The sequence below is a fragment of the Onychomys torridus genome, chromosome 8 (assembly GCF_903995425.1).
Source record: "Onychomys torridus chromosome 8, mOncTor1.1, whole genome shotgun sequence".
In the NCBI taxonomy this organism is placed as follows: domain Eukaryota; kingdom Metazoa; phylum Chordata; class Mammalia; order Rodentia; family Cricetidae; genus Onychomys; species Onychomys torridus.
The window spans coordinates 61,621,439-61,691,966 of record NC_050450.1 but is presented as its reverse complement, the minus strand read 5'-3'; the positions used below and the strand labels follow the sequence as shown (position 1 = coordinate 61,691,966).

Here is a 70,528-nt window from a genome sequence, read left to right as displayed (position 1 = left end):
TTTTGTTTGTTTGTTTTTGTTTTTGTTTTTTGAGATAGTGTTTCTCTCTTTAGCTTTGGAGCCCTTCCTGGACTAGCTCTGTAGACCAGGCTGGCCTCAAACTCACAGAGATCCTCCTGCCTCTGCCTCTCAAGTGCTGGGATTACAGGCGTGTACCACCACCACCCAGTGAGATGCTACCTTTTAAAACAAAATCTGACGCTGGAGAGTTGGCTTAGTGGTTAAGAGCAGCTGATGCTCTTGCAGAGAATCCCTTTTTCATTCCAGGCACCCATGGTGACTCATAACCATCTGTAACTACAGTCCCAGCTCTGACCTCCTCAAGGACAAAGACCAGACACACATATAGTGCACAGACATACATGCAGGCAAAACATTCACATACATAAAAATAATAAAAGTGGTACCTCTAAAAAAGAAAGAAATTGCCAGGTGTGTGGTGGCACACACCTTGAATCCCAGCACTTAGGAGGCAGAGGCAGGTGAATCTCTGTGAGTTCAAGGCCAGCCTGGTCTACAAAGCGAGTTCCAGGACAGCCTCCAAAGCTACAGAGAAACCCTGTCTTGAAAAACCAAAATATTAATTAATTAATTAAAACAAATAAAAAATAAACAGTGAGCCAGGTGGTGGTGGTGCACCCCTTGAATCCCAGCACTTGGGAAGCAGAGGCATGGGGATCTCAGTGAGTTTGAGGCCAGCCTAGACTACAAAGTGAGTTCCAGGATGGCCAGGACTGTTGCACAGAGAAACTCTTTCTCAAAAAAATAAATAAATAATAAATACATAAATAAATAATAAATAAATAAATAAATAAAATAAAAAAGTAAATAAATGAAATTTCATATTTTTGTATACTAAAAACATAAGCAAGCCAGCAAGATGGACCAGGAGATAAAGGCACTTGCCTCTGAGGTTGATGTTCTGAGTTTGATCCCACACACATGGTAGAAGGAGAGAACAGACTCCCACATGTGTGCCATGCCACAAGCTTGCCCACACACATACACAATAAATAAAGTAATAAAAATATTAAAAGGCTGAAGAGATTACCCAGTGGTTAAGAGTACTTACTGCTCTTGCAAAAGACCTGAGTTCCATTCCCAGCACCCACATCAGGTTATTCATAACCCCTGTAACTAAATCAAGACCCAGGGGATCTGACACCCTCTGACCTCCATGGGCACCTGCACATGCATGCACACAAATAAAATTAATGTAAAAAAAAAAAAATGAACCAGCAAAACCAAACCAATGCAAAAAGACGTTTGGTCTCCTGAAATTAAAAATGTTTGCATATCAAAGGACACTATCATGAAAGTGTAGCTCAGGCTGGCCTCAGCTCACAGCAATCCTCCAACCTCAGACCCTCAAGGGTTAAAATTATAGGTGTATGCTCATCACATCTTTCAAAAAGGTAAATATGCTTAAATTGAATGCATGTGCTTGTGTGTGCTCATGAGTTCCGGTACCCTTGGAAGCCAGAAGAGGGAGTCAGTTCCTCTGGAGCCGGAGTTACAGGGATTGTAAGCCAATCAGCCAGCAACTGAACTCCTAAAAGAACAGCAAACACTCTTAACCACCTAGACATTGCTCTGGCCCCTAAGAAGATACACTTTTTAACTGAGATGGCCCTTGTCAAACGCTAAGCACAGTGAGCCTGACACGGAGCAAAAGCTCCACGCACAGAATTCACCAGTTTATTGTTGTAGTTAGATATCCAGCTAAATCCATCTTGGTGAGGCTAGAGAAATCAGTCAAAAGAGGAAGAAGCCAGCTTAGGGTTAGGGTTGCAGGTTAGTCATGCAGTGAGTGGCATGGTAGGCTGGCTCTCTCCAGGGAGCCAGGGAGGTGCAAACCAACATGTGTCCACTTCCTCATTTCTGGGGCAGAGGTAGGGAAGCCTCAACCCTAAGCTATCATGTTTTCAAGGAGCTCTGAGAAAGTAGTGATTCTTGAGCAAGCCTTCCATTTTAGCAGAGAAATGCCAGGCCTGGTCCAATCCAAAACAGTAAGCAAATATTCAGCATTTGTTTATTCATTTCGCACCTATTCCCAAATGAGGTGACACCAGTCCCTCCCATCATGGCATCCCCAAGACTGCAAGGAGATAGAAATAGACACTGAGCAAATGGCTGTTCCAACTGGCTGTAGGAATGCCAGGGAGGGACAGAGAGGGAGTCAGCGGAGTACTCAAGCCTGGACAAAGAGTGGTGCCACCGAATAGGGAAGGAAAGACCGTGGTGGCTGAGGAAAGGCAGTACAAAGACCCTGAGGTAGGACACTGCCAAGTGCCTTGGTGCTAAAATCCAGGAAACGCTAAGAATGCAGCTATTATCCACGCCTTTAATCCCAGCACTCCGGAGGAAGAGGCAGGCAGATTTCTGAGTTTGAAGCTAGCCTACTCTACAGAGCAGTCCCAGGACAGCCAGGGCTACACAGAGAAACCCTGTCTCGAAAAACCAAAAACCAAAAAGAAGAAAAGGGGGGCGGGGAGATGCAGCCATTAGAAGGCAGCAAGGCTAGGTCAGGACTGCCCTCCCAGGAGCAATAATTGCCCACCATTTAATGGAAAACAGTGAATAGCCGCTGTTCCCAGGGGCTGCCGCTCTCCACCTGGGTCCTCTCTTCCTAGGAGCAAGAGAGGACTCTGACGGAGGTCTAGCTGTTAAACCTCCAACAAGCTGCCCCTGGCCTGGCGGGCCCACATCCTGCTAGGTGAGGAGATAGTAACAGGGGGACAGTGGAGCAACTGGACCCTGGAGAGGCCGCCCGCGTTTCTCGTGAGCTAACCCTGAGTTCCAGAACATGCCAATCTGATGAGTTGGCCCGACCAAGAGTAAGCCAGTGATGCTCCGTGCTTATAAATAACCTGCTGGGTGCCCGGGCCAGCTGTCAGGCCAGCGCCCAGGGGGGCCTCTGGAGGGCAGCTGAGCCCAAAGTCCTGGCATCCCTGCCTCCTGGCTATGACTGTAACACTGGGCGCTCCAGTCCTGGGAGAAGGGGCTCCCTACAAATAGCTTCAAACCAAGGTACCCAGTCACCTCTCCCACGTTTCTCAAGACATAGTGTTCACGTTTCACCTTCCCAACCTTACAGCCAAGGGCCCACGAGGGCCGACTCCCTAAGGCCCCTGTCTCTACACCTTCTCCTCTGCATCCCCCGGCTTCCAAAAAGTGCCCCAAGACTCACATGAGCAAGTACAACAGGATGGTGAGCTGCAGCACCCGGTAGAGCAGCCCCACCTTCTTGCTCTTGGCGACCACGAACTTGGCGGTTTTATAGTCGAACAGCGACAGGGCGAACCCCTTCCAGGCGGCCTGGCCCATGCCTCCGGCTCACTCGGGGCCGCCGCCGCCTCCTGCCGCCGGGCGGCCAGCCGAGCACTCTGCGTGCGCTGCCGCAGTCCCGGACGCGCGGCTCCAAAGGGCGTGAGCCGGAGGGCGGGCGCGCAGACCCGGGCGCGAGCACCGGACGGCCGGGAGGACCCCGCCACCGCCGCCGCCGCGGGGAGCCGGACTGCGGCGAGCGCCCAGCCTGGGATGCGGCCACCTCCACTGACACGGTGACACCACCGAGCTGTGCCGCCGGCCACTGGCCTGCAAGGACGCGCGCACCGAGTGAGGAGGCGAGGAAGTGCTTTCCAAGGCGTCTCTCCCGCCCCTACCTCCTCCCATGGGACTCAGTCAAGGGGAACCGGCTGGGGAAACCGAGGCAGGATCCCGGAGGGACCCAGAGCGCAGGAAGTGTAGGGAGACGGGTAGTGACAGCCACTAGTAATGACTGGTTTGCCCGATTGCCCTGGCCTCGCTTACTCACGCAGTCAGCAGGTCCCTGGCTGCCTGTGTCTGCGGCTATCAAGGGGGTGGTTTCCAGACTGCCGGTTTAAATCCAACGTGTTACTGGTGTCAGGGACCAGCGATCCCAGTCGGGTACGGTGGGGTAGGGAGAGCCAGGGCACTAAGGCTTTGGGGCCCTAAAACATGCCTAGAGACAGGATAGTTACCCCAGCCCACCCCCCCCCCCCCAAAAAAACCTGGGCTCAATGCCATCTTCTGAGGCTGAACCAAACAGGGAGGGAGAAGAGGTCCCTTGGAAGTGAGCTTTGGAACTGGTGTGGACTGGGTGAGCTGTAGTGAAGGGCTGTATGAGGAGAGGTTTCCTGTAGTGTGAGTCTATATGCAGTGAGGGGCTGTGTGGTGAGAAATTACTGGGCTGTGTGTGTACTGTAGGGCTGTGTGTGTACTGTGGGGCTGTGTGTGTACTGTGGGGCTGTGTGTGTACTGTGGGGCTGTGTGTGTACTGTGGGGCTGTGTGTGTACTGTGGGGCTGTGTGTGGTGAGAGGCTGTGGGTGTACTGTGGGGCTGTGTGTGTGTACTGTGGAGCTGTGTGGTGATGGGCTGTGTGTGTGTACTGTGGGGCTGTGTAGGGTAAAGGGGCCAGCCAAAGAAACCCACCCTGTCCCTGAAACCAGAGCCAGTGAAAGAAACACTTTGGCCCTGAAACCAGAGCCAAATCTGTCCCTGACCAACTGAGCACAAAACCAGCCAATCCCTGAGCATAAAATCTACCCAATCTGAGTTTGTACAAACTCAGGGATTGAAATCCAACCAATTCTCACCCTGAAAATCTTCTCCCTGGAAAACCCCACCCCTAAAAAGCCCTGTGTAAGCCCTGTACCTGTTCAGTTTGCTGCTCCCCTTTTCTACCCTGGCAGAGGCAGCCACCCTCCTGGATCCTTCCCTCCGGATAAATCTCTTGAATGAAGTTTGGGTAACGACCTTCTTTTGCCTTTGTGGGAGCAGAGATGGAACCTGGGCGGAGCAGAGCAGAGCAAGGCCGAAAACACTTTCGCTGGTGAAATCTTCCCTTAGCAGAGCAGAGTTGTTACACTCTGGGAACCTGAACAGAACTGTAACAACTTTGCTGGGGAAACCCTCCCCTGCCCAGCAGAGCTGTTACATTGGGGAACCCTTTCCCTGGAGCAGGGCTGTAAACCGCTACACTTACAGTGACTTGTGGTATTCCTTGGCTCCCGACTGTCAGCATCCTTTTCCATCCGAGCTGCAGTGCTTACAGGTTGGGTGTGGAGAGGGTCTATGTGCTAGGACTGAGGGGCTGGCTGCCCACACTGTTTTCTGCACCTGGCTGAGCAGCCTCTCCTGGCCCTGGTCCTGGCTCTCCAGCTCAGTGGGAAGCTCACTCTCTGAAACCAGACTCTAGCGGTTGGAAGAGATGCTGAAGCCCACCAGGTGTGATCTCCAAAAACAAAAGTCTCAGGGAAAGCCGCACAGTAGCAGTGCACACATTTAATCCCAGCACTCAGGAGGCAGAGGCAGGCAGAGCTCTGTGAGTTTGAGGCCAGCCTGGTCTACAGAGTGAGTTAGTTCCAGGGCAACCAGGGCTGTTACACAGAGAAACCCTGTCTCCAAAACAAAACTAAATAATAGTCATAATCTCAGGGGAAAGGTTTTGCAGCTGGGAGGAGAGGAAGGAGGGCAAGCTGTGGTTGGAATGTAATATATAAGAGAGTAAATTAAAATTAAAAAGGACATATTCCTGGGCTTTGCCCTTGAATTTCCCATTCATTCTAGGAAAAGGCATAGAGATCTGCATTTTTTCTTTTCTTTCTTTCTTCCTTCCTTTCTTTCTTTTTTTCTTTTTCAAGACAGAGTTTCTCTGTGTAGCCTTGGGCTGTCCTGAAACTCGCTCTGTAGACCAGGCTGGCCTCGAACTCACGGAGATCTGCCTGCCTCTGCCTCCCGAGTGCTGGGATTAAAGGCATATGCCACTATGCCAGGCCACCTGCAGAGCACTTCCAATGCCTGAGATGATCTGATTTGTTTATTGTGCCCCCCCCCCAACACACACACACACACACACAAGACCAGAAGCTCCAAGAGGTTGGGGGTCTTGCTTTGGATAATCCCATGTCCCAGGCCCAGTGACATGCCTGCCATGTGCTAGTTCTGTATATTTTCCAAATGACTGCACAGGCCCGGGCCTGGTTTCTTTTAAACATACTTGGACCCTCCACTCTGTCCCAGTCATGACTTCGAAGCTGAAGGCATCCTATCTTCTGCTGTATCCACTGCAGTCCTCCCCTAGAACCGCTCTCCAGGAGCCGAAGGGGGAGCAGCCACCACAGAGTGATCTCACACCCTTGCAGATGCCCACCACCTGAAATTCTGCTCCAACATAAGATGGTGAAGTGGGAAGGTAGCTGTTCCCAGCTGGACAGCTCGTGGGGATCCTCTGTTAACATCTAACCCTGAGAAATACTCATCTGGCAAGCATCCCGTAGCCCACAGCCCAGCTGCCTGAGACATCAAGACCATGTCATAGAATCACAGGGATGTCACATCTGACAATCTTGCCCTGAATTTATAGGATGAAAGGTTCATCCTGGGCAATGACAGCCGCTCGGAGAGATCACCCTTGGAGAGAATGAATAGGTGCTTCTCCTCCTTTGCTGGGGAGCCAGCAAAGTACACAGTCGTCCCCACCTCAACCTCAGTGTCAAGTGGTGGTCCCTCTGCACCTGCACTCTTGGGTTAAAAAGACTGAAGACCACCAGTTGAGGTGGTGCACACCTGTAATCCCAGCACTCAGGAGGCAGAGGCAGGTGGATCTCCATGAGTTCGAGGCCAGCCTGGTCTACAGAGCATGTTCTCAGACAGCCAGAGCTACACAGAGAAACCCTGTCTCAAGAAACAAACAAACAGACCCTTTCTGAGGAAATTACTTTCCTGCTTCCGGCGTTAGCTAGGACCTTTGGAATAGCATGTGACTTCTCCCTGCAACCCCAGTACAGGGGTGGGCAGAAACGGACAAATCCCGGGGGCTCACTGAGCAGCCCGTCTAGCTGAAACAGCTCAAGGGTCGGTGAGAGGCACCGTCTCAATAGGAGGAGAGCAATAAAAGAGGATGCCTGATGTCCACCTCTGACCTCCACATGCTATGCACACATACACATGAGTGCACCTGCACAGAAGTGTGTGCATCCACAGGCATGCATACAAACACACACACACACACACACACACACACACACACACACACAGAGAGAGAGAGAGAGAGAGAGAGAGAGAGAGAGAGAGAGAGAGAGAGAGAACCAGAGGAAAGTGCCTGTGCTGAGCCTGTGCACTCACTCCCCACTCGGGGTCCCACTACAGCCCATTTATTGAGAGATGCCCTCGTGTGTACTAAAGCCCCAGGACACAGAGCAGAGCCCGTTAGATTAGGTCCAGTGGTAGAAGTAAGTATTTGAGGACTGTGTCTCATTATGCAGTCCAAACCAGCCTCAAACTTGTGATCCTCCTGCCTCAGCATCCTCCGCGCTGGGATGCCAGGCATGCTCCCACACATGCTTCCTTACACTGCTGCTTCCGTTCTTGCTCATTACCTTTACCTAATGTAAATGTCGTGACAGGAAGATATTCTAAAGAGATGCTTGTGCCCTCCCTCAGACGGTCCCAGGGGCCTCACGCTGGGAGAAAGGGAAGGCTGAAGCCTGTGTCTGCTAGAGGCGTCTTCCAGGAGGAGAATTCACACAGTTCTGATAGCTTCTAAGGGCTACCTTGCAGGAGAGAGAGAGCTAAGATCGGTGGAGGGCAGGACCACATCTTGACCCGGATGCTTAGTGACGCACACTCCTGCCTTCTCTAAACCCCTTGTCAACGTCATGGCGGAAGGCTGAGAGCTACTGGATCTCTTTGTTCCTCGTTGAATACGTTGTCCTTTGCTTTTCACTACAACTTGTCTCATAGGCTTCTTGAGGACAGGTGGTCAAGGCCAGCTCCTTAAGGCCACCAGGGCCAAGTCTCTAACCCTGACAACTCCAGCAATCTACTATATGCTGCTGGAGAGGCCAGAATGTCAGGTACCTGCCCCCTGGCCTGTCACAACGGCCACTCTGGCTTTGGAGAGAGAGCCCTGCTCTATCTGCCCTCCTGCACCTGCACTGCACAGCTGAAAGCAGACTGCAACTTCTGGCAGAACTATCCAGAAGCTTGAGAGACCTTGAAGGGAATTTAGAGAGGAGAGGGTGGCCTCCTTCACATACCCATTGGCTGGACATGAGATCAGCTAACTGTTGCTTTAAAAAAGGTGTGGGGGTGGGGGGAGAGCAGGATGGCTCAGTGGGTAAAGATGCCTACTACCGAGTTTGCTGATTTGAGCTCAATTTCTGGGGCCCCACATAGTGGGAGGAGAGAACTGGTCCCAGTCCCTGCTGGTAGTCTTCTGACCTCCATACATGTACCACAGTACAAGTGTGTACCCGCACATACAATCAATCAAACAATAATAAAATTTAATCTAAAAAGAAAGAATAAAATTCCAGGGTATCGCCCAAGCAGTGATGGCACACATCTTTAATCCCAGCACTCTGGAGGCAGAGCAAGGTGGATCTCTGTGCTTTCCAGGCCAGCCTGGTCTATAGAGCTAGTCCAGGACAGGCTTCAAAGCTACAGAGAAACTCTGTCTCGAAAAACCAAAAAGAAAAAAAAAAAAATCCAGGGTGTATTAAAGAAGTCAGGGTAGCTAATGTTTCAAGTGTATGCCTGTATCTGACATTGCAGTGTGGACCATATTTTTTCCTGAGGTTTAGTTAAAATAACATGGGAGGGATAGATATATATGTTGTGCTCTAGAGTGTCTGGACTTCATCTCTACATCCTGAAGCCAACTCACCATGCCCACAAGCTCAGGCTTAGCACCCTATGTGCCCAAAGGGGAGAGGAGTGCTCTAGTCATCACACTGATATTAAAAATCTGTGGATGGGCTGGAGAGATGGCTCAGAGGATTAGGAGCACTGGCTGCTCTTCCAGAGGTCCTGAGTTCAATTCCCACAAGGAGGCTCACAACCATCTGGCATGCGGGTAGACAGAACGTTGTATACATAATAAGTAAATAATTTTTTTTAAGCCTGAGGACGTTTCTGAAATTATTACTTGCTACCCTCTCCTCCTCCTCTTCTTCCTTCTCTTTTTCTCTTTTTTGGTGGCAATTTTGTGTAATGCTGGGGCTCAAACCTGAGGCCTTGCAGATATTAAGCTCAAACTGAAAGCTCCACCCCTAGCTCTTGCCTGCTTTGAGGAACTTTTTTTTTTTTTTTAAACTAGCCCCATGTCCAGCCGGGCGGTGGTGGCGCATGCCTTTAATCCCAGCACTCGGGAGGTGGAGGCAGGTGAATCTCTGTGAGTTCGAGGCCAGCTTGGGCTACCAAGTGAGTTCCAGGAGAGGCACAAAGCTACACAGAGAAACCCTGTCTCGAAAAAAATTAAAAAAAAAAAAGCGTCTTAGAGTCCCACAATTCCCTGGTAAAATAATCCTTGTCACTACCGTCATAATGAGTTCTTCAGGGCATTCAGTACCTGCAGAGCCCTGGTAAACGCCTTCCTTGCCTAGCTGAATCCTCACAACCCCCTCCCCACCAAATGGTTGGAGCCATCACTACTCTGACTTCCTCTCAGAGGTCAGGTGTACCCATGACCATACTGTTGGTGAGCCTCTGTGTCAGAACTAGACCCAGGAGCATCCTCTCCACTGCCCAAGGGCCTGGTAAGCCCACCAGAAAGGCCCTTGCAAAGCCCACTTCACACTTGCTGAAGCAAGATCTGGACCATTCACTGGGGTTCTCTGCTGTGGGAGGTTCTGTATGTCAAATGTGTTGATCTGATTGGTTAAAATAAATAAAACCCTGATTGGCCAGTAGCCAGGCAGGAAGAATAGGGGAGGCAGGACAAGGAAGAGGAGAAGGTGGGAAGTGAAGGCTGGGGCAGAGAGATGCTGCCAGTCGCCGCCATGACAAAAAAGATGTAAGGTGTTGGTAAGCCACGAGCCACGTGGCAACTTATAGATTAATAGAAATGGGTTAATTTAAGATAGAAGAAGTAGATAAACAAAAAGCCTGCCACGGCCATACAGTTTGTAAACAATATAAGTTTCTGGTGTTTACTTGGTTGGGTCTGAGCGTCTATGGGCCTGGCGAGTGAAAGAGATTTGCCCTGACTGTGGGCCAGGCAGGAAAACTCTAACTACAAATGGTGCCCAATGTGTTGGCAAGAGTTTCCACCTGAAACCTGAGATAAAAAAAAAATGTAAAACGGAGCTAAAAACAGCTTCCTAGTTGTCTCTCTCAAGTTATCGACAGCCTGCCGGTTTGAGCTACTATGGCGGGTTCCTGGCTACTATGGCGGGTTCCTTGCGTGTGGCAGGAATGAAGAGTCTACAAGCGGCACTTTACTCTGCTGCGTGGTGGATTTAGCCTTTGTGAGTTAAAAAAAAAAAAAAAAAAGGTTTCTGGGCTATGTGCTGCTTTGATAGAACTGCTTCTGATAGTTGATGGTACACATGGCTCCAGACCCAGAGCTGGCGGTAAACTGTACCACCGCCATGTTGGGAAGCTGAGGTGGGCGGAGCCAGCAGTCACAGCGGCGTTTCAGTCTTACAAAGATGGATATTACCCAGAGAATCTGGTTTGTGTTGTCTTTGGGATTTTTAACTGCAGAAAATGATTTGATCGTAAAAGCTGTTGAGTTAAACAAATATGTAAATTTTAAAGGTACCTTGACTTCAAAATTTGGATATAAGGATAGTTGCTTTGGAAAAGAGTCTCTGCTTTTGTTTCCACAGAAAGTCAGAGGGTATAGATATGTTCCAGATTAAGATACATCAGGTTTGATCAGCCAAGACCACCTGAAAGGTCTCCGATGACACCATGGCCCAGATGATCCAACATTCAGAATGGTTTCAAGGCAACTGGCTCAGAGGTTTACCCTCACGGACTATTCTATAATCCTAAAATTTTCTTTGTGTCCTCATAAGATACAGCGCCCCCCTCCAGCAGGAAGCAGTAAGATAAACTACGCCCACATTCCCAAAATTGTCAAGCTAGCTTTGGAGATGGAATTGGCTCACTCCTTCTCTAAACCCAGACATATTGCTAAAATAAAAGGTTAAAAGATTCTTGTGTCCCAAATCAGAAGAGCCCTCTGGTGTGGGACAGAGAAAAACCAATATTTTTATTTAAATCAGGTTGATTATAAATATGATCTCTTTCTGAAATAAAAAAGGGCATATGATATAGATATAATAGGATGAAAGGGTAGATTAATGAACTTACTTCTAAAGAGCAACAACTTGTTTAAAATGTTTTACATTGGTATAGATTTTAGTCTATTGATACAAACTTAAAGTTAATTTTGTTATACTGTGTGTATATTTCTACTCTTGTTTAAGGTATTATGTTTGCACAGCTCATTTAAAATTGTAATGAATAATTAAAAATAGATTAATAATTAGTCATCTATGATAATCATACTCGTAGCCATGTTAGGTAAGTCTTCTAGATATACACAGAGATATTTCAGATAGATAGGTAATCTTCAAATACTTCAAAGACCTACAGAATATGGCATTTAAAATATTTTTAAAATTTAGACTTTCTGGACAGTGAGACATGTCTGCTCCTGGCAGCACCGATTTACTTCAGAGAGGAGGATGGGAATCGAAAACACTTCATATGGAGTTTATCTTCACCTTGGCAAAAATAGCCATTTGGGCAAGAAACTGTTCTTGCCTGGACTGCTTGATCGACTGGACATGCAGGACCCATAGAAAGGTGACCACTGAACTTTGCTTGACAAAATGGTCCTTCAGGTACCTGCTTCGCAGAGGAAACTGCCAGACATTCTACAGAACACTAAGAAAAGTAACCAAGAGACTCTAGCCCTGTGGGCTGAAAACAGTTGCCCCAACTTTACACAGGAACATTAGGTGACTGTCCAGGCTGCCAGCTGTCTCTGTCTACTCTACAAGACTCCTGAAAAATGCTTACATCCTTCTCCCGGTTCTCAGGTAATATTATATCCTTCTGAGGTCTTTTATGTGGTTGAAGACTAGATAGTTATAATTTCCTCAGTTATGATAATAGATAAGTTAGATATAAAAGCCTTAGACTCACAAATATAGGATAGATAGAATATTTTATTTAATTTTGGCAAAACAAATAGACTAGATATTGTAACTATAATTCTTACTTGATAATTGTTTTGTTATATGTAATTTTACCATGTAAAAGTTAAAACCTTCCTTTAAAAAAAAAAAGAAAAGGGGAAGTGCTGTGGGATGTTCTGTATGTCAGATGTGTTGATCTGATTGGTTAAAATAAATAAAGCCCTGATTGGCCAGTAGCCAGGCAGGAAGAATAGGGGAGGCAGGACAAGGAAGAGGAGAAGGTGGGAAGTGAAGGCTGGGGCAGAGAGATGCTGCCAGCCGCCACCATGACAAGAAAGATGTAAGGTACTGGTAAGCTATGAGCCACGTGGCAACTTATAGATCAATAGAAATGGGTTAATTTAAGATAGAAGAAGTAGATAACAAGAAGCCTGCCACAGCCATACAGTTTGTAAACAATGTAAGTTTCCGTGTGTTTACTTGGTTGGGTCTGAGCGTCTATAGGCCTGGCAGGTGAGAGATTTGTCCTGACTGTGGGCCAGACAGGAAAACTCTAACTACAGTTCTCAGTTCACGTTCTTTTTTTTTTTTTTTTTTTTTTTTAGCTGAGGATCGAACCCTGGGCCTTGTGCTTGCTAGGCGAGCACTCTACCACTGAGCTAAATCCCCAACCCAGTTCACGTTCTTTAGGAGGCTGTTTAATGCACAGCATCCATGTCTGTCTTGTCACTATGGAGGGAGCTCATCGCTGGGGCCAGGGTCCCACAGACACTGTCTTCCTCCCCAGTTGTGTAGAGGTCCTCAGTGAGAAAGGAATCTCCCCAGGCTTTGCAAGGGGAGGTGAATCAAGAGAATAGACACCTTCTGCATCAATTCCCACTGCTCCTAGAAACAGGAAAATGTCACTCCTGGAGTCAGGTCAGAGGTGAGGCTAATCTTCCAAGTTTCCTCCCTGCCCTCTCACCTTTCACCCTCTCCTCCCATAAGTGCCCACCATGCCTCTTTCCAAAGACCGAAGTCTCCAGGAGTCAAGGACCAGCTTAGCAGCCAGAGCAATGTTCTGTTTCACAAGCCTGCATCTGGTTAGATGAGCTCAGACACACACTGTGTGGTGAGGGGAGTTAGAACACAGATTTCCCAGGCCATTTTATGTTTCTATCATCTCCCTTCTCCTAAGACCTGGCACCTTTTAAGTCTATTTTCCCTGTGGTTTGGACCAGCTCCTGGTATCATCTTGCTCAGCTGTGAGTCCTGGGACAGGTAGAAACTATAGTGATGGAACTGGAGAGACAGCTCAGCAGTTAAGAGCACTGGCTGTTCTTCCAAAAGACCCAGGTTCAATTCTCAGCACCCACATGGCAGCTCACAAACCTTCTATAACTCTCATTCCAGGGCATCTGACACCTTCATATAGATATGTATGTGGGTAAAACACCATAAAAATAACAAAATTATTTTTTAAAAAGAAAGAAAAGAAACCAAGGTGACACCATATAGCGCCCTCCCCCACTCCAAGGAAATACACTGGGGACTGGGCACTGATAGCAGCATATTTCCTTTACATTCTCTCTCCCTACTATAAATTCTACTGTCATAGAGGAGAAAGTACTGCCAACCCACCACTTTCCTGGACCGAAGGAAATTTGGAAGATTTGAGCAGGGGAAGCAGGAGGCTCAAGGCATTTGAGCAAACAGGGAACTTCTCATTTTTATTACTGAAGTAAGCAATACCCAAGGTGATGCTTACAGTTAGCTTAAGCAAGTACAATCACTGCTAGGGAGTACACCTGGTGTTATGTCTTATGGATATTATATTTGGTCATGTGAAAGAGCAAAGAACCTCCCAGGCCTTTGCCTTTCCCACAGAGATAATGTGGACATGCCAGGGCATTCCTTTCATACCCTTGCTTTCAAGTATATTCACTTATCACAGTTTATGCAATTCTTTCTAGAAGGCTGCCTTGTGGGAAGAACATTCTTCATTCTGCCCCATTCATACTTCACAGTAAGTTCACAGCTTCTTTAGACAGGATCCCACAGGTATGGTGCCATGAGAGGCAAGAGAATGACCCTTCCATCAGGAAAAGCAGGGGACTGGAGAGGTGACCCGGCAGTTAAGAGTACTTGTTGCTGTTACAGAGTACTCAGGTTTGATTCCCAGCACACCAAATGGTGACTTACATCCATCCATAACATAGCATAACTCCAGTTCCAAAATATCTCATGTTCCTTCTGACTTCTGCAGGCACTAGGCATACACATGGTGCATATACATACATGCAGGCAAAACACTCATACACATGAAACAAATATTTTTAAAAATTGTTTTGTTAGGAAAAGAAGGAAGGAAGGCAGGCTCCCTTTTCTCCAGGGGTCCAGCAGAAGAACACCAGCTGCAGGTGGCTGACTTCAGGGGAATACGCCAGTGACATCACTGCCTCCATCAGTGGCTTGGAAGTATCGCTTGATCACCCCCACAAATTCCAAGACGCATGGTCTCCTCCTACTTCAGCATTAAGGAGAGTGAATTAAAACCTCCCCTGGCCTAAGAGACTCAGTCTCAAAAACCGTTCTTCATAAAATCGAGGGAAACCAGAAACAAAGCATGAACCTCACATGCCATGGATCTTGGAGAGTTCAGGTGCTGTTTCCACATAATGAACTCTAGTTCCCAGTCTCCAAGGAGAAGGGAGGCCAGGAGGCAGGAGATTTGAAGGCAATCTTGGGTAGATGTAACTCTACCCAAGGTGTCCTAGAAGGCCCAGGGCCAAGTGTGAGAAAGGCATGGCATAGAAGGATCACCAAGGGCAATCTGTTCTTTAATTTTCCCTTTGCTCTGAGAGGGCTTGCTATGACCTCACATTTCATCGCAGGTATTTCTGACCCATGGAAGAACTTGTAATTGTTGTGGGGGTGGGGGGTAATTATTTTTTTACATCCTCCCTCTGTGTGTGTGTGAATGTGTGTGTGTGTGTGTGTGTGTGTGTGTGTGTACATGTACCATGGTGCACATGTAGAGGTTAGAAGAATCTGTTTTCTTTTTCTACCGTGTGGGTTCTGGAGATGTCTCAGGTTTTCAAGCTTGGCAGCAAGCACCCTTGTAGAGGGCAAGAGGTCCTTATGCATACAGATAAGCCCTGGAGAAGCCAGGGAAAGTTAAACATGTAGACTTATTTTGTCAAAGGAAGGATGATCTTCAAAGGAAGTTTACCAGTTTCCTACAAATGCTGGGAAAGGCTGTAGTTTACAACCTGGTGTTTTTTTTGTGTTTTGGTTTTTTGTTTTTGTTTTTTGTTTTTTTTGCTATCTATAAAGCCAGAATTTACCCCCTAGAATTTGTTTTGTTTATCCCAGATCCTTTCCCCCCAAATCTTGAGCATTCCTTCTAAATCCATTAAACCTGTCCTTGTGAGAGATGTCACCTGTACTTCACAACAGCCTAAGTGACTTCTATGTTATCTTAGGGTCAGGCCAATCCTGTCTCCCACAGGGACTGTGTTTACCTCAGTCATTCTCCCTAGACCCTAAATCTTGAGCACTATCTCTGAGTCAACAACAGTACCCATCTTTATGAAGGAAGTCAGATGTAATTTGTAAAGAATTTCGGTACAACTACGTGATGACGGCACATGCCTTTAATCCCAGCAGCCAGGAAGCAGAGGCAGGGGGATCTCTGAGTAGAACTCAGGCTAGCCTGGTCTACAGAGTGAGTTCCAGGACAGTCGTGACTATATACAGAGAAACCCTATTTCAGGGGGGAAAAAATCGAATGTAAACATCTCTTCAGCTTTGTCGTACTCACTGGACTGTGTCATCAGAAAAGCATTTTTTCCTAAAAGTGTGCTGTGCTTAAATATGGCTAAAATAAACAACCTGGGGTCAGACTCTAGAAGTTTGGCCCAGCTCCTGCTAAGTCAGACTGACCGGAGTTTCATTCTTACATCACTCAAGTCTTTTCCCTGCTGAGCATAGAGCCTTCAGGGACGCCCACCCCCACCCACCACACACCCTTACCCACTGAGCTGTCTCATCAGGCCCTCATAAATTTGTTGTTAATGTTCCTTAATTGCAGTCAAGAAGCAGAAGGAAGCTCTTTGCTGTGGGAAGCATACTTGTGACCACAAGCCATCTTAATTGACAGGCTGGTATTTATTACTTAGCTCCAGTAGCTGATCTGAGGAGAAACTAAACAAAGGTAAAAAACACTTAAAAACATACATGACCGACCCAGTGTGGGGGTGTATATGCATTTAATCCTGGTACTCAAGAGGATCTTTGGGAGTTCAAGACCAGTCTGCTCTACATAACGAGCTCCAAGACAGCTAGAGCTACAAAGTAAAATCCTGTCTCAAATAAACAAACAAGCCGGGCGGTGGTGGCGCACGCCTTTAATCCCAGCACTCGGGAGGCAGAGCCAGGCAGATCTCTGTGAGTTCGAGGCCAGCCTGGTCTCCAAAGCGAGTTCCAGAAAAGGTGCAAAGCTACACAGAGAAACCCTGTCTCGAAAAACCAAAAAAATAAAAATAAAAAATAAACAAACAAACAAAATATGACTGCCAGTTGAGTACTAAAAAAGACAAAGATCTAAACGTGAGTCAGCCAAAGCCACAAGGCGCTGGTGGCTCTAACAGGGCACTTTCAAAGGGGACCTGGCTTTCTTCTTGCAGTGATTTCCCCGTGTGGAGTTTCTCACATCTATCCCTGCTTCTAGTCCCTGGGTCTAAAATATCAAGGCATCACAAGAAAACACACAGAATCAACTGACCTGCACTCCTGGGACTCGCAGAGCCTGAACTGCCAACCAGAGAGCTTGCATGGGACTGACCTAGGCCCTCTGCACATAGGTGGCAGTTGTGTAGCTTGGTCTTTGTGGGACTCCTAACAGAGGGAGCAGTGGCTGTCTCTGACTCTGTTACCTGCTTTGGAGACCCTTTCCTCCTCCTGGGTTGCCTCCTCCAGCCTGAATAGGAGAGGAGGTGCCCAGTCTCACTGCAACTTGATATGCCATGGCTGGCTGACAGACGTGGGAGGCCTGCTCTTTTCTGGAGAGAATGGAGAAGCAGTGGATGGGGCTGGGGGGCGGGGCCGGGAAGAGAGGAGGGAGCGAGGGGAAACTGTGATCCAGCTGGGAAAAAAATTAACTAACTAACTAATTAATTAATTAATTAAAAAAAGTCGAGGTGTCTGTAGCTCCTCAGACATTTTCACATACAGCTTCATATCCCCCAAGATTCACACACTACAGCCCAGTCAGTTCATGTGTACCTTCTCATGGTCTTCATTTTCCAGATGGATCCCACCTCAGTCCTTCACAGCTTCATGGTACATGCCTTCCTCTCTAAATTCCCTGCCAGGATCTGTGCAATTTAGGGTTCACCAATTTCTTGCTTGCTGTCACTAGTTGGACCCAGATCCTTTGAATAGGGCTATGAGAGCAAAGAAGACTTTACCAGTCCCCCTCCATGAAATAGGTTGTGCTAAGACTCATAAAACTATGTGGGAAGGAAGGGAGGGAGGGAGGGAGGGAGGGAGGGAAGAAGGAAGGAAGGAAGGAAGGAAGGAAGGAAGGGAGGGAGGGAGGAAGGAAGGAAGGAAGGAAGGAAGGACTGAGCTTCCTTTAGCCTATGTACTGAGGTGTCAGCTGTAAAATGACCAGGCTTCATTTCTATGTCCTTTTCATGGAAGATTTCAGCCGAGACTTGGCTAAAGTGCTAGGTTAATCGAGATTGGATGTGCACAGCTCCCCTGACTCCATGCAATGAGATGCACAACTCTGGTCTCAGGACTAGCATCCTCCCAGAATATATCTACACCCTCATCACCTGGAGCGTGTGCCAAAACCACAGATGCCTTAGGCTGCACTATAGCATCTGCCTTCAGGAGTGAAGGCAAAGGACCCAAACAATTGCGCTCTACTTCTGCCCATTCAGGACTGAAAAACGTCACTCCACTCTGGGGCTGCCCAGTCCATAGTGAGGCTTTTATGGAAAAAGAGTTAGACTTTGGATCTAGATACTTTTCATTGCGTTTTGTTTTGAGACAGGGTCTTACCATGTAACTCTGACTGGCTTGGAACTCACCACGTAGAACAGATTGGCCTTGAACTCACAGAGCTCTGCCCAGTAGTGCTGGTATGTACCATCATTCCAGCTCAAATATCTTCTTTAACAATGGCTCTGACATTTACTAGACTTGTGGCCTTGGACGAGATTTCTTCTCCTTAAAACAAAAATAAGACCACATGAGGGACAAACCTCGGGCCTGGTGTGGTACCACAATGCTGTAAACCCAGCACTCAGGAATCTGAGGCGGGATGGTCTCTAAATTCTAATTCAAAACTCAAGACCCTCTTGCCAAACCAGGTTGAGCTACATAGTGCCCATCTCAGGAAATCAAACAGATAAAAGAAGCATGCTTCCTTAAATGGGACTAGAGCATCCAGAGTGGGAGATCAATGAGACTGGATCAATGAGACATCTCTTTCTACTGTGGTCTGACTGAAATTTAACACATCAACCATGGATGTAGGCAGTGGTACCTGTAATCCAGTTACCAACAGAAAGCATGACAACTTTCCTTTCACATTATACCCATTGCAGATATTGTCAGGTTTCAAACCCGGGACAAATGACTGAGGTGCCTATTTAACATATCAAAGCAGACCTGGCTGCCAGGTCTCCCAGCAATCCTCAGTCCCTACCCTACAGGATATAGCTGGCATACCCTGGCCCCTACCCTGAACTCTCCAGCCCAGGAGCTGGGCTGCCTTTCCCCCAGAGGCCCTTCCCAATATAATCCATCCATTTTTAGTTATTTGCCCCTTTATGTACCTTTGGCCTCCTGGCTGCTACACCTGGTTCCCCTCTCTCTCCTCTCCCTTCTGCTCCCCACTGCCCACATGGCTCAGGGTCAAGTTCACTCTGGACTCTCCCAGATGTCTCGCCTCTGGCTCTGCTCTCCCTTTCATCTACAGTAAAGTTCCTTTCCTTTGTATTTCTGTTCTCCATTCAGGAATGTCTTAGTGCATTTGAAGCTCATCACTGTTTTGAAAGTAAGGGAGTCACGAGACTTGCTGTTTCAATGCATTAATAAATCTTTATGCATTCAATTTAAGAAGTATTTTGATTATTATATATTCATATATTTTTCTCTTCACAAGTGTTTGTGTATTTTAAGGACATAAAGAGGACTGGAGAGATGGCTCAGCAGCCAAGAGTCCTAGCTGTTCTTTCAGAGGACCCAGGTTCAATTCCCAGCACCCACACACGAAGGCTCACAACTAGCTGTAACTCCAGTTCTAGGGGATCTTAGGTCCTCTTTTGATCTATGAGGAGACAAGGCATCATGTGGCATAATACATATATACATACATACATACATACATACATACATACATACGTACATACATACATACAAGCAAAAACTTTATACTTAAAATATTTTTTTTTAAATAGAAATATACAAGAAGCACAATCGAGCACAACTGTAGTTCCAGCAGTCAGAAGGCAGAGGCAGGAGTTCAAAGAGTCATCCTTGTTAGGTTTCTGAGGCAACATTAAGAGAAAAGACAGAAATAGACCAGAGTCTGACCTTCATGATGAAACTGTGTTTGTTAGCACACACTGCAAGAAGTCTCTCTCCTGAGTGTAACTAAGGTGTCTTCCGGGGGAAGAACTGGCTGCTAGTCTTTATATGGGGAAGAGGGAAATAGCCACAGTCCACGCGTCTCTCCTGCAGTCTTTCTCCTTCCTGAAATTGTTTGCCCAGGAGAGACAAACATTCTGGAGAGACAGTCTGTCTCTACAGAAGTTCCTTTCTCTGCTGACCCATAAAGCTGCGCAAAGCCATCCGCAGTCTCCTAGGAATCCTGTTTAGCCACTGAGGCACTATCTCAACCCTCAGCCATCTACTGAATTGAGTCCAGCCTAGTTCCTTCATCTAGGAGGCAAACGTCTCCAAGCCCTCCAGTCCCCGATTCTTGTTGGCAGTCAACTGGGAAACAAAAACATGTCAGTAATCTGTCCCACCAAAGCGGGCAGGTGCATTCTCTTCCTGCTGGCACTCTGGCCTTAATCTCAGACTTCACAATGGAAAGACAGGAGAGAGGATCCAAGAGACCAGGATCTGCAGGGCTCTAGACTGGCAAAGCTAGTCCAGCCTCACCCCAGGCCCTGCACAGGGGAGGCATCTAGTGACCACTCTGCCCTCAGCCTGTGTTGGCTACTGGATCCTGGAAACTGAGAAACCAACTGAAAAACCTACCTTAAAATAGTGGATTTCCAAGCCACTGCTTTCTTGCAGTATACTGAATAAACTAATAATAATAATAATGATAATTTAAAGAGTACAGTAAGTTGGACAGCAGAGGTAGGGGAATCTCCGAGTTCAAAACCAATCCACATACACATGCATGTGCACATACATACAGATGCATACACACATATACTTACATAAAAATAAAATAAATCTTTGCTTAAAAGAATATAAAAGAGCTGGGCGGTGGTGGCTCACGCCTTTGATCCCAGCACTTGGGAGGCAGAGCCAGGTGGATCTCTGTGAGTTCAAGGCCAGCCTGGGCTACAGAGTGAGATCCAGGACAGGCACCAAAACTACACAGAGAAACTCTGTCCAGAAAAAAAACAAAAAACAAAAAACAACACCAAAAGAATATAAAAGAGTCATGCTGGGTGTGGTGGCACTCCCCTTTAATCCTAGGACTCAGATGGCAGAGGCAGGTGGATCTCTGTGAGTTCAAAGCCAGCCTGGTCTATGTAGTGAGTTCTTCCAGGACAGTCAGAGCTATGTAGACAGGCCCTGCCTAAAACAAAACAAAACAAAACAACAATATAATTAATATTTTTAATAGGAATAGAAACTTGGTCTATCAGTCATCAAAACACAAGGCCAACTGTGGAAAATATGTACGCACTAGAGGCATTGCTGTAAAAGTAAATTTATTTAAAAGGAAATGTGTCCAAGTCTCTCTTCTGCACAATGCACCAACGGCATGGAGACAATGAGTGGCTGGGACAGCACTACGGTTTGTTCGATGTTCCGAGGTCGTCCTAAGGAGAGCGTGTGGCAGACACCGGGTGTCCAGGCTCCGGGACTGGAGCAGGGCTCTAATCTTCCTCCAGCAGACTGTCCGCCTTCAGCTGGGCCCTCCTTATGCTCTCCAAGTTAAGCTGCTGATACTTTCTCTTGAAAAAGCCACACTGAAACAATGAGGAGGAAGGGAGCCTCGTGAGGACCTGAGGTAGCCACCTGCTTTACAAACAGTCTTTGGACTGCTGTTAAAACAGCTCCAGACCTCTGCCTCTGGCTTCTCTTGCCTCCTCTGCCCTCCTCTGAGCTTTCTTCATCCTCTCGGTCCCTTCTTCAGGGTTGCCATCCTGGTGTTCATCCCCCAACAAGAGCAGGCCTCCCCCAGTCCTCTGAACTGCCAGAGCACTTAAACACCTTCAGCTAACTAGAGTGGAGAAGGCCCAGGACAGCCCGCCATGCTAAAGACCTAGATTGCACACAACCTCCTATAGAAGCTCAGAATCTGGGAAGAGGGGGAAATGACACCGAGGTGTGGTGGCTGCCACCTTTAAGGCTGTCCCGAAGGGAGCTCTCAGGCCTGGCCCGGAAGCCAGCAAGCGCATCCAGGAGCCTGGCTAAGCTTCCTGGGAAGCTGTGTGAAGGGTGAGAGGGTGGGAACTGGCACTCCAACAAGAGCAGTCGTACATGCCCCAACAGAGTTGTGAACCTATTTAGGGAATGAGTCAACTGGTCCGGAGGAAAAAAAAAAAATAAGACTTATGGGGTGGGGGGGGGGGCAGGACGTATGAGGCCTCAAAGAACACTGGGAGCATTTGGACTCTGAGATAGGGCAAGACAAGGACTTTAGAAGGGGTGACAATCAGATCTGTCTTAGGAATAGCTCTCTGTGCTCAAATGCTTCAATTAGGCCCCCATCCCCACCCCAGAGAGAAACTGTCAGGTTTACAGAAAAGAGGCCACAAGGCCAGGGGAGAAGCACTAGGTCTGAAGTTAGCTGTCCTCAAAGGTACTGAAGCCAGTATGAGAGCCCCATGCCGCCGCCTTCTTACGAACCTGACAGAGTAGAACTGACCTTGAACAGAATGGCTATAATCACAACCAAGACCAGGAGGCCTCCAATACTGCTGCCAATGATGAGAGGCAAAGAGTGGGGCTCCTCATCTTTCAGGAAGATGACAGTGATCTGGATAAAGAGATGGTCCAACAAGTCAGTAAACTGCAAGCGAGGAAGAGCACCCATGTTATTTTAAGGAGCAAAAGATAAGGACTTGGGAACAGCCTGCGTATCGATCAATCGATAGAGACTGACGACCAGACTGTAAAAAGCTGACCATTCCCTGACACAGCACTTTCCACCACCTAAAATCATCTTATGGCCACAGTACTTCACAAGAAACTATTCTGGTCTCTGACCTCAATGAGCTAGGTCATCAGGGGGTGTGACCTTGTCCTAAAGTTGGTCTGTCAGTCTGAGGATGACCTCACAGCATCAATTCCACAGCAGCGGTGCCCATCTGTGTCCTTGGTCCCTGTGGCCATTGTCTCCAAAGTGATGATTTGTTTAAAGATCTCCAAGTCCTTTTCAACTCAAGTCTGATGGATGTTTTTAGATCTCGCACAAATGCCTAAAGTCTTTGTCAATACATTTTTCTATGAGAAGTGTCTGGCAGGGGTTGCCCTGCTCTTCACCAGGCTGGGTGCAGCCCTCGGGGATGCTGTAAGGGCAAAAATGGGTCCGCCCACGGCACTGCAGGACTCTTCTGTTAGAAATCATCCCCACACAGGGTGGTAGTGGCGCATGCCTTTAATCCCAGCACTTGGGAGGCAGAGGCAGGCGGATCTCTGTGAGTTCGAGGCCAGCCTGGGCTACAGAGAGAGTTCCAGGAAAGGTGCCAAAGCTACACAGAGAAACCCTGTCTCAAAAAAAACAAAACAAAACAAAAAACAAAAAAAGAAAGAGAGAAATCATTCCCACAAGGTGTTTTTCCCAAGGATCTCAGCAGCTCAGGAGTCTTCTCTCACCCTGACATGCTGAAAAGCTCCATGGATACACTTCCTGACAGGGGCCTGGCCCTCCTGTGCAGTGGCCAGGGCATGCTGCCAGGACACAGTTGGAGCCAGAGGGTCATCATGAGTCCTGTTGCAAGACACTGAGTTCCCCTCAGGCAGTGCTTAGGCACCAAGGTCAGGCATGCTTTGGAGAGATTTCATACAGGGGAGGGAGTTACCCAACTCACCCGAGGCCTCTCCCAGCTAAGTTATAAATGTGACCGGGTCAGGACTGGCCCTTTGGACCACACTTAGCTACAGGTAAACGGAACTTCACAGGAGTAAGTTCTGACCTTGAGAGTGGGAAGGAAAGAAAGCAACAGAGTCGGAGTGGGACAGGAACAGGGCTGTGATCATAAAGCAAGGGGAGGGGACAGGACGCTGGAGCCTGGGCTGAGGAATGAAGGAGACTCCATGCCGGGGAACAATAGGCCAGACTGCAGTAGAAACAGCATCCCTATCTAACGGTCTTCTTCCTTTGCCCCATTTTATTTTATTTTTTTAAAGATTTGTTTATTTATTATGTATACAGAAGAGGGCACCAGATCTCATTACAGATGGTTGTGAGCCACCATGTGGGTGCTGGGAATTGAACTCAGGACCTCTGGAAGAGCAGCCAGTGCTCTTAACCTCTGAGCCATCTCTCCAGCCCCATAAATATGTCTTTAATTTTTTTTTAAAGATTTATTTATTTATTATGTATACAGTGTCCTGCCTGCACGTGTCTCTGCAGGCCAGAAGAGGGCACCAGATCTCATTACAGATGGTTGTGAGCCACCATGTGGGTGCTGGGAGTTGAACTCAGGACCTTTGGAAGAGCAAGCAGTGCTCTTAACCTCTGAGCCATCTCTCCAGCCCCTTTGCCCCATTTTAAATGCACAGGTTCTCCCCAGAGTGAGTCAAAGCTACCCCAGCAGAGGGTAAGGGAGAAGCAGGACATAGGGTGCCCCCCTACTTGTGGGAAACATAGACAGTGGGCAGTCCGGTGGCCATCCTGTCAGCTGCCATTCTGGAGTCACGGCAGTCAAAGCCAGTCAGGACAGATTGCCTCCTTTGCTGGTGACAAAGAAGATTGCACCCGCACTGATGGCCGAAGGAACCACTGTTTTCAGTTGGTACCTTTCTGGTAGGGTTGGAGTTCAATTATATTACTTTATTTATTTAGTTAGTTTTCATTTTTGAGATACAGGGTTTCTCTGTGTAGTCCTGACTTTTCCAGAACTCACTCTGTTGACCAGGTTGGTCTCGAACTCAATCTGCTTGCCTCTGCCTCCCAAGTGCTGGGATTGAAGGTGTACGCTACCACCACCCAGCTTAATGATATTACTTTACAAAAATAAACTTTTTTTTTTTTTTTTTTAGAATCTAGGCAGTGTGTGTAAGAAGTTACTTATGTTTCTTTAATACCATTTTCTGTATAAGCCAGCAAGATGAAGGCTCAGCAGGTGAAGGTGTCTGCCTTCAAGGCTAACAACTCCTGCAAGTGGTCACATGTACACCTTGACATGCATAAGCTCACACACAAAATGAATAAGTGTAATAAGCTGGGTGTGTTGATATCAGGCTGTGTCCTGCTCTGAGTTACTCTATACTGTCTCTATGAAACAGTTTTCCAGGTTGTGCCTTGCCCCAAGAGAAACTCTATTTTATGAGCAGTGTTTGACTCCATTTTGAAGATAGAGACAACTATACAGCTGGGTGGACATGTGAATGGCACTATCCACCTGGCAGTATCCATGAAGTGCAGAATGATAAATGACTTACTTGTTCTTAGAAGTAGAAAGGGTGACATAAATTTATTGGGGTGAATTGAGACTGTAGGGGAACATGGGCATATTAAAATGACATGAGGAAACCAGGTCCAGAAACTTATCAGATACACTAGACCAAGGACAGGGCGTGTGCAGCATCATTTACTTATTCACGTGTGTGAGCATTGTGCCTGCATATACGTCTGTGAACCATGTGGACTCCCGGAGCCTCTGACGTCAGAACAGGAGGGTGGGAGAGGGCATTCGATCCCCGAGAACTAGAATCCTGGATGGATGTGAGCCACCATGCAGGTGCTGGGAACTGAACCGAGGTCTTTAGCAATAGCAGCCTACACTCTTAACCAATGAGCCATCTCCCCAGTTTCCAACACCCACTCTCTCTCCTCTGTGGCATCAGGCACACATGTGGTGAACAGACATACAGGCAGGCAAAACACCCATACATATAAAATTTAAAAAGAGAAAAAAATGAAGATGCAGGGCAACATGCACAAGAGCGTTTAGCTCAGACCCAGACATCAGTTTGGCTTTGGCCACGCTTTTGAAAACTGAACTCCAACACTTGTAGTGCTCAGCCTAACTCCTATATAAGAATTAGGCACTGGGAGCATGCTCCTGCTCAGTGCTGTAACGAACACTTCTGTTGCATACTAGGAAAACATTATAGGTACACAAAAATAACTTCCCATGTAGGAAATGATTTAACTATTTCCTAAACTATTTTCAAAATCAATTGATCTTTAACTAAGTACACACTGTTGCTGATTGTTATTTCACAGGTGAGACACTGAGGCAGAAGCTCAAGGACACCAGGACAGGTGGTCGTGTAGCCAAGGCCAGACACGACAACAGTTTTCCTAGAACACTAATCAGAAAACAGGCAGGAGTTACCTTCGTTCTGTGGTTCTCTGCATTCAGCCCCTCGTAGAGAGATTTGTCGAAAGATATTTCACCAAGGATCTGCAGTTCAGTTACATCTTTCAGTAACTACAAGATGGAGAAAGGTCGGGTATGGAGGAACACAAAACATGTTTTAGACATGAACTCGTTGTTTCTGGGGAGTTTCCACCATCTTTCCCTTCAAATAAAATCCCTTCTCTGGTGTTCCTTTAGCCTCTGTAAATGGTCCCAGCAGCCACACAGCTATCCAAGCAACAAGCCTGTAGTCACTCCCCAACTTCTTTTTGTTTTTGTTGTTGTTGTTGTTGTTGTTGTTTTCAAGACAGGGTTTCCCTGTGTAGCTTTGGAGCCTGTCCTGGAACTCACTCTGTAGCCCAGGCTGACCTCGAACTCACAGAGATCCACCTGGCTCTGCCTCCCGAGTGCTGGGATTAAAGGCGTGCGCCACCACCGCCCGGCATTCTCCACCTTCTTTTCCCTTACGTTTGACATCATGCCACAATCCCACCCGATGTCAGCTCTAGACAGTTCTTCTAGAACACTCTGTCATCCATGTGTCCCTTTTCCTCCATTCCAACCTCCATCCTCCATTGGCTCTCATCTGAATCACTGCCCAATGTTAAACTTGGTCATCTGTTCCCACTTTCCAATAAGGCCTCTCTAGGAAAATAAAATCTGAGCAATGTTGTGCAAATTAACTGCAGGTGCACAGTCCCAGTGGCCACAATATTAGCAAGCTAAAACACAGAAATGACAGACTCTCTGGGTAGAAGGGAGACAGAGGTGAGAAGGGACGGACAGCATTGGGTGAAAAATTAAGTAGAGACCAGATCATGTAATTCTTTGTATGCCATGAAAGCAGTATGGACTTTAACCTAAGTGTATCCAAAAGTCCACCGTTTCTGTTTGTTTGGAGTTTCTGATTTTTGTTTTTAAAGGAAGGTAGCACAGTCTAATGCTAACTGAAGAATTATTTCGTTTTTAAAAATCATGTGCATATATGGGCATATGTGCATGTGAGTGCAGGTGTCCATGGAGATGAGGAGAGGGCATCAGATTGCCCAACAGCTGGAGTTACAAGTTGTTGTAAGCTGCCCAATTTGGGTGCTAGGAACTGAACTACATCTTCTGCAAGAACAGTACACGCTCTGAACTGCTGATCCATCGCTCCAGCTCTTGAAGAATTATTTGTATAGGATGGGGGAAAAGCCAAGACAAAGAGAGTGTGCTGAAGGTTATGCAACAGGCCCAACAGAGAGGGTGACCTGAATTACAACCACATCAGTAGAGGCAGAGAGACATGACTTAAAATATATTCTGAAGGTATGATAGCAGGGTTTGCTGCTAGGACACACATGGGGAGTAGCAAAGAGGAATCACGGGTAATTCCCACATCTTAGTGTGGGACAGGATTAAGATACCTGTCAAGTACTTGCTAAGAGCAGGTTGGGACAGCAAGTCAAGCAAGCGATCTATTCTGAATGGCACATTCCAAATGCTATTATTCTTTCTAGAGGAGAGACCCTAGAATTGGACGACCAAATCTGCAGCATTGCAGTCTCGAGTACCTGCTTGGTGTGGCCCACGGAGATTTCTGCAGCCACAGTTATATTTTCTTTATTAGATGTGATAGTACAGATCACTGAATGCCATTCTTCTACATACTGCAAAAGCAAAAAGTGAGTCTGCTTACTCCCTTCTAGCGCATTTAGGGGGAAATCCAAATATCTAGGATAGAGCATCTAAGGTCCCAGAGCATAAGCCGTGAGCAGTTTGAGCAATCCCCTTTCGCCCAAGCAAAGGGTCAGTCACCATGGCAAACAGGACCAGGTGAAGCTGAGCGTCTCAGAAAGAACTTTGCAGAAGCTGCGACCTGACCTCCACGGTCACCCTGTTAGGGGGCTCTCCACATCCCTTTCTGGAGCTCTCGAGGCCGACCTAATAACTCACCTGAACAGGGTCGCTTCCACAAGCGCGCTCTGGACTCTGCGTGCACTCAGTGTGGGCCTGAAACGAGATCCCTTCCTGAGCCGCCCTGAGCGCTCAAGGTCGCGCTAGGCACCTGCCCCCTGGCGGCTTCTGGGAGGTCCGGCGTGCTGTGCCGCCGAGCGCCGGCGCTAGGACCCAGCGGCCGGCGGGCGCGCTCGCGGAAGTCTCGCGGTGTTTCAGTTTGAACCGACCGGCGGGCACCCGCCATGGCAGCGTCCCACCAGCAGCCCGGGACCCGGCTCTTTCGAACGTACGCGGCGAGGGGCGTCCGGAGGTCGCAGCGGCAGCTTAGCCGGCCGGCCGTGCCATGGTTCCAGCCGCCGGATCCGAAGCGCGCCTTCAGCAGCAGCTTCAGCGGCGATGACCCGTCGCGGTCTGTCTCTTCCGACGACCCGGACGACCCTGATGACCCCGACTTCCCTGGCAGCCCAGTAGGCCCACGGCGCCGGCGACCTCGGGGCCGCGTCCCCCGCCAGGGCACCCTGACAGCCACCCAGAGGCTGCGGCCTCGGCCCCCGCAGAAGTGCAGCACCCCGTGCGGCTGGCTGCGACCGCCACACTTCCCCAGCTGCAACCTGGGCTGCCTAAGCCCGGACCTAGGCGTGTGCAGCCAATCCAGGGACAGCAACGACCTGGGCACCAGCGCCTCCCTGTTCAGCTCTCCGGCCTCCCCCGGAGCCCCCGACTCGGATGGAGCCTCTGCAGTCCCCAACGACGGCCCCTTCCCAGCAGCCTCCTTGGACGAAGCATCTCTGCCCTGCCCCCAGGAAGCAGCAACAGATGGAGGCGGGTCCACCAGGATGGGTCGCCAAGCCGGAGCCGGCTTCAGGTCATCTCTCTGTAGCCTTGTGGACTCAGGGACCACGGAAGATTACGAGTTTGGGACCGATGGGGAGAATGTGAAGGAATCGTGTAATGGAAGACAGCAGGTGGGATACAGCCTAACGGGCCCGGGTCTGGCAAGCATGGGAAAGAGAAGGGCCGCAAGTCAAACGGTTGTATCTCAAAGAGCCGACCAGGTGCACGGTAGAAAGGCCAGTTCTTGCAAAGACCTTCGTGTACCAGAGCGAATCAGCAGGCCTAAGAGAACTGGGCCACTCCGGAAGAGAAAACAGCAAGAAGCAACGGGAACCTCTGCCCTTCGCTACCACAAATCTAAGAAGAAAAGAGAAGATTCAGTCCCCTCCCCGGACTTGAATCCTATCCGTGAAGCCTGTTCTTGGACCAAAACCAGAGCCTCCTTCAGTTTCCACAAGAAGAAAATTATCACGAATGTGTCAGAAGTGTGCTGCAAATATACTGCCAGTTCTCCCTCTAGGTCCCTCCTGTCTGAATATTCGACCTCTCTTATCATGAGCAGAGCAAGCAGTACTGTTTCTTCCCGTCACTCCTCTTCTATGTATTTGCTAAGCCCCTTTGAAGCCCTGGAGATCACAGACAAAAAGCCATCTTATGCTGAAAAGGTTTATGGGGAGTGTAATCAGGAAGGACCTATCCCCTTTAATGATTGCCTTTCCACGGAAAAACTGGAACACTGTGAGAAGATTGGGGAAGGAGTGTTTGGCGAAGTGTTTCAGACAATTACTGATCAAACACCTGTAGCCCTAAAAATCATTGCTATTGAAGGACCAGATTTAGTCAATGGGTCTCATCAAAAGACGTTTGAGGAGATCCTGCCAGAGATCATCATCTCCAAAGAGCTGAGCCTCTTGTCTGATGAGGTGCACAACCGCACAGAAGGCTTTATTGGGCTGAACTCAGTGCACTGTGTTCAAGGGCCTTACCCTCCCTTGCTGCTCAAAGCCTGGGATCATTATAACTCAACCAAAAAATCTGCAAATGACCGGCCTGACTTTTTCCAGGAAGACCAGCTCTTTATAATATTGGAATTCGAGTTCGGTGGGACTGACTTAGAGCAAATGAAAACAAAGCTGTCCTCCGTGGCTGCTGCAAAGAGCATTCTGCACCAGATCACCGCATCCCTCGCCGTGGCAGAAGCATCGCTGTGCTTTGAGCACCGTGACTTACACTGGGGGAATGTGCTCTTAAAGAAAACCAACCTCAAAGAGCTCCACTACACCCTCAATGGGAAGACAAGCTCCATTCCCACCCATGGGTTACAAGTCAACATCATCGACTACACCCTGTCCCGCTTGGAGCGGGATGGGATCGTCGTTTTCTGTGATATCTCCGCTGAAGAGGAACTATTTACAGGTGAAGGTGACTACCAGTTCGAGATCTACAGGCTCATGAGGAAGGAGAACAGAAACTGCTGGGGTGAGTATCACCCTTACAATAATGTGCTGTGGCTACATTACCTCACAGACAAGATTCTGAATCGTATGAGCTTTAAGACTAAATGCCACACCACAGCCATGAAGCAAATAAAGAAAGACCTGCAGCATTTCTACAGAACTGTACTGAGCTTCAGCTCTGCCACGGACCTGCTCTGCCAACACAGTCTGTTTAAGTAAGCCGGTTCTTAGTGCTCACATTGAGAGCACTTGCAAAGCCCCACTGAGTACACCTTCAACGCCTCTGGGACTGTTTTCAATCTCTGCCACCAGAGCAGGATGGAGGTAAATGCCCATCCTTAAGAGGTCCCTGGCAGCTTTTTAAGAGAATCTTGTTTTTAAAAGGTAAACAAAGTGTTTGTCGACATGATTAAATTTGCTTTTAACAAGTGTTCTTAAAAATAAACTACATAGAGGACAAGTTTTGAGCCTTGATACCTTATGTAGGATGAGCAGAAACAAGTAAGAAAAGCCCAGCCCTCAGCTGCAGTCCTTCCTGCTCCTGATGCTGTTGTCAAGGCTGCTGCAGGAACCAGGCCTCAGATGAGTTATTTACTCAATGCAAAAAGGTTTTAGCAGAACAGAGCAAAAAAAAATAAAGAAAAGAGAGAGAGAGAGACTAGAGGGACAAAACCAAGATGGAGGGGGGTACACCAGCATGGGGAAGTGTGGGAAACGCTTATCAAATTCATTCACCAATCACGCAGAAGCAGAATTTATGGATTTTCAAAAGGGAAATAAATGTCTCTATGGCTCTGATGTTTGAATTTTTGCTTATTTTTATCAAAGAAAGGGGAACAGATTGCTTTAAGATCTTAATGATTAATTTTCCTTCTGACTTACTCCTAGTATTTTCCCATAATTAAGTTGTCTTGTTTTTTATTCCTAAAGCTCATGTGGGTTTGTTTGGGTTTTAAAATTTTAAGTGTACATTGGTGTGTGTTCAGCTACAGATTGAGAGGCAGAGGGTCAAATAGAAATCAGGACAACTTCAGGTGTCCTCAGGAATGCTGTCCACCTTTGTGACAGTCATCCATGGGCCTGGAATTCACCAATTAAGCTGGATTTGTGGGTTAGTGAGCCTCAGGGATCCTCCACTTTCCTAGCAGTGAGAGATTACAAGCGCATACCACCACGCCCAGCATTTTTACATGGGTTCTGGGAATCAGATTTTATGCTTGCGAGGCAAACACTCTACTGAGTTATCCCCCAGCCCTATTTTATTTTTTGTAGCCCTGAGGATTGAATCCAGGGCCTGGTGCAGGGTAGCAGGCAGCTTTGCACTGAGCTGCATCCCCAGCCCTCTTTATTTTGTGCCATGATTTCACTAAGTTGTTCAGGCTTGTCTTGAACTTATTCCATAGCCAAGCTGGCTTAAACTTATGAAATTCCCTGCCTCATCCTCACAGACAGCTGCAATTAAAAGCCTGTGCCACCAGGCCTGGCTAAAGCTCTAGTTTTTATACCTTTGAGAATCTGTAGTCTCTACAAAGACATGTGATCATGATAATGAATCCTGCAAATGAGGGTGGTGGTGGCACACGCCTTTAATCCCAGCACTCGGGAGGCAGAGCCAGGCAGATCTCTGTGAGTTTGAGACCAGCCTGGTCTACAAAGTGAGATCCAGGACAGGCACCAAAACTACACAGAGAAACCTTGTCTCAAGAAAAAAAAAAAATCATACAGAAACAAAACAAAAGCTAGGCAGTGGTGATGTACACTTTAATCTCACACCTAGAAGGCAGAGGCAGATATCTGTGAGTTTGAGGCCAGCCTGGTCTACAGAGTGAGTTCTAAGACAGCCAGGAGTACACAGAGAAACTGTGTCTCAGAGGGGAAGAAAAAAAAAAAAAAAAAGAAAGAAACCCATTTAAATACCTGAGTCTTTGTCAGATTCTTCACTCTTACAATCTGGAAAGTTTGTACTCTGATGGGGACACAAATTTGCAGCTGGAATACAGCTCCAAAGAGATTTTCCCCATGCACCTGCCAAATAAAATGAGCGGCAAGTCAAAACTTAGTGGCTTTAGCAGTCTTAGATTGACGGTAATCGCTATGTACTTACGTTGAAGAGGAAGTCTTTGTGGTCAGAAGGGCTCTGGCTTGTGTTCATGTACATCACTGACGGTCTGCAATGAGAGGAAGGACATGCGTGAGGACTCGAGGCTCCTTCCTGTTTCCAACTGGATACACTAAGACAGATGGCAAACCGGCTGGAGAGATGGCTCAGTGGCTAAGAGCACTGGCTGCTTTTCCAGAGGTCCTGAGTTCAGTTTCCAGCAACCACATCTGTAATGTGATCTGGAGCCCTCTTCTGGCCTGCAGGCATACATGCAGGCAGAACACTGTATACACAATAAATAAATCTTTAAAAAAAGAGGACTCAAAACTGAAAGTCAAAATGTTTAGTCCTTGTAAGGCAGTTGGCACAAAAGAATATTTGCAGGCTATACAGTTGGACTCTGCTTTGAGTAGCCTCCCTCTTTTCTCTAACTTGTATGTGTGTGAGTGCGTGTGTGACCTGTGGGTGCACATGTGCAGGCCAGAGATCAACATTAAGTCCCCTCTACTCTCTAGTATCTCACTGAACCTGGGAGCTTGCTGTTTCATCTAGACTGGCTGGCTGGCAAGCCAGAAGGATCTGCCTCTCTTACCCCACCAACCCCAGCACTGACATTCCAGATGTGCATCACACCACTGACTTTTACATGGGTGCTGGTAATCTGAACTCAGGTCCTGATGCTTACACGGAGAGAACATTACTCACCAAGTCATCTCCCCAGCCCTTCTCTATCCCCACAGCCACCCCCTTTCCCGAGCATCACATCATCCTTTTGTAGCAGGACCAGTTGGCACCGTGCTTTTGATGACCACTATGATGTTTCAAAAACCTAACATGATGTATGCAAGTAGTGCCATAAAGAAACCGAAACTGGGGCTGGAGAGGTGGCTCAGTGGCTAAGAGCACTGACTGTTCTTCCAGAGGTCCTGAGTTCAATTCCCAGCAACTACATGGTGGCTCACAGCCATCTGTAATGAGATCTGGTGCCCTCCTCTGGCCTGCAGGAATACATGCAGACAACATTGTATACATAATAAATAAACCTTTAAAAACGGAAAAAAAAGAAAGAAACTGAAACAAACTGCCACTCCATGGGCAGAAAAGTAAAAGTTCATTCCAAACTGCCAATGGATCTTGATATGCTGACAGCACCACAGGGGTTTGTTAATTGGAGAGCCAGATGTCCCTTTGCCAGAGGGAAGGGAACTGACTCTTGGCAGATGAGAACCAGTTTCACAAGTCCTAATGAAGGCTAGCTTTTATCTAACCACCAGAAATCCTGTAGTCTAGGTTGAACTGGGACTCAGTTTTAGACAAGTCAGTGAGCCTGCCCTTTTTGTGTGTGGGAGGCTACCCTTTGCACCTGACAGTATCCTAGAGAGTCTGAGCATTAAACAGCCTCCACGCAGAGAAGGGCAATGCCCACATCCACCCTGATGGGCACTTGTGTCCACAAGAGAGAATCCCCAAAGCAGTCCTCAGTGCATGACCATCACACAGACCCCTTGGGAGTCCTTACCTGGGAAGAACTGCAGTGAAGGCATGCCTGAACTGAAGGCTGTGGGTCTTTCTGGCCAAAGACTTCTCATGGGAACTAGAAACAAAAATGTTAATTGACCACTCCTTGTTACCTTGACTTCCTGAGAAACATCTCAAAGATGAATCTCTTAGCAGGCCACACTTAGAGAAATGTTGATTTTAGTATGATTTCTGATTCCATACTTGACATTTTGGGTCAAAGAATTCCCTGTTATGGACTTACCTTGCACACTGAATAATGGTTATTGGCATCTGTCAATAGGAGACAGTATCCCCTTCTAACTCATGGCAATCAAAATTAGTTCTAGAATTCTGAGCATGGTGGCACACGCCTTTGATCCCAGCACTTGGGAGGCAGAGGCAGGCAGATTTCTGAGTTCGAGGACAACCTGGTCTACAGAGTGAGTTCCAGGACAGCCAAACACAGAGAAATCTTGTTTCAAAAAAACAAAACAACAACAAACAAGAAACAAAAAAAACCCAAAAACTTCAGACATTGCCTCAGGAGTAGAATTGCCCTTGTTTGACCCCTCCCAGCACCACATCCTCTTCTACCCTTGACCATGATAGAACATGATAGAGTTCTATCAGAGTTGAGAAGGTCAGAACTAGGACTCCGGTTCCACCAGGATATACCCTAGTGTTCGTCTGTGTGAATGCAAATATCTTAAGTATCTTTGATGAGAGGAAACTTCCGTGGGCTCAGTGAGGTACTCCCTTTCTCCCAGAACAATGAGAGAGCCAGAGCACTCGGCCTAAACACGACAAGACTCCCCCCACCCCCAAGGCCGCATCCTAAGTCTGCTAACACAGTCACTACTTACTTAGAGATGGTCACAGTGATGTCTGCTGTCCTGTTTGGAAAGATACTCTCCTCTAGCTGCCAAATTACTGAGACATTTACCTGTTTTAAAGGAGGAAATAAAAAATGAGTGGGGGAACTAGTCACTTGACAGCTGCTCACTAGTCACAGCCCGGACTGTTTCAAACTGTGGTGGTCTGAATAAGAATGCCCCCCCCCCCCACACACACACACTCAAATATTTGACCGACAGAGAGTGGAACTCGGACAGGATGGGAAGGATTAGAAGGTGTCTTTGTTGGAGGAAGTATGTCACTGGGGGTGGAGGGTGGGGTGTATTATGTTTTCAAAAGTCCACACCAGGCCAGTCTGCTTGTGGATCAGGATGTAGCTCTCGGCTACTTCTCCAGCACCATGCCTGTCTGCTTCCTGCCATCATGAAAATGGACTAACCCTCTGAAACTGTAAGCAAGCTCCCAATTAAATGCTTTCTTTTCTAAGAGTTGCCTTGGCCACCTGGTCTCTTCACAGCAATAGAACAGTGACTAAAACCCTGGCTAAGCAGCACTAGTTAACGCAGTTTACATTTCTCATGGGTTTGTTGTTGTTTGTAGCACAGCCACTATTTCATATAAGCTTCACTATGTGAATACCGAGTGAGCCAAACAGACAGCGTTATTCTCCTTCTACAAAAGTACAGCAGAGTTGCTGCACGGTACGAAGATAATTTGGGGAGCTGGAGAGATGGCTCAGAGGTTAAGAGCACTGGCTGCTCTTCCAGAGGTCCTGAGTTCAATTCCCAGCAACCACATGGTGGCTCACAACCATCTGTAATGAGATCTGGCGCCCTCTTCTGGTGTGTAGGGATACGTGCAGACAGAACACTGTATATATAATAAATAAATAAATCTTTTTTTAAAAAAAGATAATTTGGTCTGATATTCCTTCCATACTAGCCCCGCTTCCCTTTACTTTCCTCTCCTCGGAGAAGCCAGCACTGGCCATCAGGAACTATTCCCTACACCCCACTGTTGTACATTTCAGGGCAGGCTTAGCAGTTCTCAACACTGCTACATGGAGACCACAGCAAAGGGAAGCATAGGGACCACAGCTGAAAGATGCAGACGAGGCTGGGAGCTCCAGGGGAGTGAGAAGAGCCATCTAACCCTAACAGACTCACAGATGATCTCTTGAGTATGGGGTGACCAATCTTGCAGTTCACGACCAGGACAGCAGCGGCTGGCTTGGGGTCATCACACTGAATGTCTGGAGAGAGTGGCTGTTAAAACAGAAGGAGATGTTTTGGTTTGGGTTTTATTTTTTATTTATTTTACGGGTAGGAGTGTTTTGCCTGCATGTGAATGCCTGGTGCCCTCCGAGGTCAGAAGGGGCATCAGATTCCCTTGGAACTGGAGTTATAGATGGTTGTGAGCTGCCATGTAGCTGCTGGGACTCAAACCCAGGACCTCTGGAAGAACAGCAGGTGCTCTTAACTGAGCCACCTCTCCAGCCCCAGAAGATGCTCGAGGAGGAAAAGGAGCATTTCCTCACAGCAATTCAACAACCATTTGCTGGTTTGTCTACATGTCAGACTTGGTCCTTGGCCTACTCACAGCTGAGGGTTGAATTTAAACCCAAAGCCTAAGGGCAGTGTTCTGTGAGGGAAGCACAGTAGCGGTGGACTCTGGTTCCTGCTGACAGGGCTGTATAAAGTCTTCACAGAGAGGAAGACACTGGAGCTGGGCTGTGGACCAATGCAAAGTGTCACACTGAGATGGGGGGAAAGCTTGTGTGTGTTCTAGCACTGACCGTTTATGCAGCCTTCTAACCAGGGCTCCCCATCTGGATCACCAAACACAGAAAGCTACTCTCCCCCAGATGGCCCATCATTGCTAATCTCACCAACCCGTTCATTCTAGATAGGTAGACGATAATTTCAACTTTTCTCAATAGATGCTAACTTAGCCCAAGTAGATTCTCTCTCTCTCTCTCTCTCTCTCTCTCTCTCTCTCTCTCTCTCTCTCTCTCTCACTCACACACACACACACACACACACCCTCCAGGCAAACCTATAGTCCCAATAGAGTCAAGTTTTACTGACTCACTACAATGAGGACTGTCTTGTGGGGTGTCTTCACTCAGCAAAGGAAAAGGCAGAGTTGTCGAGGGTTGGGGGTGGGTGGGGTTAAGGAAAAAGGCAGAGGAAGCAGTCCAGAGAGCCTCACAGCAGGGCAGAGTAAAGGGTCAGGTGATGCCAGGGGTGGCACAATCCCAACTGGGTTAACATAACTCCATGAGGAAAGCTGTGTCCAGAAACACTGCATCTGCAGCCCTGTACCTTAGATGGACACTGAATCTACTTGTCTCTGTCCGAGGGACTTAGATGCCCCTAGACAAGAGTGGGGTGGTTTCCTAGTTCCCAAAAGAACTTCAAGCCTCAGAGTTTCTGACCATCTTTGAATTAAGAGAACAGAACATCTCAGTATCGTGACACTTGGCAGCCACATGCTTGCGAGTACGTCTTTGCAGCTGGCCTCGTGACTGGTGAACAGTTGGGTAGAATTTTCACTTCCTCAATTCCTTAGGCATTAGAATACATCTCTCGCAATCCTGGTTAAGGAAGACTGTACACAAGGAGGGGTGATTATGTGGCACCACTGAAGGCTAGGGTCCAGCATTGGAGAGGGTTTGTCTAATTGCGATTCCTGTGCTGGATGGAGCAGAAGGAGGAGGCTGGTGGTGATGGCAGAGAAGCAGGTGGGCAACAAGGGAAAGGCATGGCTGTATTTCCCAAGCCGCCGTGTCCCGGGTACCTTCTGTATCCTCTTAAACTGTAAGTTTCTGGGGTAATTCAGAGCCATGTTTGTCATGTAGGAATCTTCCCCGGAGTTAGTCAGGCTGATGTTCATGGTCACCTCCTTTGTGACTCCCACCACCAGCTCCTGCCTGCAAAGGGTGGAGAGACAGACAGACAGACAGACAGAGAGTGGGCGTGTGCACTGGCAGTGCATTTAATCTGTAAAACTTCCTGCACTGCAGAAAAGCACATCCTTAACTATCACCCAAGATAAGCTGTAAAAAGGCCCAGATTTTCTTCCTTTTAGTAGAGCTGAACCCTGGCTGCATGTCCACCTTAACAGCCTAGTCACTAAGCAGTTAGTGAGATTATAACCACTTACTTAGTGGTTACCTTGTACCAAATGCCATGCCCATGAGCTCACTTGATCCTCAGAATTACCCTAGAAAGTAGTATAGTTACTTTGTATTTTGCAGAAGAGGAAACCGGAGCGGAAAGACTAGCCTTCACCACTGAGCTATGTCCTAGCTCAGTTCAGGCGTTTGGCTAGTTTTTAAAACAGTTTCAATTTGTTGCTCAGGCTGGTTGGTCTGTCACTGTGTATTCCAGCTGGCCTTGCCATCCTCCTGCCTCAGCCTCCCAGTGTTGGGATTAGATGTGAGCTACAGTGCCTATCTACGTTTGTTTTTTGAGACAGAGTCTCACTTTGTCCAGGCAGTCAAGGAGTCTAGGATCATTTGATTTTATAGGGGATCCACATCTGCAGAGAAGTCAAAACCCACTGCAACTGTGGAGTGTCTCCGTAGCAGCTTGCTGGCTATGGACGCTAGGGGGCGATACAGGCCAAGCTGAGCACATTACATTTGGAGAGGAACTGGCTAGGAGGCGGATCTTGGTTGTACTTCAGTCCCGGTTGAGAGCAGCTGTGTCTTGAATGAGTTCCTTAGTGCGGGCCCCACATAATCATGCACATCTAAAATGGAAGTCCACAAAGATCCACTCGGATAGGGACTCTGCCTTGACAACTCCAGACAACTGGTCATCAGCAACTTGACACACATGGTAGCCATTGAGGGCATTTTAAGACTGGCCATATGTCCCAAACCAAACTCAGCTTAGCTCCAGCAACGCCATCATGGAGCCGAACTTTTAGTGGATTCAAAGTGGTGCAATAAAACATCTGCAATGCTGGAAAGATAGTCCACAACCTACTGTCTCATTGATGCGTTAGCGACATGTGGATATTCAGTATGATGAAAAACAGCAGGTGCCACTAAAGAACTGTATTGTTTTACATTTTATTTTAGGTAGATGGGTGGGTTTGCCTGCATGAAGTCTATGCTCCACACGCATGGAGTGCCCTGGGAGGCCAGAAGAGGGACCCTGCAACTGGAGTTACAGACAGTTGTGAGCCACCATGTAGTTGCTGGGAATTAAATCTGGGTCCTCTGAAAGAACAGTCCAGGTTCTTAACCACTGGACCATCTCTCTATCCCTGGAGTTACATTTTTTTTTAACAATGCATTTAAATGTAATGACCTTATTATTGAAAATCCGACTGGGACTGGTGGTGAGTGTATTGGATTATGCAGTTGTAGATGCCAGGGATGGGCCTTCACCTTGCTCCCTACCTCTATGGTTAGCAAATCCAAAGACTCTAACTTCAAAAGATAACCACTGTCTTTGCTGCCAGCCAGTCTAAGCCAGCCACCCTCTTTCCTGCACCTTCGTTGTCAGAGTAGTAATTATTATCTCCCTGCTTCCTATACTCCATCATTGTCTAACAGTGGTTCTCAACCTGTGGGCCACGACCCCTTTGAGGGTCAAATGACCCTTTCACAAGGGTCACCTAAGACCATCGGGGGAGAAAAACAACTATTTACATTACAATTCATAACAGTAGCAAAGTTACAGCTATGGAGTAGCAATGGAAATAATTTTATAGTCGGGGTCCCCACACCATGAAGAACGTAGGGTCGCAGCATTGGGAAGGTTGAGAACCATTGCTGTAGCAGAGCTAGACCCTTACAATGTGAGCCCACCTCTGGCCTCCCAGCTCGCATTCAAGGCCCTTCTAAGGGACCTCCTTAGACTTTCCTCCCCTCTCCTATGTGACTCCCTCCCCTCTCACCCTTCACATGGAATCCATGCTCTACCTTCCACCTGCCAGGGCTGCTTCCAGCAGGGTATTTGCACTACCTTCGGATACCACACGGATGGTACCCACCTCCTCCTGTCACCCCCTGACCATCCTATTTAAGACCTCCCCACCCCTTCTCTGCACCATATCCCATCTGTCTGGAGTTTACTCAGCTATCACTTTCCCTTTAAGTACCAGGAGGGCAAGGATTTGTGTCTGTACCATTGACTGGGGTGTTTCCCAGCATCTAGAGCCCCTGGAACAGAGCAAAACTACTCCAGAAATACTGGATGAACTTGGCCAAGAGGTGAACCAGAGGAACCAGAGGAAGTTCTAGGAGCGAGGACCACTGTGGACATAGCGTGGTCCAGGGGGTCAAGAGACCTGGGTTCAGGTTCACCAAGTGGCCACTGAGAGCTAAGGCCACACCCTCAACTATTTCCTGATCTGCATAATGGGAAGACAAATCTTTATCTTGCCTCCCTCACAGGGTGGCTGAAACAACAAATACAAAATCCCATTGAGGGCCATGAAGGAAGGGGAAAGGATTGTGCGTGGATCCGGGTAAGAGGCTTGCCCAGGTGAATCCTCAGGAGGACATGAGCTGCAGAAATGATGCTGATAACAAGATTCAACTCACTGAGAGATGGTGGCAGTCAGCTGGACCTCGGCAATGCAGAATACTTTGTTCTTGCAGTCCTTCTCATAGGGCAGCTGTAACCAGACAAAGACGAGCAGAGTCAGCCCTGGGAGCCTACCTCTCCCAGCAACCCTCACTCCGACCTTCTCCTCGGGGTACTTCTGCCCATCATGCCCTCCTGCTTGAAGAAGCATGACCCGAGGAGAGTGACGGCTGGCAGCTGGGACTGTGTCCACAGGGCCAAGGGAGCTGTGTGTGTGTGACATTCCTGGACAAGACGGGCACACTGTGATCTAGGCCTTTCGCCAAGCTCAAATGTGGGATGACCTTTGTGGAATGATAGGCATGCTGTCGTATTTGTATCGTGTGCATCTCTCTGCCTCCAACATCTGGGAAGACAAACCTTTGTGAAGGAAAGCTTCCTTGGGAGTGTAGGCAGAAACAGCTGGGGCAGGAACAGGAACTGACCAGATGCTACAGGTGAATCCTTGCCAGCACCCTCCCCCACTGTGGCGGTCTTCTTGGTAAGGCTTCCCTTGTAATTCTGCATGCACGCCACAACTAAATCAGAGAGTCACATCTGCTTGTAATCCTAGCACTGTGGGTACTGTGGCACGATGGTGAGTTTGGGGCCTGGGCTCCATAGCAAGACCTTGTCTCAAAAGCAGACAAAGAAAAGATACGTTTGGTTCAGAAGCTCTCTTCAAGATTGAAAAATCTCAGTTTGAGTTGGAAAAAAAAAAAAAAAAAGCAAGTGTTGTAACATAGCCAAGTCTAGTTTTTGTTTTTGTTTTTTTCAGCGAAGGAAACAGCCCGCTCTCCTGCTTAAGAGTCTGTCTGTAGCTCCCCAGCAGCTGGAGATCACTGCAGCAGCTTTCTACAGGGAGAGAAGTGGGCTGGGCTTGGAGAGGGAGCCCAGAGCTTGAAAGGAGGCCATGCACTTGCCAGAAAAGAAAGATGCATTTTGCAAGTCAGAGTGCGGAGCTCTGAGCTCTGTCTAACTGGACCAACAAATTTGTGCTGTCTAGTTTGCGTTGGTTTTGGTGCTTGGATAGAAACCCAGGGTCCACGCCCCAGGTCCTGGGTTTTGTTTTTTGGTTTTTTTTTATTTAAATTTTATTTCTTTTTACTGCTTGTTGTATACAATCCATGTATGTGAGCGTGGGCACATGCATGCCACACAGTGCCCTGTGGCTGTCAGAGGACAGCTTTCAGGGGTCATTTCTCTCCCTCAACCAGGAAATCTGTGAACTGAACCCTGGTCCCCAGGCTTGCACAGTAAGTGCTCCTCCCTTCTCCCACCCACCCTGATGAAAGACAACAGGGTTAACCCATCTTAGCTCCCAGCTGCAATGCATTCCCGGCTAGCAGCTGCATACTCTCACAGCACCTACTTTTTCCTCATCCCTTTTATTGATGGAATAAATATTTTAAAATCTCTTTCCCTAACCATCACAGTAATAACTGACAGCTTACAAATAGACATTGAGCAGGAAATGTACATCTCAAAATTTCTCCCTAAAATACTCCTTTACAAAGGCAAATGGGAGCAGGAATAGTCCAGTCAACGCTGGTCGCCTCCCATGTGATGTCCCGACACAGCTTTACTTCTGTGATGCACCTGCCAAAACGCACAGCCTGGATCTAACTATGAGGAAACACCAGAAATAACCCAACCAAGGGACAGGCTATAAAATGGCTGCCCTACATCCTTCAAACCCTGAGGGTCCTTAGAGACAAGAAAACAAAAGCTAGGTATGGTGTCAAAGGCCTGTAGTCCTAGCACTCGGAAGGAGGAAGCAGGAAGATCTGGAGCTCAAGGTCATCCTTGGTTATATAGAGAGTTCAAGGCCAGCCTGAACTATAGGAGACCCAGTTGCAAAATAAAAATAAAGGCTGGAGAGATGGCTCAACAGTTAAGAACACTAGCTGATCTTCCAGAGGTCCTGAGTTCAATTCCCAGCACCCACTTGGTGGTTCACAACCATCTGAAATGGGATCTGAGTCCCTTTTCCGGCATGCATGGAGACAGTGCACTCATATATATAAAATACATAAATCCTTGCCAGGTCGTGGTGGCACATGCCTTTAATACTAGCACTCGAGAGGCAGAGACAGGTAGATAGTTTGAGGCTGGCCTGCTCTACAGAGTTCCAGGACAGCCAGGGCTACACAGGAGAAACCCTGTCTTGAAAATACAAAATAAATAAATAAACATAAAAATAAAGACAAGAAAAGATATAAGTCAATCATTCTAGATTAGAAGTGACTGAGATAGCGGGTGGTGGTGGCGGCAGTGGCGGTGGTGGCAGCGGCGGCGGCACACGCCTTTAATCCCAGCACTCAGGCCAGGCAGATCTCTATGAGTTCAAGGCCAGCCTGATCTACAGAGGGAGATCCAGGACAGGCACCGAAACTACACAGAAAAACTCTATCTCAAAAAACCAAAAAGAAAAAAGTGACTAAGATAAATGACAATGAAGGATCCTAGATTTATTTATTTTATTATTGATTGATCAATCGATTGGTTAATTGATAAAGGGTCTCACTGTTCAGCCATGGATGACCTTGAACCTCTGTTCTTTCTCCTGGATTCTGGGGTTACAGTCATGGGCTGCAGCAGGCCTAGTTTTGAGTGCTGGCTAGGAGTGAACCTAAGACTCCGTATGTCCTAGGCAAGCATTCTACCAGCTGAGCTGCATCCCCAGAACTTTTTTTTTCCTTTTGCTAAAAAGCAAGTTACTAGGATATCAAACAAAAGATGAATAAACTCGTAGAGTAGATAACAGTATTCCTTCAGTGTTTATCTGATTTTCATTCACTGTGCTGTGGCAGGAAAAGGCCTTGTTTGGGGAGTATATACTGAGCATGGGGCTAAGTCTTGTATATTTATTATAAGGATCAGCCTTAATAATATACTTCCCAGGGGCCCAGAAGAGAAACTATGAACAATGAAAATTATTTTTGGGAAAAGAATCTAAGTACACCAAGCTCTTTGTCTGTCTGCTTTATTCCTCTGGGATAAAATCCTGTCTACACAGCCCAGCTCCTTTCTTGCCTGATTTCTCTCTGTATTTATCTACTGCTCCCTCTAAGTTCTATCTTAATTCTCTCATCTAGTTCCTTCCCATCTTAGCTCCTCTCCCACCTCCTTCCTCATGTTCTTCCTCATCTGGCTCTTCCTCGTCTTCCATCTCGTTCCTCTAGTCCTCTCTTCCAGCCCTTCAATCTAGTTCTTCCCATCTCAGTTCGTTCCTCTCCAGTTCTTCCCGTCAAGTTCTCCCATTCTCTTCCTCTTCTTTGTCTTGTCCTTCTCTGAAAATAGAACTGCCTTTTCACACCTTTGACCCTACCACTCCACTCCAGGCTATCTCTGCTTCTTCTGGCCAGTGTGCTCGGTTGCTAGGCAACTTGGTATGCAACTTCCTTCACAGCTAGCTGGGCCTGAAAATTGGAACCTTTTAGTTCTGAGTTAATTGTTAAGGGTGGATCTAAAACTAGAGATAAGACTTTGGAAAGGAGAAAGTTAAGCTTAATTAGCACATCCACCAGGCCTTCTCAAACAGGTGGTCTGGATGCTTAAGTCTGCTCTAGAGAGTACAGAGGTATCTCTGATAAGATAGTTTCATCCCTCTGAGGATGGTCCCGGCCAGATGCTGCTAATGACGATAATTACAGGGAGGCTTGAACTGGGGTTCTGACTGCACATAGCTGTCGGCGCAGAAGGTTATCTAAATATTCCATTAGTAGAGGGGAAATGGTGCCCAGTAAATGATGGAAGAGCTACAATAGCACACAAGAAACTCATAGCAGGGAACGGAGCCAGTATCACCAAGGCTCCTTGAGCCTCGGCTTGACCTCTAGAAGGCGTCTTCCAGGTATTAGCTTGTCATAACCAGCTGAAATCCTACTTTTTTTTTCCCCCGGAGCTGAGGAACTCAGGGCCTTGCGCTTGCTAGGCAAGCATTCTACCACTGAGCTAAATCCCCAACCCCAAAATCCTACTTTATATATTTTTGCTGCTTATAGCAGTGAAGACATCAGATCTGTAACTTATTTTCAAATGAGAATTCTTTGGATTTATTTGTTTGTTTGTTTGTTTTTTTGTTTTGTTTTTTGTTTTTGTTTTTTGAGACAGGATTTCTTGGTAGCTTTGGAGCCTGTCCTGGACTAGCTCTGTAACCCAGGCTGGCCTCGAACTCACAGAGATCCACCTGCCTCTGCCTTCCGAGTGCTGGGATTACAGGCGTGTGCCACCGCCACCCAGCTGGATTTTTTTGGACAGGTTCCAACTATGTAGCCCTGGGTGGCCTAGAACTTGTTATGTAGATTGACTGGCTTTGAACTCACGGAGATCTGCCTTCAGTCTGTGCTCCCTGAATGCTGGGGTTAAAGGAGTGTGCCAACGTACCTACCCCAACTTCCATTTTTTTTTTTGTCAGAGCTGAGGATTGAACCCAGGGCCTTGCGCTTGCTAGGCAAGCGCTCTACCACTGAGCTAAATCCCCAACCCCCCATTTTTTTTTATTATTATTAAATTTTATTTTACATACCAATCAGTTTCCCCTCTCTCCTCTCCTCCAGTTCCCTCCCCCCACCTCCTTTCTAGCCCCCCTCTTTCCATGCCTCAGAAAGGGTAAGGCCTCCATGGGAGTCAACAATGCATGGTATATCAAGTTGAGGCAGGACCAAGCTCCTCCCCTCTGCATCAAGGCTGAGCGAGGCATCCCACCATAGGGAATAGGTTCCAAAAACCCAGCTCATGCACTAGAGACTGATCTGATTCCACTGCTAGGGGTCCCACAAACAGACCAAGCTATACAACTGTCACCCACATGCAGAGGGCCTAGGCCAGTCCCATAAAGTCTCCCTAGCTGTCGGTCTAGAGCCCATGAGCTCCCACAAGCTCAGGCCAGCTGTCTCTGTGGGTCCCCATCGTGATCTTGACTCCACCCCAACTCCTTTTTCACACTCACTTCTTTGTCCCTGATGATTTTTCTTTACTCTGTAAGTGGAGATTGGCGGAGGACCCTTGGGGCCACAGTCTGGGTAAGGGCAAGGTCACTTTAGGTGTGGTGGGATTAGAAAATCCAATGCTTTTATCTGTCCTTGATCAGGAAAAAGTTTCTGTTGACACTACCTGCCGGTCTCAGCCGCACAGATGGGCACCAAAGTAGAGAGGTAGGTGCAGTCTTGGTGAGCCAGACACTTCAGTATGAAGGCTCTGAGCAGGGCCTGAGCAAGCAAGTCCAAGAACTTCCTCTCTGTATCTCAGGGCAGTACAGCTCCAGTCTAGTGCCCACAAGGGACCCACCACACCATCCTCGGATACCATGCAAAGTGAGAGCCCCAGTACACAGTGTATCCATGTGTGTCACCAAGCATGTAGGCAGCACACTGTGAACAAACCCAGGGCTACAGCTAGAGACCTGGTACCCACCAGTGAGCAATGAACAGCAGCCATCTCAGGGGATCCACTGCCCTACTGACACAGTCCGAAGACCTTCCCTCCCAACTCTAGCCATATTTGAAGTTAGAGGAGCAAGTATTCAATGTGGGATGTCCCCCAAAATAATTAGGTCCTTCTTGTAGGAAGAGTCACCTGGAAGATGGCAGAGGGGTCCCTGTAGTGGTCCAGGATGGCATTGGGGTGGTCCCTCCTTCCTCCAGGTGTCTGGAACTTGTAGCTGACCTTGATGGTGATGTTGGAAAAGCAGTCGTCCTCACAAAGCTGTGCGTGGCCGAGGAAGACAGGGTCAGAGGAGGATGTGCCGAAGAGGACAAGAAGAAATGAACAATGACAGCGATGGCCAGGAATCTTCAGGTAAGCCACCAAGAGCTTTGCAAGTTTCCCCAGTCTGTCCCACCCTTGGGTCTCAGGGCTCTCACCCCAGTACAAAGGGATTCAACTTAGACTTTATGTGGAGGGCAGACATGGAGGGAAGAGTATTGGTCCCATGTGAGTTAACAAAGATCTCCAATCAATATGGAGGGCTATTGAGAAGTAAAACCAGAAAATAGGAGGTGGGTAGAGGAGGCCATTTGCTACGTTCTGTTCAAAGGAGCTTTCTTGTCAGAATAAGAGCCCTGAGGGCTGGCGAGACGGCTTGGTGTGAACAGGTTACAGGTGTTGCTCCCAAGCCTGACAACGTGAGATTAATTCCCAGCACCCACATTGTAGGAGAGAACTGGCTCCCACAGGTTGCTCTCTGACCTTCACATGAACATTGTGGAATGCATAAATAAATAAGAAGCTTTGAACTTGAGAGCAAATGAACTTGATTGCCTGGTAAAAATACAGTTAGGCTTTAAAAAAATATTTATTTTATAATTTTAACTATGTATATGTATGGGGGTATGTGCACATGAGTACAGGTGCCTAAAGAAGCCAGACATGTTGGATTCCCTGGAGCTGAATTTACAAAGCCCCCAATGTGGTGCTAGGAATCAATTTCAGGTCCTCTAGAAAAGCAATACACACTCTTAACCACTCAGCTATCTCTCCGGCTCTGGGCCTTTATCTTTAGAGGGCTATAGATGTTCTAGAAACTTTCCTAAGCCAAGTAACAACTAAAAGTGCATTCAAAGCAGAATTTGTTTGTTTTCTGAAACAAATGGTCTACATAGTTGAAAGTTCTAACACCTGTTAGAATCTGAGTTCTGGCAAGGCCACTTTTTAAAAACCATGCCTCTCAATATCTTTGCCAAGATTTCTTTTTTTTTTTTTTTTAATAACTTTTTTTTTTTTTTTAACAGCTCTCGCTGTCCTGGAACTTGCTTTGTAGACCAGGCTGGCTTCGAACTTACAGACATCCACCTGCCTCTGCCTCCCAAGTGCTGGGATTAAAGAAGAGCACCACCACCATCCAGCTAAATAACATCTTAAAATAACGTGGTCTTTCTAGCTCTGCCTTTTAAAGGATTATTTATGTTTCCATTTTATGTGTATGTGTGTTTTGCCTGTATGTATGTCTGTGCTCCATGTGAGTACCTAGTGCCCTCAGAAGTCACTAGAAGGCATTGGAGTCCCCGGAACTGGAGTTACAGATGGTTTTGAGCCGCTATGTGGGTACTGGGAGTCAAATCTGGGTCCTGGAAGAGCAGTCAGTGCTCTTAACCACTGAGCCATCCCTTCAGCCCTCTAGTTCTTGCCTTTTAATCATTCTGTGTTTCTGATGTAGATTCACTCAAGACCCTTCAGCCTATTGTTACTATCAGGAGATTAGACAGCACAATGACACCATTCCCCTCTCTGTCCAGCCTCTAGGAAGCTCAGTTTTGGTAGACACATTCCCTCTCTCTTTCTCCCTTCTCCCCTTGTTCTTCCTTCCCAGTGGACTAAACACAGGGCCTCACACACACACAGAGCATGCAAAGCACTTCCCATGTCACTGAGTCGCACCCACAGCCCCAGCCGCTCCGGTTTGGATTTCTGGTAGGATTCTATTACCAGTGTCTCCTGTGGTTCTTGGTGTGTTGTGGGTTCAGTTGGCTCATTTGTATGGAGACAGTCCTGCATTGCACATGTCTTCTCCGGGATGTTGTCTAAATACCAACTTACCTCTTCCTCCGCAGGGATGAGACCAAAGTGCTCACACAGAAAGGACTCCGCGCTCCACTTCCTAAGGTAGCTCTGACAGCTGCTGGCGTCTGCACACTGCAGCCTCTTCCTCTGTTTGGTCACGTCCACATCCACCGTGAAGTTGAGTGACATCCCTCTAAGGCCTGGGGTTGAAGACCAGACCTTCCGATGAGGCCAGAAAGGTCAAGGCCCAGACAAAGAGCACCGGCCTGCTGAGGCTCTGTAAGCCCCCGCTGAGCAGTGTCCCTCTGTGGTGTATGGGCACTTCCTTGGGGCCAGACTCCCAGGTTTTGTTTTGTTTTTTATTTTTGTGTTTAGACAGGTATCACTCTATACCCCTGACCTGGAACTTGCTATGTAGACTAAGCTTGCCTTGAATTCACAGAGCTCTACCTGCCTTTGCCTCCCAAGTACTGGGATTAATGCCTGGCTCTTCGCCATCATTTTTGAAGGTGGTTTCCAGCCCCCATTAGTTCAGATATCCCTGGCTAGGGTTTCTCAGTGTTCTGGAGCCATACCTAGCACATTGCCTGGTTAAGTCCAACCTTGGGGAAAGAGAGTTTAGGCAGGTATGCTGGCTAGTTTCATGTAAACTGACACAAGCTAGAGGCCTTTGGAAGAGGGAACCTAGTTGAGAAAATGCCCCCACTAGCCTGGCTTGTGGGAAAGCCTGTGGTGTGTTTTCTTGATGGATGATTAATGTGGGAGGGCCCAGCTCACTGTGAGCAGTGATACCCCGCAGGCTGGTGGTCCCAGGTGCTATAGGAAAGCAGGCTGAGCAAGCCATAAGGAGCAAGCCAGTAAGCAGCATCCCTCCACACCTTCTGCTTCCAGGTTCCTGCCTTCACTTCTTGCCCTGAGTTTCCTGGATGATGGACTGCAAACCATAAACTGTAAGAAACCCTTTATTCCCCAAGTGGTTTTTGGTATGGTGTTTTTATCACAGCAATAAGAAACCCTAACCAAGAAACCAGGAGAGTGAGGTGGAAGGGGGCGGGGGAAGTACAGAAGGAGAGAAGGGGAGAAGAGGAGGAGGAGGAAGGGGAGGAGGGAGGGAGGGAGGTTGGAGGAAGAAGGAGGGAGAAGAGGAGGAGGGGATAAGCTACAGGAAGTGGAGAGTTGAAATCATGAAATCTGAGCACAGCGGGACTGAAACTATCTTGGAGATTGCGTGAGCCAAGTCCCTTACTGTGCAGAACAGAAACCAGGACCTATCAAGACACCTGCCCGGTGTCACTGAGCCGTCAGCAGCCTCTGTGTCCTAAGAATAGTAAGTCTACCCTTTTTTCTTTCCTTTTTGGAACAGACTTTCATGTATCCCAGCCTGGCCTTGAACGCAATATGTAGCTGAGAATGACCTTGAACTCTTGATCCCTCTGCCCATCTCCCGGGTGCTGAGATTTCAAGCTCACACTACCATACCAGGCCAGGTCTGTTGTTTTCTACCCTTGGGGTTGGTCATGACCCTCCCAAAAGAGGTCATGACTTGCAGGGAGCCGTCGCTAGAACTGTGCATGAGATTTAAACCTTAGGACTTTGCTGGGAGAGTGTTGGAGGGAGCTCCAGGCCCTGGACACTTGGGCCATGACAGCCATGCCTTCCCCCCTCTGGCCTTCTTCCTTCTGAAAACACACTCCCGGAGTGTCAGATAAGGGATGGAAGAACAGCCAGGCTTCCAGCATGTTCTCCAAGGTGTAAATCGTGGAGAGAGTGTCTCTGGGGGCCCTGCAATGCTCAAGTGGGAAACAGCAGGTGAGGACAGGGCAGCGGCTGCCTTTCTGACTACTGTTCCAGAAACCCCCCTCTTCCCAACATGGCTCTGATCTCAGCTTATCTGCTTCCTGGGGCATAAACCATTTAACTGAAGTAAAGACACGGGAGCCAGGCTCCAGAAGAGGGACCAGGACCACCCCTACAAGCCAATCAGAAATGACTGCAACACCACCCGGGCAACCCACCAGGCAGCTATTACCTGGCTTAGAGGCTGCACTGGAGGAGCCAACTTCAAAACACAGTTCTACATCCATCTTGCCATTGAAGGCCATCGGCAGTAAAGCGGGGGTAAAGGTCATGGACACGGTCAGGTCAACCACAGGTCGTGAGCTAAAGACAAGGAAGAGGCCCCGTGAGAAGTGAGCACAGATGCTGCCGCATTCAACATCTCCAACAGGGTATATTAGCAGTAGGGAAAGAGATAAGGCTTTGCTCTTGCGGGGAAGCAGACAACCGCCAATAAACAGGGATAGAGACACACAAGGTGCTGGCGGCGCCATCATAAGGTAAGGTGACAGAAATGGAGGCTACTTAGATCAGGTGGTCAGAGGCGCTCCCTGATGAGGCCTTGAAAGTGAAAGCCATTAACCAGAAAAAGCCAGCTATGAGAAGGTCTGAGGAGGAAGTGTCAGGCAGAAAACACAGCTGGTGCAAAGGGCCTGTGCCAGACCGAGGCCAGTTTGTTTGAGAAACACAAAGGACAGAGAGCCTGGAACATAATGAGTGAAGTGGACTGTGGTGATGAGTCCCGAGGATTGGAGGGTGGGCAGCCAATCACAGACAGCCCTGGAGGCGGTGACGAGGAACGGGTTTTACTCAGGTGGGAGTCGCTGTGGGGTTTTGTTTTTGTTTTTTGGGTTTTTTTGTTTTGTTTTGTTTTTTGTTTTTGTTTTTTTTTGAGCTGAGGATCGAACCCAGGGCCTTGCGCTTGCTAGGCAAGTGCTCTACCACTGAGCTAAATCCCCAACCCCGCTGTGGGGTTTTAAGCAGTAGGGTAGAGGGATCGCCTCATGAGAGCACAGGGAAGTCTATGTGGTGGTCCTGGAGAGAGATGACAGCCCCCTGTGCTGGGAGGTGTTTTGGAGTAGCAGTTAATAAAACGGATGGAGGACGGATGAAGAGGAAGCTTACGGAGAGCTTTTGTCCTCTGTAGCCCAGAGGGCCTTGAGCTGGTGACCTACCTGCCTACTCCCGAGTAGCTGAGGTTACAGGCCCATGCCAACAGGCCCTGTCCTAGAATGTAGTCCTCACCCTCTAGGTGGGTGATACAGCACCATTTGATGAGACAGGAGCCGAGGGGGATTGGAAGGTGGGAAGAGTAGGCGCTCCATTTGGAGGCTTGTTCACTTGGAGATGGTGGTGAGCAGACAACAGGTGTGGGACTCTCGGGAGAGGGTTGTGTAAACAGGGGCTCTAGCCCCGGGACTGAAAATTGCCTGAAGGTAGAATCCAGGGGCTCTGAAATCCACAGCTCCCCAGCCCCAGCACTGTGCTATCTATCTCCTGGTATTTTCTCACATATTTTCCTCCCATTCCTGTAAGGCAGGCACTGTCATTATTCCCAATTGTAGATAAGAAAGTTGAGACTTAGAATTCAGTAGCCCACCCACAGTCATACTGTTGAGTGCTTCAGAGGTCTCGCCCAGGCAGACCTCAGAAGCTGTGCCCCTTCCCCATACTTCCCCCCCTCCCTTGGCACTTGGAATCTGCAGGACCCACTGAGTGTAGAACAAGGGGTAAAGGCTGGGGCTTGAGTCACAGGAAGTCAGGGGAGACCCCTACCGAAGCACAGCTGCCCGGTCCCGAGAGCCCACCGTGATGTCAGCCAGGCCATCACCATTGAAATCTAAACCACCAGCTACAGACATGCCGAAGTAGCGGAGTCCCAAGGCCACAGAGGAGGCTCTGATCCGCTGTGGAAGGAGAAAGAGAAGCTTCGCCTTCTGTTTCTTTTTGCAGCATGACCCGCCTCCCACCCAGGGCCGGGAACTGTCTCTGGGAAAGTGATAACTGGGTGGAGCCCCGAAGGACAAGCGGAGGGAAAGAGCAGAGTGCGGAGAACACAGCGAAGGCTCAGTGCAGGGGGTCAGGTGGGGTAGAAGGGGGTAAAGGGATGTGAGTGCACGGAGACTTGATGTGGGCTGGCCTGGGGGCATCAGGAAAGGCTCTTTGGAAGAGTAACTTCACCAGGCTCTCTGTTTAGAAGCATCCCTGGAGGCACAGGGAGAAGATGGGCTGGAGGTGGGAGCTGGGCCCCCGGGGAAGGGATGGAAGGCCTAAGCTGATGCCATGGTGTGTGTAGGGTGGTAGTGGTGGTGGTGCAGAGCTAGAATTACTAGGATGTGGTGGCGGACAGGCTATGCATCCCGGTGTGTATCAAGGTGCTGGGAGGCTCTCCTGTGCATCCGGTGTGGAGGAGCAGGGTGGGGGGATATGGGTGCACAGGAGCATCAGTTTTCTGGAAGAAGGGGCTTGTGGACTGCGATGTGCAACAGGAAGAGGCCCCGGGGACCAGCTTGGGGGAGGTGCTTAGGAAGCAGCTGAAGGAGGGGAGGAGCCAGAACAAGGAGGTGCTGGATAAGACAAGAACCAGAGATGAAAGAAGAAGCAGAGAGGAGGGAACCTGAAGTAGGTTGATGGTCAGCAGTGACAAAGCAGAGACACAGGCCAGGAAAGTAAACCAGGCCCCACCTTCTCCTTGCCTGGAGGGTTTGGAGGAGGTCTGGTCTGGAACCCTCCACCCCCTACCCCTGTGACTTCTGGCCTTCACTGGCATTCTCTACCACCAGAGGCTAGCCCAGCTCTTAGGATGGAGGCTGACTCAGAGCCCTGCTCATTCTATCTGTGGGAGGCTTGAACCCCAGGGAAGAAGCAGGAAAGAGCCTGTAGAGTCACCTGGGAAGGGTTGGCACGGAGGCCATCTGAGTGTCCATTGTAGATGTACACGCTGCCATAGCTGGTCCCATCACCTGCCCCAAAGCCCTCCATGGGGGCCCCAATGGCCACATCTGTGAATTTATCTTGATTGATGTCCCCCACGGCTGCCATGGCAAAGCCGAAGCGGCTGTTGGTGAGCCCAGGATGCCCGCTCAGTGTGTATGCCAAGGAGAAGGAAGCACCCTGCAAAGTGAACCAACAGCTCGGTCCCCAAGAAAGGTGTGCAGGGCAACCATCCCGGGGCCGCCCAGAAGCCATTCGCCCTCCCTGGTTCCCACTCCCCAGCAGGAGTCTAAGGCTGAGAAAAGACAAGGGACCTGAGCCTGTACTAAAACGGGGTCTTCCTATCTTGAAGTTCAGGACCTGGAGCCTGCCCCAAGTTCAGGACCTGCCCCCTCTGTTCTCACACATTGCTGTATTAGCAATAGAGAGGCCTAAGGTCCAGTTGCAGCTCCCCCACACCCAGCATCACTAGCTAGTTCACTGAACCCCAGACTCTGCACCGGTAATGTAAGAGTGAGAACCATTCCCACAGTTACTGCGAGGAGCAAGGGAGACCAGGGCAAGCGCTCTCTCTACTGGACAATTACGACAGATACTACCAACAACCACCCGGGTAAGAAACAGGGAGACAGCCACGCTCCCTGGCTGTCTAAAAGGGGACAGCTATGCCCCCCTGAACACCCACCGCCACTGCCCACTGTTGCCAAACAGATGTCAAGCCAGGGCTCATCCAACCTCTGCTACCTGAGCAGGTACAGCCTTGGCAAGCTCATGGGGCCGAACACTCTCACCTGTTCGTGCACATGGTACACATAGACTCTGCCTTCTTCTCCATGGATGTGATAAAACGGAGCAGCCACCAGCAGAAAATCTGTGGTTCCATCCATGTCAATATCCACAGGGCACAGCTCAGAGCCAAAATAGGACCCCATCTACAGCCCAAAAGGAACTCAGCACTCCTGAGGACGGGGACACCCGCCTTCCACCTTCATAGACCCGATGCCTATGGTCTTCCCGGAGCACCCACTGGGGCTTTCGGATCCATCTGATCTCTGGTATCACAGGGGATTAGGGGTGAACAGCCGAGTCTCCACGGAGGGAGACCATTGAGCAGATATGAGGGCCACTAAAGTACATTCAGGCCTGAACCTTGCCCAGGGTGGGCCCATCCACCCATCTCCCCAGGGCCCCAGGGCTCCTACTGATGGAAAGGTGACTTCTCCAGGAGGTACCTGCTCTCCCTCCATCCGTCGCACAAAGGTGGATTCTCTGTCCTTTTGGAGCTCAAACACAGCCCCACGGAGCTTGTACCGTGGAGCCCCTGCCACGTAGGAGAAGCCGCGGGCCTTGTGTAGCACTGCCACTGAATAACCTGGAGCCAGAGTGGTGTGACCACAAACAGTTGCTCCTCACCTCCAACTCTATCCTCCCAGCCATGAGTTCCCACCTCGACAGTGACACATATGTCCCCATGTGTGGTACACCGTACCCCTTCCGCACACGAGCACTGTATGTGAGGATGAAGGCTGGGGGGATACCCCTTGCTGTTATTAACAGAGATGTCCCAATTCCCTCTTATTCAGAGGTCCAGGCCATCCTCTCTTCATCCCTAATTTTCAATCTCAGGGTCTCTAACTGAGGTCTGATCGCCTGATTGCAAGTGACCCATGAGATTGACCATAGCCTGTCTCCTCCAGGAATCCTAATGTGCATACCAGCCAGCAGCCTCCGTGTCCCAGACTGCATTGTCCCTGGGTCAATGTAGCTTCCAAGTGTCCAGCTCCAGGACCCACCCTCACCCTATATCCATCTGCTAGGTTTCACTGCACTCCGGGCTCCACCTTCCCCATCCAGGCCCCCCTCGACCCGCACCCAGCCTACAGGCTTCACCTTCACCCTCCTGCTCTCCTCCAGAGCCCTCTCTTCCTAGCCACCACTGGGCCCCACGCTCATTCCATCTGCATCCACCAGACCCTGCCCTTACCAAGGTAGCCGTACTGTGCAGCCCCAGAGTCCTCGACTGTCTGGTTTAGGAAGCAGCCCCGACCACGCTGTGTGTCATAGAGCAGCACACCCCCGGACCAATTAAAGGCTCCCACAGTGCCAAGCAACACCTGTCCCTGCAGAGGACCCAGAGGGCATCACATGAGTGGGAGTGATCCAGGGGCCAGGGAAGCAAGACTTCCTGGACAAAGAGGGCATTCAGTGGTCAGGAAGATGATATGGCAAAGACTGGGCTTCTGCTCTGTTTTCATGAGTCTGCTCCAGAAGGCACCGAGGGACCCAGATATTGAGCATTTAAAAAAAGTATGATTGAGGCCAGGTGGTGGTGGCACATGCCTTTAATCCCGGCACTTGGGAGGCAGAGGCAGGCGGATCTCTGTGAGTTCGAGGCCAGCCTGGGCTACCAAGTGAGTTCCAGGAAAGGCTCCAAAACTACACAGAGAAACCCTGTCTCGAAAAACCAAAAAAAAAAAAAAAGTATGATTGAGCATTATAGTACTCAGAAACCCCCACTTTGTCGCCTGTGCTGTGTGAAGGTGCTGTGCCTGTTGGTGGACGAGGCCCCATTTGCACTGGGGTGCCTGACTTCAGCTCTCACCTGCGCAGAGGTCCTATTAGTGAGCATTCCATCTCGTCCCCTTCCTTCTCCGCTTCCTCTTCTCCCACACAAACCACATGCTTTCCTGACACACCTTGGTGGGCTTGCCACCAAGGCCAAATCTCAGTACTTACAGCTAAGAGAATGGCTCAATCCTTTTAGCACACGAAGTGACCTCCTAGAGTAAACTCACCGTCTTTTTATCTATCTCAATGGTCCAGATAGGGAAAGCTAGCAGATGGTCTCTCTGTTTCTAAAGTGGCTCCTCCAGAGACTCCCCCACAGGGTAACTATGAGCTGGGAGCCCCTCATTGCCTGGTGGTGGCACATCTTGGGGACCCTGACTGTGCTGAGTGGGCCGCAAACCTTGTCCAGGATCTGGGCGCTGAAGCCAGTCTGTGCGAGTTGGTATTGAAGGGCATCTCCAACTGTGCCTGGAAGTCAAGGAAGCTGGTGAGACACTCTGTGCCAACAGGCAGGGTGAGGCATGTCCAGGAGGGGCCAGCTGGGCCTCCAAAGGGATGAATATTTGGTGGACTGCTACACTGAGCTGAGAGCAGAGATCTGGGTCATGCTTAAGCAAGTACTGGCTGGCTAGGCCTGGGCAGTCCACACTCCCTTCCTGGGCCTCAGCCGTGAGCTCCTGTTGGGACTATGGGTCAGTCTTCATTGTTTTTCTACCACTGCTTCTGCAGATCTTCATAGATTCTGGGAGGCAAGGAGGATTGGGGATGCTATTGCCATTTTAGAGATTAACACCTGTGGCTCAGGGAGGCGTTCAGGGTCAGGGGGAGTTGGTCTGGGGGAGGATGTCCTGCCAAATGCTGAGGGGCTCTCAGAAAGCCTGTGGGAGCCCTCACCTTCCATATGGATGATGCTCTGCTGCAGCTTGCTCAGCAGCCCGTCCAGAGCCGTGTAGTTGGTCACCTTGAAAGTGTGGGTCTCTTTGGGGTCCGAGGCAATCAGCTTCAGTTCTCTGTCAGTCTTAACCTTCTCAAATACACTGCCCACCTGGACAGAGGCCCCAGTCAGTGAGAGATCCATCACCATCTCCTCCCTTCTTCCTTCCTTCCCTGCTCACTGTCCCTTCACCCCCAACAAAGCTCCACTTTGGGCAGTGTGTTCCTGACACACCTGGCATCCTCATGCATGCCAACCCTTCTGCCTACTGAGCCTGACAACCCTCCCTGTGCATAAGGCCAACTGTTCATGTTAGCTGCTAGGACTCTGCTCAACACCATCTCTCTAGGAACATTTGTACAGGCTTTCCCCATCCTGCTCAGCCAGTGAGCTACGCCCACCTCAGGATGAGCCTCCTGTAGGACCCAATAAGGGGGGGGGGCATATAGGACCAGGAGAAGAGGTGTGTCTATGAACAGAGAGGGTTTGGATATACTGCTTCCAAAAGTCTCCATCTGATTCCTCCAGAGCTATACAGAGCCAGGGGTTGCCTCTCAGCTCTTGGCTCTTACCCCAATGGCAAAGCGCTCAACTCCCTGCATCTTTGGGGAGGTGATGACAGTTGTCAGGTTGAGAGGGTCCCCAAATATGTCACCATCAGTGATCACCACCATGATCTTCGATGCTTTCTTTCTGGAGCCACGGCTTGGAATGAAGACGTTGTCTCTTAACAGAGAAAGAATAAAGACAGTCTTCCAAAGGGGTGTCTGGGCTCTGGGCAAGCTTTTACCTGCTTGAACTGGAGAGTTAAGGAGCCCTCCAGATGGGGAATAAAGGCCTAGAAAAGGGTGGATTTGGCCCTTACTTCACACAGCAAGGCATAAGCCACACGATGCACTTACCACACCTGCTCCGCACAGTAAGAGCACTGTGTTTGCCCCTTTTATGTGTGCACAGTATGGAATTTTAGGTTGAAAGAACAGGCAATATTTTTTATTTTATGATTATTTCACTTCTATAAAAATGTGTACTTTTGGGGTTTGTGGGTTTTTTTTTTTTTTTTTTTGGTTTGGGTCTTTTTGGGTTGTTTTTGTTGTTGTTGTTTTTATTTTTATTTTTGAGACAGGGTTTCTCTATGTAGCCCGTGGCTATCCTGGGACTGGCTATGTAAGTCAGACTAGCCTCAAACTCACTTTTGGGGTTTTGAGGCACATCTGTCCAGCCTCCTGAGTGCTGGCATTACAGACATGTATCATCAATGCCTGGTTTCTATGGGACTTATGCACCAGGCATTATCATAAATATCGAATCTATTTTAGCTCTTTAATCCTCACAGAATCCTAAGAAGCAAAGATTTGTGTTGTCGACAGCATGTTAGAAGTGACAGCACTTCTCGACATCCTAACTTCTTCCCCCCACAGTTCTGCGCAGGCCACTCCTCCAGACACCATGCCACAGAACCTCCAGCAGGCATCCCACTCACAGGACATGCTGCATGGCTGAGGCAGTCTTAGTGACGTTCTTCACTTGAACGATGCTCTGAACTCTGGCGAGGGAAGCCATAACGTCCCGGCTGTCTCGAAGATCAAACTCAGTCTGGATCACTGTCCCGTACTGCACCAGGGCAAAGCTGCACTGGAGAGCAGAGTGAGATGGAGGGGGTCATCAGACTGTAGACACCCCTGTCCCAACGGGCTTCTCTTGGAAACGCAGGAAGAAGCCATTCCTCTGCTCTGTTAACCCTGACAGAAGGAGCTGTGAATGCAAAGGGAATCTCTAGGCAGGCACAGGCAGAGGAGAGTGATTTCCCCTTGAATCCACATCCCCATGACAACCCCTCTATATCGACTACAGGATCTGCCGTGTAGCTTTCTTAATGTCCAGTGGGACACTAGCAAATGCATGTATTGGGGCATTGGTGCATGAAAAGGTTGGGCTGGCCTTCTGGAGATGCATGACTATCACAAATGAGTAGAGCCATCTCAGACCACCCATCCCCAGTCAAGCAAGCAGATGCTTATGGCTGCATGGTAGCTCCAGGCAAACCTGACGAAGAGTCACCCAGCTGAGTTCAGCACAAACACCTGAAGAGCTATGAGCAAATGAAGGGTGGTTGTTCTGAAGGCGTCACATAGACACAGATGACAGGTGACAAGAGCTCAGCCCTCCAGGGAGCCCACCTCAAAACACTTCTCATAGAAGTTCCTCATCATGTTGGAGATGAAATCTTTGGCCCTCTGGAAGTCTTCGGGCTCAATGCTTCCCGAGCCGTCCAGAACAATAGCAATCTCGGTGCCTGGTGAAGGTAAAGGGGCAGATCGGGAGTGGGTATGAGATTCGGGCCAGGAGGAAGAGCAGCATGTTCTGCCCTGTCAGGCACCGCCCCGTCACATACCCACACACATACACAAAATACTCAGTCCCTGTGGTTCAGTTCAGGGAAGAAGCCAGGAAGCTCCTGAACATGGGAGTTCTTTCCTTAAAGACAAAGAGAGATCCAGACCCAGGCTTTGACTACTATGGGACTCACTCCCATTTGGGAGGCCTCAATTTCCCCACCTCTAAGGTGAGCAGGGCCAGGTAGATGGCTCAGCTGGTAAAGGAGCTTGCTGCCAAGCCCGATGACCTGAGGTTGATCCCTGAGACTTACATAGTAAAAAGGGAGAGAACCCTCCTGCAAGTTGCCCTCTAACCCCCCAATGTGTGCTGTGATACAGGTGTGTGTCTGGTGCGTGAGCACACCCATGCCCATGCACAATGAACAAACACGCAAACAAATACATGTTTAAAAAAAAAAGGAGGAGACAGAAGCTGGGACTTGCCATACCTATAGGACCTAACCGCTGTTCCCCAGCCACTGTCCCCCATCTCCTAGATCTGAACACATCTTGATCCCAGAGGCCGTTAGCCTGCGAGTTCATTATGGAGGCACCTGATCTGCCTCTTCTCACCAGCTTCCTCCTCTTCATCCTCCTCCTCCTCTTCCTCTTCCGCTGCCCGGGGTCCTCTGGCTAGTTTCTTATCCCCCCCCATGCTGCCTCCTTCGTTTATGTAGTCGCCAGGGTCCTCATGGGTGCCTGGATCCAGGAGTCCTTCTTCAAGAACATACAGAGAAGACACAGAGTCAGATGAAACCTCCATGCCCTGGGATTGCCCCCAAGGCACCCTTAGCTCTGTCCTGACAAGGACCCTGAGCCTGTTTGTCCCGATCTGGGCCTCAGTGTCTAGCAGCCTCTGCTGTGAGCTAGTGTTTCTTCCTGAATCCCTTTATGGCTGCCCAAGGCCAGAGAATCTCCATTCCTTACCGAGGTTAGAGAAGCTGGCATGGGTCTGGAGGTCCAAGCTGGGGCTCAGTAGACTGCAGGTACCTGTGAGCTCGGAGTTAAGACTGCTGAGCTGCCGGGCCTGTACCTGAATGCATACCTGGGAAAAGGCAAAAAGAAGGAGCAGGCAGGCCGAGTCAGCACCATATTCCCTAGTCACAGTCACTGTCATCCCCCATTCCAGAACGCAGTGACTGAACTACATAGAGGACATTGGAACCGCTGCCTCCCTCCTCAGGGTCAGGAGTCAGTTGCTAGGGTCAAAAATGCAGTCCATGGATGCTGGGTCAGACTTGGCATCTGTGTAGATGGCCAAACCAGATAGGTGGCATCATAGCAACATGATTGACAACCATCATCACCCACAGGGGCCAGCACCAGCCTCCCTGAGGCCCTTTGTTCTCCTGCCTGTGTACTTACCAAAACACCATGGTGATTCCGGGTCACTGTCACACCCTGGTACTTGCCCTTCGGCATATAGATGTGCTCTGAAACAGTTTGGGTAGGGAAGGAGAAAGGGATTCTGGGAGGTCAGGGACACAGGGCTGCTGATGTCAGTCAGCAGCCTCTAGCTACTGGGGTTGAGGGCTCCACAGACCAGAGTAAGTTGGGCATGCCAGGATGTAGTCCCTGTGAAGCCCCATTTATTTACCATTTACCATTTACCAAAGACCCTGGTGCAGAGATGGGGATTCAGAAATGACTGCCACCTGGGGCTTCTCAAGGAGCTCCTGGTGTGTGTGTGTGTGTGTGTGTGTGTGTGTGTTGGGGGCAGTAGGCTGAAGGTGTCTGTGAGCTCTGAGTTAAGGCTGAGGGGGTGGCTGTTGGACCTGGACCTGAATGCATACATATATGGGGAGTGGGGGTCCAGGAAGATTCCCAAAGTCAGCCATAAGCCTCAGCACATATGCATGCCCAACTACATGTGAACACACACAGAGTCACATAAAAACATGAATATATTACTTAACAGAGTGCCAGGCACGTAATGACAGTGAGTGTTGACTCCAGATCCATCATTAGGACTGTATCAGGAGAGGCAGGATGGTATGGGCCTGGGCTTTGGGGAGAGAAGCTCACCGTGGGGCTGGAGGCCAGGGGTGGTAGGGCTAGATCAAGCAGGACTGGAATTGGAATGGTTTGGGCTGGGATATGTGAGATGCCTAGGAAGGTGTCCTGAGGAGCATGCTTCGGAGGTGGGGTTGGCTTACCTACTGGATGGCAATCGATGTCACCCGGAGTGATGGATATGGCACATCGATGCAGGGGTGCTGACGTCCTCTTGGTACTGTGCCTGGTGACCAGGAGGCTGAGTGGGAGGGCAGACAGCAAAGACAGGCTGGCTGAGGGCTCCTTTCCCCTCCCTGCCTGCTCAGGTCCTGTCTTCCTATTCCTGACTGAGGAGGAGGCCCAGACCTGAGAAAGACAGACAGCTGTCTAGCCCAGGCCTCCAGACTCAGCATTGTGGAGAAGGCACTTACTTCTATGGGGCTCCAAGCAGGAAAACAGTTCAATGTAACCCCTGACTGCCTGTAACCCCTGACTGTCTACCACACACCCTGACAGAGTTTGGAGCACATCTGGTGGTTAGAAAAGATTGCTGTCCTGTGGGATGGAATGAGGGAACCAGGAAGTCACTAGTCACACTGCCGGTCCCTTGAGGGGCAAAGCTGGCTGCAGTGTGTGACCCATCTGGCCTTAGTGTTTCCCAACTAAGAACTAGTGTTTTAGGGACTTCATGAAGACAGCCTGAGCAGATGTCAATCCTGCTGCAAACCTCTTGTCCCCCAACCCAAGTCGAAGAAGATGGCAGAGGGGACAGTGTCCGCTTAAACATTCTCACCGTCCACATTGCTGGGTGGGGCCTGGGGCTTGGCTGGCCGGAGACAGAGGGTGAGCGAGCACTTCTAACTGGGGTTGGAAACAAAGTGGTAGGGAAAGGGATCTGAAGATTGCCCTGGTAAAAGTGAACCAAGTCCAAGGACTCCGTGGTGGTGACAGGAAGCTCTGGAGGGCTTTGTAAAGGGGAAGCACATGACTAGTCTGTGCTTTTAAAAGGTCACGATGTGGCTGTGGTGGGCTGGAGGAGAAGTCAGCCCAGGGGGAGGGGCAGACCTGGGCTGCTGCTTCTACTTCCTCAGCTCTTACCACTAGACACCTTTTCTTTTATTTATTTATTTATTTTAGAGTCTCTCTGTGTAGCCCTGGCTGTCCTGGAACTCACTCTGTAGACCAGGCCGGCCTCAAACACAGAGATCCACCTACCTCTGCCTCCTGAGTGCTGGGATTGAAGCGTGCACCACCACACCCAGCTTAGAATAAGGACCAGGGATCTTTGGTTTTCCTTTGTGGTGTCGCTGAGATCGAACCCAGGGCCTGTGCATGCCAGGCAAGTGCTCTGCCACTGACCCACTTCCCTCCTTGTCTTCTTGTTTTTAAACCCCTCATCACAGCCCATAGCCAAGGCAGGATTTGACTCCATCTCTACCTCTCCAATCTGCCCTGCTCCCCCAGAGAAAGACCTGTAGATGTTTGCTGTGATCCTTTATCAAACTTTAGGTCCTGGTCCCTTCCTGCCTCCAGCCCTCTGGCTGGGCTGTCCTCTCTGCCCGGAACCCTGGCCTCTCACTTCCTAAAATGGTTCATTCCCATCCCTGTGCCCTGCTTAATTGTCGCCCACTGATACTGCTTTCTCTAAGCAGCCCCACCTCACACCCTAGTGATAACTGCTTCTCATGATTTCCTGCTCAGAACCACCGGAGAGCAGCTTGCCTCCTTATTTAACTACTTATCATCTGTCTCGTCCACTAAGTGAGCTCCCCAACAGTCTTATCTAACTTGTCCATCACGCAGTTCCCGAGGCCTAGAACATTGCCCTGCACAGTGTAGGGGTTCAGTAAAATTTGTTAAATGGCTTCCATGACAATACAGGCAATAGCTGAGGGGTCGATCCAAAGGGTTGGACAGAAGAGTAGCAGACCAAGGTGTGCCTGAGTCTCCAAATCAGGTCACTGACCAATAACTCCGCCTCTCTCCCCAGGCTGTCCTGGCCCCTGTACCTTCCCTCCTGCTTCCAATGGTAGGTGTGTTCATAATGGTGTTTTCTCTCAGACCATCTGAACAGCATGGCTGTCCCCCATCTTCAGCCCTCCACCTGTGGTGCCTTTGACTCCCTTCTCCTGCAGAACAACCTTCCCAGGCACCAGCTCCACAGGAACCTTCCCAAAGGAAGATACAACCTGACCCCCTTCAAGCCTCTAATAACCCCTAACTCCTAGATACCCACTCCCATATCCAGCCATCGTTCCCACCTTGGCTACAAGTTCCCAAGAGACCACACGCGCAGCTACGCAGGCTGTATACCGCACATCCCCAAGATGGCCAGTCACATTTCAAGTGTGCAATTCTGTGGCCTGAGGCCCAGTCTGTGCTGCTCCCCCTCCTCCTTTTTATGGCTGGCGGCCTCCAGGTTTGCTGAGTCAGTGGTTAGCAAACCAGCTAAACACAGACTGACCAGCTGGGACAGAGGACCATCCATCCATCTACTGACAGCCCCAGGTTCCCTGGTTCACTCTGGACTGGCTGCAGCCCCAGAACATCTAATCCAGCTCCCGCCTCCTTTCAGATCTAATGGTCTGTCTTCCTAGAGGCATCCCCAAATCCTCTGGGGGAAGACCTGCTTACGACCCACCTCCTGCAGCAGTGACAGACGGGGATACTGGCAGTCTTACTTAGTCCGACATATTTAAGAAAGCACAAGAAAGTTAAGAGGGACATGTTACCCTCACCTTGGGGATGGGAGTGAATAGCAGCCTGTTCTTCTCTCTACAGCAAGCTAGGCCAGTCAATTGGCTCATTTCCTGCCCTCTGCAGCAGGCCCAGAAACCCAGAATTGTCTCCACCACATCCTCCTACTGACGCTGCAAACCTCCTAGCCCTCCTCTGCCTTAGCAGGTATTCAGGGAGGTGTTCATGAACCCCACTAGGTCCCCAATCTCTTGACAACTCCCAGCACTCTAGGCATTGGGGGCTTTAGATGCAAATACTCCCTTCTCATCTACCTTGGCCCTTGGGCCTCTAAGGAAGGGGGAATTAAGTCTGTGAGCCTGGGACTTGTAAGGGACACCTGCTGGGGTAGTGGTGGGAGGTGGTGGTGGTGGTGGTGGAGATGGTCACAGATAACTTGACTAGAAATCATCTGTGTAGTGCAAACAGTTTGGAAAACAAAATGCAAACCCAACCTCCCTTTGTAGGCCTGATGAAATAAATACACCTGTCTGCAGAGTTGAAGTGACAAATTGCCCACATGCTCACCATCAGTGCTGTGCATACCATGCAAAACTCCAGCCTCAGACCGCACCACTAATGGGGCTGAAGGACCCAATGCTGTTGGAGGGTTGCTGGGTGGAGTGGGTTCTGTTTGTCTCTCTCTTCTTCTTCTTCTTCTCTCTCTCTCTCTCTTTTTTTTTTTTTTTTTGGTTTTTTGAGACAGGGTTTCTCTGTGTAGCTTTGTGCCTTTCCTGGAACTCACTCTAGCCCAGGCTGGCTTCAAACTCACAGAGATCTGCCTGCCTCTGCCTCACGAGTGCTGGGATTAAAGGCGTGTGCCACCACCGCCCGTCTGTTTGTCTCATTTTATATCAAGTTAAAAAAACTGGCAGAGGGGTTGGGGATTTAGCTCAGTGGTAGAGCGCTTGCCTAGCAAGCACAAGGCCCTGGGTTCGGTCCTCAGCTTCAGAAAAATAAAATAAAATAAAGGCAGCACTAACCGACAGACACACAAAGGTGGTGTGACAGACACACAAAGGTGGTGGGGCAGTGACTGTCTACGAGGAGGTGTCTGGTGCAGAACACAGGGCTCCCAGGAGACTTTCCTGGTGCTCTTTGTTGTTGTTTTGACTTTTTTAGACATGGTCTCTTTGTACAGCCCTGGCTGTCCTGGAACTCACTTGGTAGACCAGGCTGTCCTGGAACTCACAGAGATCCGCCTGCCTCTGCCTCCCGAGTGCTGGGATTAAAGGCGTGCGCCACCACACCTGACCCAAACATCAACTTCCAATTCATCTTCCTAAAGCCAAAATCTTTTGACAATATTCTCACTGTTCCTGCCTCAAACCCATCTAGCTCTTCTAGACCCTCCACGTGACAGTGACAAGGTACTGCCCACCTCTCCCATTTTACTCTTTATGGCTCTCAGTCTCAGCCACTGAGCATTTCCCTTGCTCAGGGTAGCCCCAGGCTTTTAGCCGAGCTCTTCCCTGTGCCTGGACTCTTTTCTCTCACCCCTATTGTGCTGACTGTGATCACCCCAGTCCTGGTACAGACACTGAAGATGACCTTTGTTCAAGTTCCCAGAGGCACCAGAGGCTCCCACCAGAGCTGTTGCTGTTGTCATTGTGAGACTTGTCTGCATCTTTCTTGAGCCCATCAGCTTATCAAGGACAAGAGCCACACCTCACTCTCTTTTGGGGGAATGTGGGAGACAGGGTCTTACTATGTAGCCCTAGAGGGCCTGGAATTCACTATGTAGACCAGGTTGGCTTCAAACTCACAGAGCTCTGCCTGTCTCTGCTTGAGTGCTGGGATTCAAAAGCATGCCACCACCCTGACTCCCTCTCTGTTTTAACCCACAAATTTTGTCTGGCATCAAACAGATACTGTAGAAATGTTTGTTGAGCAAATGAAATGCACCTGCCATTACCACTTAAGTCTACTGATGAACTCCACTCCACCAACAGAGATCTTATGACTTACAAGCCATTTATGCCAATAGACACCTGCTATTTTGGACTTCAATATTGGTATTTCAGTTAAGAGTGCATGGCTATAAGCAACAGAAATCCATCATTGACAATATAAACAATGATATTCAGTCCTTTCACTGTAGCGATGAGAAACCCAGGGTTGACAAAGGGGTCTGAGCCCGCTTTGTGGGTATGGCCAGGGCACTGTCCAAGGCTGAGGGGGCTGTTGCACTAGCTGCTAATCTCTATGTACAGTTCTGCTCAGCCAGGAGCTCTTGCCTGTCTCTGTTCAAAGTCTGCTGCAACCCTGGACTCACTTTCACAGGTAGGTGTAAAGAAAACTCCCAGGCTGGGAGTGTAGATCAGTGGCAGAGGGCTGCCTAGCACATGTGAGACCCGGGGTTTAATTCCCAACACCACCCCTCCAAATTATTTTTTTAAGATTAATTTATTATTTACTTTTTATTTGTGTGGTGTGTGTGTGTGTGCGCGCGAGCATGTGAAAACCTCAGCACATAAAAACACAAGCATATCACCTCAGAAACCAAAAGAGGATATTGGTTCCCCTAGGACCTGAAGTTACAGGTAGTGGTGAGTCCCCTGGCATGGGTGCTGGGAATTAAACTAGAGTCAATTAAACTACAGAGAATTAAACACTCTTAATGACCGAGCCATCTCTCCAGCTCCCCATCCCCCACTTTTGCTCTTAACCAAAAACAAAAACCATACTGGCAAGATAAAGGTACCTACTGCCATGCCTGATGACCTGAGTCCTATCCCCAGGACTCACATGACGGACAGAGAGAACAGACTCTGGCAAGTTGTCCTTTGACCTCTACAGACATGTGGTGGCAATGCCCCCCCCCACAAAATAAAATAAATAAATAAAATGTAATAAAAAAAAAACCCTTGATTACTGAGAAGAAGCAAAGCAGATGAGGCAGAATGTAAAGAGCGGGGCCTGAGGCTGGGCTTGAGCCTGGCTCTGTGGTAAAGCAAGCATAGAAACAAGCCTTATGGCCTTTGTGGGAAAAAGTGGTGGAGGGCTGGGCTTGGTGGCACACACTTATCCCAACATGGGAAGACAGATGCACCAGGATCTCTTTGAGGTTGAGATCCTAACCTGGTCTACATAGAGAGCTACAGGACATCCCAGAATACATAGAGAGACTATGTCTCAAAAAAAAAAAATGGTAGAGGCTAACCAAGGTGGTACATACCTATAATCCCGTAACAGTAGAATTGGGAGTTTGAGGTTAGCCTGAGCTATGTGAGACCTTGTCTCAAAGCTCCTTCCCCCCAAAAAGGGGGTGTGCTGTGGGATGATGCTCTTGTACACTGTAAAGATTTGTCACTCGAACTGGTTTAATACAATGCTGATTGGCAGTAGCCAGGCTAGAATTCTGGGAAGAGGAAGGGCGGAGTCAGGAGTCTCCAGCTAGACACAGAGGAAGCAAGATGAGAATGTCGCATTGAGAAAATGTATCAAGCCACATGGCTAAAGATAGATAAGAATTATGGATTAATTTAAGTGTAACAACTAGTTAGTAATAAGCCTGAGCTACCAGCTGAGCATATATAAGTAATATTAAGCCTCGGAGTCAATTATTTAAGAAGTGGCTGCATGTATTTGGAAACAAGCAGGTGGGAGAGAAACTTCTGCCTACAAGGGTGGAAGGGGTAGGGTGGAAGGAAGAATGACTACTTTAAATTAAAAGACACAATATACAATCCAAGAACCATAACTGGGTCCTGACTATGAAGCAATACTGCTTATAGGACATGTTGCTTATTGGTAGAGAGAGTATTTGCTTAGGATGCAAAAGGTTCTGGGTTCAAGCCCAAAAACATGAAAAAGAACAAAAATGTAGCCAGGCGGTGGTGATGCACACCTTTAATCCCAGCACTGGAGAGGCAGAGGAAGGCTAATTAATCTCTGTGAGTTCAAGGCCAGTCTGGTCTACAGAGAGAATTCCAGGATAGCCAGGGAAACACAGAGAAACATTGTCTCAAGATAGATAGATAGATAGATAGATAGATAGATAGATAGATAGATAGATAGATAAAAGAATAAGAAGAAAGAGAGAGAGAGAAAGAAGGAAGGGAGGGAGGGAGGGAGGGAGGGAGGAAAGGAAGGAATGAATGAAGGAAGGAAGGAAGGAAGGAAGGAAGGAAGGAAGGAAGGAAGGAAGAAAAAGAACCTATGTTAAACCAACTTAACTATAAAAACAGGAAATCAAAATGGGCCACCACAGATAGAACTGTACATACAGAGTTTCTCCTCTATCTAGATCTGCCCCTGCCTCAGCGCTCTGCATGACCCCTATCTTTAGAAGGCATATTTGACCTGTTGTTATGTCCCTGACCAACATGGAGGCTACCTGAACCCAAAGGGACTGGGGAGTGGGAAGCGGTGGATGGGGGGTGTCTGTCTGTTCTGCTTACTGCTCCATTCCCAGGGCCTAGCACATTGTGGGGCTTAGCACATGGTAGGAGCTCCATCAGTATTTGGAATGAATGATAACCTGCCTTCTCATCTCACATTTCTAGGCTGGACACAATGCTAGTTTCACTGACTTGACCTGCTTTCGATTTCATACAGTCACACCTTATTTAATTCTTCTGGTCTTTGATGTTACAAACACAGCCACTGTCTATGTCTTCATGTCAGGGCCAGGAGCAAAGCTCAGTAGTAGTGGCCTAGCATTCTCGAGGCCTTGCATTCAATTTTCAACAACACACACACACACACACACACACACACACACACACACACACACACACACACACACACACACACACCAACATACCAACTATATGGCTGGGGCAGGGTTCTCTGGGTAGAGTATATACTTTGAATTTGTAAGATCCTAGGTTCAATTCCAAGCAGCACATTTGTTTTTTTTTTTGCATGGGCCTGCCTGTGTGTCTCTCTAGAGCTGGTACCTGGGATGGAACTGCTGAGCCAAAGGCCACTGTGTAACTCAGCCCACCAGACATGACCATACTGTTCTCCAAGGCAACAATGCCAAACACACTCCTACACATTCCTATCTCACCACATCCTCACCAGCACGGCGCTCTCAGTTCTTGCTCAGCCAGGGGTGGTGGATACAGACCATATTTTCAAGACACGAGGCAATGTTTAGCATAGCTCAATTTGGCCAGAACCCATATAAAGAAAGCCCTCTGAGTCTATTTTCTCAAGTAGTCCTACAAGCAACCCTGTGAGTTCTGGAAATCACCAGTCGGAGGGGAGAAACTGAGGCTCGGGGCTCAGCACATCACTAAGCTTGCCCAGCAAATACAGTGAGGTGCCTCTGAGCCATGATTTCCCCAGAACGATGAACTCAGTCTCTATGGATGCATCTCATAGTTTCTATTTTCCTTCAGTTTCCCTCAATTATTTATTTATTGTCACCCTCCAGCTTTACTATGTTGAATACATGTAACATTTATAAGGCAGAAAAGACCCTTGGTGAACTTCATGTTCAAGTGTTATTTCAGGTCCCTTCCCTAACTAGCGTAGAGGAAACTGCACAAGCAGAGGACAGGGGCTCTGTGACTTCCACAGCTTGGTCTGGGGATCACAGCCCTACCTCTCTCCCTTTGGCTGTGTCCTTCGCAAAGTGAAAGCAGTGCTGCTCAGGCTATGGGGTGGGATATCATAGCCTTCTCTGGGGTGCATCTCAGGCATCTTGGGGGCCCCAAGATGTCCTCACCCTTCTCTGTGGTAGCCCCACTTACCAGGTCTGGTTGGTGCTGGGGTCTTGATGCAGAAGGGAGCTGAGCACAGAAGGTGCACCTGGCTTCAGTGCCGTGACCCAGGGCCAGACCACATCCACATTGAAGGCTCCCAGTGGCCTCATGCCTGCGAACCAAAGAGAAACATCTGGTGGAAAAGGCACTGTTGAAGCTGGGGCACCTGTGCCTGCCATCAACCCATCAGATCCTGTGGTGTCAACATCGCCTCCACAAATGCCTTTCCCATTAGAAAGGGAATGGATGTCAGGGGGTCTGACCCAGGGTGCTGGTCCCCATTCTAAACCAAGCTGCTCCAGTCTCAGGGAAGACATCCTCTAAGGAACACCACCCACTTGCTTACACTTCCTGCTTTGTGATTTTTCACACCAGTGAAAATCATAGCTCATACTGTGATCTGCACCAAACTTAACGGGGATCTAGAGGCCCCAGAGAAGGCCTATACCCCTCAAGTGACCCAAGAGGACACACGACGTCTTCAAAAATACCTTCTAAGAATGTATGATAGAGTTTTGTTCTTTAACAACCATGAACTGGAAACAAGCCAAATGGCATCAGTGGGAGAGCGGATGAAGTGACCGTGTGTTCCTATGATGGAACACCAGCACTTGGGAGACACAGGCAAGTGGATTGCTATGTGCTATGTAGTTCAAGGTCAGCCTGCTCTACAAAGTGAGACCCTGTCAAAAAAAACAAAAACAAAAACAAAAACAAAACAAAAAAAGGCCAGGAGTGGTATTGTACACTTTGTTTTGTTTTTGTTTTTGTTTTTGTTTTGTTGTTGTTGTTGTTGTTTGTTTGTTTGTTGTTTTGTTTTTCAAGACAGGGTTTCTCTGTGTAGTCCTGGCTGTTCTGGAATTCACTCTGTAGACCAGGCTGGCCTCAAACTCACAGAGATCCACCTGCCTCTGTCTCCCGAGTACCAGGATTAAAGGCATGTGACACTACCACCCAGCTTCTAAATTCTTAATTTTTCAATATGCATGACATTTCTCATGAAAGTCTGTGGAGACAAACCAGGCATGGTGGTTCTATAGGCAGAGCTACATAGTGAGACCCTGTCTCAAAAGACCAAAAAAAAAAAAAAAAAAAAAGAAAGAAAGAAAGAAAAAAAGAAAAACATATCCCAACATCCCAACATCCTGGCCCAGAACCAGGGATGAATATCAATGGCAGAGGACCTGTCTAGCATGTGTGAGGCCCTGAATTCAATTCCCAGCACCACAAAAATAAAATTCAATGAAGCTCTTGGCTTTTGTCAACTAACATACTTTGCTATCAGAAAAAATTGTCTGGGTATCTTGGATTTGATAGACTATAATGCAATACAATATTTATGTGAAAATTAATGGGGAAATAATCTTCCAATAAATAAATTTTATTTTCTAGTAGAGATTTTTAAGAGCAAATCAAAACAATGATACAAGGGTAGATTTATAAACTATGCTTCCTTGGGTACAAGGAATGGAAAGATGTGTATTACATAACCCTATTTTTCTTTAGAAGGAAGATACAGTGATTCTTAATCTATATGACTCCAGTAACATCACTTCAAAATCTAAAAGGCAAAAACCTGACTGGATTTAAAACATTACAGATATTACAACCAAAGGAGTCTTCAATACTTCAACAAAATTTTCAAGGTAGCCATAAAACAGACAAAAGCAGAGCATCAGGGATATAGATCTGATCAACTGACAAGCTTGACCTAGTCAACACTAGAATGCATTCCTAACAATGGCAAAATAATGTGTTTTTCAAACACATGTGAGAGGATTTGGCAAAATTGACCAATATGCTGAATCACAAAGCAATCCTTTACTGACAGATGAAGACAATTCAGAATATGTTCTGTGACCATAATAGAATTGAAATCAGTAACAACAAAAAAAAAAACAAACTAGAAATATGC

The 70,528-nt window shown here is 48.5% G+C and overlaps 3 protein-coding genes across 5 annotated transcripts in view; 1 reads left to right on the top strand and 2 right to left on the bottom strand.

The window, feature by feature from the left end:
• P2rx5 (purinergic receptor P2X 5) overlaps positions 1-3,602 on the bottom strand; it is an 11,390-nt gene extending 7,788 nt beyond the window's left edge. For all 3 annotated transcript variants that reach the window (XM_036197208.1, XM_036197210.1, XM_036197209.1), the window contains exon 1: positions 3,191-3,602. In XM_036197208.1, the coding sequence (XP_036053101.1) occupies positions 3,191-3,327 (137 nt within the window). In that variant the 5' untranslated portion in view covers positions 3,328-3,602. The remainder of the gene's footprint in view (positions 1-3,190) is intronic.
• A 17,296-nt stretch (positions 3,603-20,898) lies between these two features.
• Positions 20,899-68,723, bottom strand: Itgae (integrin subunit alpha E). Its single transcript, XM_036198222.1, has 30 exons — positions 68,602-68,723; positions 60,322-60,419; positions 59,531-59,598; positions 59,093-59,210; positions 58,739-58,882; positions 57,968-58,083; positions 57,271-57,422; positions 56,360-56,513; positions 55,748-55,898; positions 55,254-55,321; positions 54,270-54,405; positions 53,518-53,657; positions 53,077-53,217; positions 52,241-52,465; positions 51,128-51,258; positions 49,545-49,675; positions 47,552-47,715; positions 45,593-45,721; positions 39,991-40,064; positions 37,227-37,359; positions 35,594-35,692; positions 34,436-34,515; positions 33,592-33,666; positions 32,076-32,139; positions 31,889-31,996; positions 27,678-27,734; positions 27,296-27,391; positions 25,719-25,814; positions 22,079-22,189; positions 20,899-21,176 (listed from the first exon to the last, which is right to left on the bottom strand). Exons 1-30 carry the CDS (start codon positions 68,721-68,723, stop codon positions 21,084-21,086), a joined length of 3,474 nt encoding a protein of 1,157 aa, XP_036054115.1. The 3' UTR covers positions 20,899-21,083.
• Positions 27,923-30,421, top strand: Haspin (histone H3 associated protein kinase). The gene has a single exon (XM_036198221.1). The coding sequence runs from the start codon at positions 27,923-27,925 to the stop codon at positions 30,188-30,190; it is 2,268 nt and encodes a 755-aa protein (XP_036054114.1). The 3' UTR covers positions 30,191-30,421.
• Positions 68,724-70,528: the final 1,805 nt, after the last annotated feature.

Bases quoted from the DNA above. Each gene is read 5' to 3' on its own strand.
- Haspin (XM_036198221.1), top strand. From the start codon at position 27,923: ATGGCAGCGTCCCACCAGCAGCCCGGGACCCGGCTCTTTCGAACGTAC.
- Itgae (XM_036198222.1), bottom strand. From the start codon at position 68,723: ATGAGGCCACTGGGAGCCTTCAATGTGGATGTGGTCTGGCCCTGGGTC. The intron at 59,599-60,321 runs GTAAGCCAACCC...AAACTGTTTCAG, and splicing joins CATCGATTGCCATCCAGTAG to AGCACATCTATATGCCGAAG. The intron at 59,211-59,530 runs GTAAGTACACAG...GCCTTTTCCCAG, and splicing joins GGAATCACCATGGTGTTTTG to GTATGCATTCAGGTACAGGC.